At 43.7% G+C, this 72,089-nt stretch overlaps 3 long non-coding RNA genes across 3 annotated transcripts; 2 read left to right on the top strand and 1 right to left on the bottom strand.

Annotated features, from left to right (window-relative positions):
* The first annotated feature begins 22,739 nt into the window (after positions 1 to 22,739).
* LOC135180007 (uncharacterized) lies at positions 22,740 to 38,662 on the top strand. The gene is made up of 4 exons (XR_010304238.1): positions 22,740 to 22,822; positions 28,742 to 28,870; positions 29,915 to 30,012; positions 38,407 to 38,662. It is a non-coding gene; the product is annotated as an uncharacterized LOC135180007 (long non-coding RNA).
* Positions 38,663 to 42,351: 3,689 nt separating this feature from the next.
* Positions 42,352 to 49,723, top strand: LOC135179840 (uncharacterized). The gene is made up of 2 exons (XR_010304143.1): positions 42,352 to 42,444; positions 48,997 to 49,723. It is a non-coding gene; the product is annotated as an uncharacterized LOC135179840 (long non-coding RNA).
* LOC135179839 (uncharacterized) lies at positions 43,323 to 50,638 on the bottom strand. Its single transcript, XR_010304142.1, has 2 exons — positions 50,365 to 50,638; positions 43,323 to 46,408 (listed from the first exon to the last, which is right to left on the bottom strand). It is a non-coding gene; the product is annotated as an uncharacterized LOC135179839 (long non-coding RNA).
* Positions 50,639 to 72,089: the final 21,451 nt, after the last annotated feature.

Here is a 72,089-nt window from a genome sequence, read left to right as displayed (position 1 = left end):
AAACTTTTACATTCAAATATAAAAGTAGTAGATAAGTCTGGTATAGGTGATCGTGCTCTGGCAGGGGGGTTGGGGGTTGGACTAGATGATCTTTTGAGGTCCTTTCCAGCCCATGACATTTTGTGATTCTTCTGTGAAGAGAACTCTGGGTCTATCAACCCTTTCTCTCCCAAGTGGAGTTATTCCCAGCTATTTCACCACTTCTCTTTTTTTTTCTCTCAGAGCTCTTTATGATGGAAGATTGATCTCTTTTGACCTTCAGACAGAGCATTTATCACTCAAATGATTAATCATTTCTTCTGGAGTCTTTCCATCTGAGATGTGCTTGTTACAAACTTTGTTACAAACTGGAAAAGTTGATCTGAAAGAAAATTCCTCATTTTTTAATGCACCTCTCTTTGTAGGTAGGTTCATTCCTCCACATGCTGCTCAACTTTCTTATTAGACCAGGTTGTCCATATCTCAAGACTAGCGCTGGCTTCTGGCACTGGTTGGAGGACCAAGGGAACTTTCCTCTTCCCCAGGCTATAGTGCAATTCAGCAGTTATGCAGCTCTGAGCAAATCAGGGGATCTGTGACTGTACTAACCATGGTACTGTGATGCCATCATCACAGCAAGCTGTTGGCTGACTAAAAGCAAAAGAAGGCCTTTCTTCTCTCTCTCATGTGGTCTTGTTTTCTTTTAGTCCGAGCTCTGCAGTGCAATTAATCAAGACAGAGACAATCAGAAAGATCATCTAACAGGGCCCAATATCTGTTTTGGATGATGACAGCAAAAGTGTCTTAACTTGCTTTGGTGTCCAAAGGACCAACTCGGCAGCCCAGCTGTCTCTGCACTACAGGCTGGCCACAACACAGTGGTGTGCTCAAAGTTGCTGCAAAGATCTCACCCTCACAGCTGCCTTTGAGCTCTCCAGCAGGGCAGATGAGCGTGTGCATGTTTGCCGGCAGGCAAGGGAACAAGCCTGGAAGGAGCACTCCCGCAGCGAAGGGAGACTTTGTGTTTCTGCAGTTTATATTCCTCGCCAAAGCTTGTCAGCACCTCCCAAAGCATCAGTCTGCTTTCTCTCTCCCATGATGATATTTGGCACCTGGATTCTTTCCTCAACTGCCAAGAAGCTCTCCCTGACTTTGGCAAAAGAGAGGAGATCCTGGCCTGAGGCCTGGCACCCTCCTTAGCTGGTAAGGGCAGCTCCTCATGTGTCCAGAGTGTGTTGGACCTGTCATCTCTGCTGCTACATGTCCTGCTATAGGGGTCCTTGGCTACCACAAGAATATGGGCACTTCCCTGGGTATTTAAATGCATTTTACACACCATGCACCGCACTGATGAAGGCTCCATTTCATCAGTTGCTTAGGGGACAGCAGCCGAGCTTGGAAGTGTGATAGATGTGCTCTGGGCAGCGAAGGCTGAAATACTTGTCTTGGCAGATGAAGGAGCCAATTTGACCTCTGCAAAGAGGAAAGAACCACTTTCAATGTCTGAAATGTACATAACCTAAGAAGTGGATGTAGACCAATCTGAACTAGCCTGAGATTTGGGTGAAGTTCTGGGTGCCTTTTAAAATTCATTTATAGTAGGAGCTACCATAAGGTAGAATAAGTTACAGGGTGCATACACTTCTTTTTTGTTCTTTTATGACTGCATGTGGCCTTAGACAATGAATATATTTTGTGTTAGCAAACTAGGTAAGATTCTTCCCTTCGATATAAGTTCTCTTAACCTCTAACCCCTATCACATTAAGGCATTGTGCTTAGCTGTTTCAGATCATGCATATACATATATATATATATATTTAGATGCATGCATAGATAGGGACATCTGCTGTCTCCTTTTTTGCTGTTGTCATTTGATGATGCCATAGTTACTCTGTGTGAATATACTTTAGAAGATGCTTGAGGAGAAATGAACATGCTTCAATCAAACCAGAAAGTGAATGCAAATGACATTTTGAGCAGAGTAGTTTTCTGCAGTAGAAACGATGATTTGCATCCCTGCATGTATATTGGAAAAAAACTGATCTATGCTCTTCTCCACTCAGGGATGTCATATCCCTATTTCCAAGTTACATACTGTTGGGAGTGCTTTTTCCTGTGTTTTATGGAGAAGGTGCATTCCTCACAGAAAATTTTCAGAGAAGCAATCGATACACAGGATGAATTATCTGACACTAGATTCAAACCACGTGTCTGTAGATAGCTCATTTTTTGTACTTTAGGGTGCTCTAACAAGCAGCATAACTGAACCACAATGAATGCATGGTTGTTCTATCAAAACCACATATATACACAGACAAGATTAAACACATTTCACTCTATTTTCAATGTCCTTGACAGCATAACATTTAAATACCTTAAGCAATGTATAAAGCACTTATAATACAAACTCCATAGTCCAACCACTAGAATTTGAATAGATAAGCTTTTAAGAAATGGGAAATAGCCAGGCAGCATAGAGTTGCAGAAATGCTCCTTTATCTTTGCTTACCTTGCATTCAGAAGGAATTCACTAAAAAATCCCCCCCCCCCCCCCCCCCCCCCCCCCCCGCTATATTCCCACCTATAAAGCAAACTTGCAAATTCTTTCCATACACACATCGCTGCCGGGGAATAAAATTTCGCACACCGACCTCTCCCTTCCTCCCCATATTGTTTCCTTGCTCCCATTTAGGTAACAGGTTTGTCCAGGTTGTGGAGGACCACTTCTCTGAAATTCACTCATGAGGATAGCTGTGGATTAACTGAAGAACGATGTCTCCATTCACCCCTAGTTGAGCTGGAGCTCATCTGCCCACCCAAAGCAAATGGGGAAGATAGGGGACCAAGAAGGGTTTCTGCTGCTCCCTTGTCAAGAGCTTGCTACTCAGCTACTCTTCTATCCACTCTCCCTACACTGATAATTAAATAATTGTAGTAGCTAAATAATAGTTGATGTTGAATCCTTCTAAATCATTTTCCCAAGATACACAAGCAAAAAGAATTGTCAGGATGAAAAGCTCTGTTCTTTAGCCTTAATTAAGTCACTCTGCTGGTCAGAACTGTATTTCTCTACTGCAAAACCCATTTATCTTCACAGTTCTGTTTTGAGATGGAAACCTCTTAATTTTGATGTTTAAAGAAGTTTTTACTTAGTCTGAAGTTGCAGAGTGGCAAGGCCTGTGATCTATCAGGGTACAGACACTTGCTACTTGTTTCTAAATCCAACCTAGGCATAAGTCTTTTTGCTTAAATGTGTCTGCAATGTGGCATTTCAAAGTACAGTCTTTTGTAAAATAGAGGGAACTGAAACTGTTAGACTTGCAATCTGGAAGCTGCTAGATCTACAGGGAATGTACTTCTCTCGTTTGCATTCCCAGATTTACAGGCAGTCCTCAAAAAGAGAATGGAACTGAACCACGGAGAATGATGGTGACAGCACCTAGAGATCCCCAAGTGAAAAGCTCTGTACCAACACAGGATGATTGAAAGTCCTTAGAGACACACTTTAAGCAGACAAAGAGAGGAGAAAGAAAGTCATAGACTAATGAAGTACTATTCCCAAGTCGATAGTAAACTTCAGTAGCCCAGCCAGGCTTTAGTCTCAGATTTTGTTGTTTCTAGCCCAGTGTCCTCAAACACATCACACTATCCCCTCACACTTGTGGAATGCATTTCTTTCCATATCGCTGCTCTCTCTGTCTGTGCAGACACATCTCTACCTAGCACACAGAGTTCTCTACATAGATGGATAATTCTCTATGTATTTGCTAATTTGTCACCCGTACCACATTCCAAACAATGTAAATATTTTAAACACTTCACCTGAGATGCTGCTCATTTTTCTCCTTTAGAAATATCCAGAATGTCACACGCTTTTTCTTCCCATTTCAGAAAGAAATCATTTCTCGCCTGCAGAGAAAAAGGCAGCGATATTGAAATTTCCACAAAGAGAGTTTGTCCCTTGAGTGTTCTTGCAGGCATTTGTGCTGAAGAGATGTTAACACAAGCAGCACTTTGCATGAAATATATTCCCGTTGCTCCAGGTTCTGCTGCTTGATGTTTGAGATGCTGCAGCTCCCCACATTTCCTGGCCCTCTAAGGAGCCCTACGGCAGAAATAAGGAAGCTGGGACTTAATATTTGGATTATTTATTATTTTTTTAGCAGAAGAAATAACACTACTGGTTTTGGGGTTGTTTTTTTTTTTTCTCTTTTTATTTATTCTTTTTTTACACAATGCAGGAGGGCTGAAATGCTAACAATTTTCTTTGGGATGACTTTAAATCAACTTTTATAATCCTGTGTGGCTAGAGTGGTTGTTGCTTGTGGTGAGGCTGCTAGCAAGTGGCTGCTGATCCCAGTGTGTGGCCTCTGACCCTCACCACTGTGTTATCCTCAGTGAAAACCCAGCCAGCCTCTCAAAGTGGGGTAAGCCACCATCCCAAAACGGGTAGGGACCCTTCCTTACCTCACTCTAGCAGTAAGGAGCTTCGCTTGCAGGGATGAGGTTGTGCCTTGACATGAGGCTGGGACTACTTATGCACACATTGTGGAGTGTATCCAAAGTGAACCACTGCTGTTACATAAATGCCAAATTTTATTGCAGTGGGTAGGGGTAGAGATTAACTACCCCAGTTGGCAAGGTAACTGAAGCAAAGACTCCTTATTCACCTCTGATTACAGATCAAAAGCTTCGGCCCTGCCTGATGCACCCTGCTCATGCACAGAACAGCATCAGGAGGGCAATGCTGGGGGCATCCAATTGGTGTGGTCACTCCAGCAGCCCAAGCTCTCATGGTGCACCTTGATGTTGCCAGCTCTTTCTAATACTTGCTATGCAGCCCAGTCCTGCAGGACAGAGAGCAGGATGAGAAGTGAAAGAATAACCTGAAAAGAAAGTAGGACAGAAAACACCATACCAGGATTTGCTTTGCAGGGATGTTAAAAATTGGGTGTACCTCTACTAATTGCAGCACACTTGGTAGAAATTAAGCCTTCTTGCTACAATCGTGTGGCTAAACATCAGAAGCCCTAAAGGCACAAACTGCCAAAGTTGTGTACATTTTAAACAATTGGTCTGTGATCCTTCTGACAGAGAGAGGATGTCACAGGGCAGTTCCCTGAGCAACCACCCTGTTGGCAGGGGGAAGCTACAGGGGTAGGGGTGGAGGTGTTGGGACTACACGTTAAAAACCCCTCTTTAAAAAATGCTCTTGAGAGTGCATTTTCATAAACCCTTTTTTATTTTTTCCTGGAAAAGTGGCAAAGCTCCAAACATTTTCTTCCTATTTTGCTCCCCTAGCACAGCACTTCTGTCTGCCTAAAGAGAAACAGGTACTTCATGAATGGTCTTATAGAATCATAGAATCAACCAGGTTGGAAGAGACCTCCAAGATCATCTGGTCCAACATATCACCCAGCCCTATCCAGTCATCTAGACCATGGCACTAAGTGCCTCATCCAGTCTTTTCTTGAACACCTCCAGGGACGGTGGCTCCACGAGAGGAAAGGGTACTTTGGATTTATCCAAGAGTGTTGTAAACCACATGTCTCTTCTTTCTCCAGCCTTATCTTTGAAATGTCTCAAGAGACATCTTATTTTTATGACTATTCAGGGACTGTAAGTCTGAGGAGCTGTCTTTAGGAATGCATGTTATCCCTGTCACATCAGATGACTGTGTTGTAATGTAGGCCCTTTTTGTGGAACATAAAGTAGCTGCAGGGTCTCAGCTTTCCATCTGCAGTTCCCCAAAATCCAGGATTTTGAGTAAGAGATTTCTGTTTCAGTATTTTTGATAACTGTTTATTAGAATCATAGAATCAATGAGGTTGGAAGAGACCTCCAAGATCATCCAGTCCAACCTAGCACCCAGCCCTAGCCAGTCAACTAGACCATGGCACTAAGTGCCTCATCCAGTCTCTTCTTGAACACCTGCAGGAACGGTGCCTCCACCACCTCCCTGGGCAGCCCATTCCAATGCCAATCACTCTCTCTGGCAAGAACTTCCTCCTAACACCCAGCCTGTACTTCCCCCGGCACAACTTGAGACTGTGTCCCCTTGTTCTGCTACTGGTTGTCTGGGAGAAGGGCTAATGGGGAATATTTTACCTCCATGTCTTCTGTGGTCAGGAAAACACAGAGAGATTGGCCTTGAGAAACTTTTATCTGCATTTGCGGTTAATGTGCATGGTCACCTTAGGCAATGTTGTGGTACTGTCCTAATGAGTCTTCTGGTTCCAAAGCACAGTAAAACTTAACAGTTTTATACCATTGGCACAATACCTTTGGTTATTTTCAGATTATGTCAGAAATATCAGATATCAGTTTCAATATCAGTTTTATTTTGATGTTTAAATGTATTGCTAGTATGAGAACAGTAACCTGCAATATACCTGCAGGTCAAAAGCATTAAAATTGTTCATATGAAAATCTGGGGAGGATTTTTCTCCCTGCTTTAAATTGCCACAGAATAGAGGTCGGTGGTTTTTAAAGGCACTGATTGGCAAGTTTCATGAAAAGATGTCTGACTAACATTAATTATCTGGATGAGTCTGGGGAATTTGAGACTGGTCAGAACAAGAAATCAAGCAAGTGTGTACTGTCAGTACTTTAATATGAGTTGTCCAACTTGTGAGTGAAAGTTTGAGGGCTTGTGGTAACAACTGTGTTATTTGGAAGATAAAATCAGAGGGTATTTCTCCAGGCTGGTTTTGTGAAGCTGACATCTGATTCAGCCTTCTTGACCCTCTAGTGGACTTGAATCTGATGGAGTACAACACCAAGCATCAGTGAGGGGGAAAAAATTCTTTCGGTAAAGGCATATTCCTCTCTGCTGCTGATCACTGTCAGGCTTTTGAGTTTGTTCTGGCTCTTCTCGATCAAGAGACAGCTCACAAAAAAATGACACTGCATTGTCAAAAGATAACTGCTTGATCTCATCTTCCAAACTACCTCCCCTATTTCTCACTGTGAGCTTGGCTGCTCGTTCTAGACATTCATTTATTTCCATTTTGCACAGCCCTGTGTTCCGCTGCCATGTGTCACTGGCAGCCTTGACATCAGGAGTCCTGTGAGTCAACGTGTTAGAGGTTAATGAAATGTCTCTAATGATTCCTCTTCGCATGCTGCTGTCCAGACTTCTGGTCCCAAGTCAAAAGAGATATCATCTAGGAAAAGAGAGCAGCCTGGGAGGGATGACTTCACAGGAATACTTATTTTTCCAGAATATAAAAACAGTTTGGTAATGTAGGAGAACAGTAGGCTGGATGACCAGGGTTTGTGTATTAGTGACTAAGTGTGGATCATGCCAAAACTCATTCATTTAGCATATCCCACAAATATGCAAGCCTAAGTCTGCCTGATGATGACTAGTGGCAACACTTCTTGTTTTGTCTTCATCATCTGGGCTTGTGACTGTGGTGGGGAGGCCTCAGTTCTGTGATTTTATTCCTGCTGATGTAATAGTTGCACAGCTAATAGTCATGATTCTCCAGGGGCTGAAGGAATTGCAGTAAACAGGAGAAATAGATTCTACAGCAACTAGCTCTTTAACCCAACTGCTCTGCTTTTCTAACCAGCAGGCACCTGAATTTGGGTGGGGACATCTTGGGTGAATGATTAGGGGGATATTTTTAGCTGGATTCACTCAGAGGCTTATAAATGTAAAGGCAACAGGGTAAAAAGTGAGTCTATTTACCAAAAATAGACACTGAGCACCTCCAGCCAGATCATAGCCTGGAAATTCTTTAAAATATAATTTTTATATCTGAGAAATCTGAATGAGGACTTTTGTTATAAGCAAGCCTTAACAAGTTAGGTTTGCTTCAGACTGGCAAAGTAGCAGACACTTAACATCTCTCTGTACTATAAAGAAAAGAATTAGCATAAAAGTGACTGCTTAATCTTGTGACATAAGAATCCTCTGTCAGGTGTTCCCCATCTACCCAGATGGGATGTGTAAGCAGGTTCCTCAGAGCATGAGTTCTGTGAGATAAGTGATACCACATGCAAAGCAAATGGCAGTGATGTTGCCTTTGGTCAGTTGCAGACACAAATGCAGTAAGTGCCCATTTGCCTCACGCAAAGCTAATGCCACACTGTGGATCACATTCACTCTATCACCTTGTACCAAATCATATAATAACTCAACCTCTAGAGCTGGAATGAAACCAACTATAACAAGAAAGACCCTGGAACAGGGGAAGTAGCTGTTGTAAATTCACAGAATTTACCAGGTTGGAAAACACCTTCGAGATCATCAAGACCATCCTATAAAATCATCCTTGCCACAATCAGAAGGAAGGAGGACTTTGATTACCTGAATCTAATAAGACATCCCCTCCTTCCTTCCTTGGAAGCACTGTTTCTTTGGTACCAGTACTGACTCAGCTGAACACTAGCTGCGTACTTTACTTTCCAGTGAAGGGTCACTCTCTTAACAGCGTACAGCTGTACTGTAGTCTCTACCCAGGAAACGTGTTTGGTTGGTTTTTTTTTAAAGCAAGCATCATTCTTAAACTGGTATTTCAGACTCTTTCCGGCAAATGGGAAGTAAAATTTCTTACAATCACATCTGTGTTAGGCTGAATATGGGCTGACCCTGTCTGAGCAAAGGAGTGCTGAGTGCAAGGAAACCATCATCCCTCATCTCCTTTCTCTGGCTAGATATTTCTGTGTCTTATTGTGGAGATACTGCAATACAAGTTTAAATATGTGCCTTGCTTCTTTAAGTCCAGAAAGAGGAATTTCCCTGGGATGAAGCAATTCTGCTGAAATAGCTGTAGGAACAAATGGGATATGAGTGAACAACCTAAGATTTAAAACCAAATACTATTCCTTGCTGAAACAGCCACGCTGCATCAATAATTGAACTACAGCAGGCATTAACCGAGGTGTTCATTGGGTTGCTCAGGAAAGGTGGCACTTCCCATTTCAATCCTGTGTTGATATATATTTATTTTTTCCTTTTTTTTTTTTTTTTTTTAAATTAAAAATGTCTTTATTGCAAATATTTCTGTAAGGCTTAGGGGACATGGCAATCATTTTTATTGGGCTGATCGGTTCCACTTGCATATAAATTGTTCTGTTCGAATTCACTGCTGAAACACTTATTTATTTATTTATTTATTTATTTATATAAACAGTTCTACTAGTTCTGATACAAATAACATACAGAGTGCTTCAAACCATAAAAAACATCACTTTGGGGGATTCTTACTGGAATCTACTGCATAGCAGACAACAAGAAGCAAGCAAACAAACAAAATGCAGCTGTAAGGATCTGTGAAATGATTAGCTTTTAGAAACTTTTATCCTCCTGGCTTTGGTACTTGCCATTTGTCTGTCTGCTAGATCCTTAATTTGCACATTTTGTCCTTTCATGAATCACAGAATCACAGAATTAGCCAGGTTGGAAAAGACCTTCAAGATCATCGAGTCCAACCTAACACCTAACACTTTCTAATTAACTAAACCATGGCACTAAGTGCTTCATCCAGCCTCCTCTTAAACACCTCCAGGGACAGTGACTTCACCACCTCCCTGTGCAGCCCGTTCCAGTGCCAATCACCCTTTCTGTGAAGAACTTCTTCCTAACATCCAGCCAAAACCTGCCTTGGCACAGCTTGAGACTGTGTCCTCTTGTGCTGTCCCTGGTTGCCTGGGAGAAGAGAATGACCCCAGCCTGGCTACAATCTTCCTTAAGGTAGTTGCAGAGAGCAGAGAGCAATAAGGTCTCCCTTATGAAACACCAATGAGAAAAACCCAGTCTTTTCCTTCTAACATATCTAACACAGCTAACAAGGGGAAAAATGAAGAGGAAAACAGAGGGAAAAAATTACACTCAACTATTCTATTTTTGTTCTGAACTTTTATTCTGGGAGGGTTTTTTGTTACTTTATTGGTATAACTGAATTTCTGCTCAAGTGCAGTGATAGCTACATGCTCCCAGGAAGCATCTGTTCTCCTGCAAACACACCTGCTACTGCCAGAACACCTTGGCTAAACTGCAGCTCGTTTGGGAACTGGGTGTCTTAGTTGTGGTGCTCAAATTCAGTGGTGCAGTTTGTTCTTCCAGAGAAAGCTTCAGGAACCCACAACTCATTCCACAGTTCTGTTCCTTCATTTCTGAATCGTGGTCAGCAATGGATTTAAGGTTGGTCTCCATTTCTCTCTTTCCACTGAGGCACCCCATAAGCGTACAACAAACCTCACATTTACATAGTGAGTACTGCATGGGATTTGAGGTTACTTTTAGTTCTCCAAGACCCTGCAGCTGGGCAGCACACTAATTTCCTTGACTGCCAGTCAAGCCTCACTAACAGGACTGTAGAAACAAGGATGAGCTGAGATTTTCTGAAAGAAGGAAGGATTGATACAGTGGACTCAAATTTGTAATGTAAATAAAGGAAACTGAGGTATAAAGACCAAAATGCCTTCCAGGGGAGACTGCATCAAGTCCATCTGTGTTGGGAGAGATACAACTGTCATGTGTCTGGGTTTTGTTGATCGTATTTCAATCTCTGACTGGAAATGTCACTCCTTCTGGACTGTCAAGCATTTAAAAACCCAGGCTGAATGGAATTGTTATTCAGATCCTGTCTGGACAGATTTCCTGGGCAAAGAAAAAAGACAAGTGGAAAATCTGAATCCTAGGCAGATGTTCTACCCGAGCATAGTGAGTGCAGCATAGTGGAGATGGTCATGTCTCTGAATGTGCAGTAATCTGCATGGCCATGTGCATTTAACCCAGCTCGGTTGCTGTCTACAACTACCTGAAGGGAGGATGTAACCAGGTTGAGCAGCAGAACAAGGCAAGCAGCAATAGAACAAGGGATCACAGTCTCAGGTTGTGCCAGGGGAGGTATAGGCTGGATGTTAGGTGGAAGTTCTTCCCAGAGAGAGTGATTGGCATTGGAATGGGCTGCCCAGGGAGGTGGTAGAGGCACCGTCCCTGGAGGTGTTCAAGACAAGCCTGGATGAGACACTTAGTGCCATGGTCTAGTTGATTGGACAGGGTCAGGTGATAGGTTGGACTGCATGATCTTGGAGGTTTTTTCTACCCTGGTTGATTCTATGATCTCTGGCAAACTTGGAAACTCCTGGATAGAAAAGTCATTGTGTCTGTGAGCATAAAAAAAGGAGAAACGGAACAACATTCACTGCTCAGCTCTTCAGCCAAATGATGTCTTTGACCATAAATTGGCCTTGATCTCATGCCTGTATTTTACAATAAACCCTGGAGCACATTGAATATAAATCCTTACCCTACAAGTGTGGTGATCTCGTTTGCTATGGGCCAGCAGCAGCTTTGGAGCACAGCTTCCATGTGCCTAAGATTGTTACAGGACTGCATTTCAGTTGTTGCATTTCACATAGCAGGTTTTGGTTGTTCTTTTTAACCTTGAAAAAGGCTATTTTAATCAACAGGGGGTTGCCCCTATATCCTCAGGCTGAAGTGAAATAGATGAATGGATGACATTTATTTCTTCCCAAGTATTTTTTGGGGGTTTTCTTTTCAGGAATAAAGAAAAGCAAAGGAGAAAAATAAAACAAATGTTCTCATGCATCTGCCAGCAGTATATTAGCACATCAGTTCCTGGCAGTAGGGAAAGGAAGAGAATTTACCATGCTCCAAGATGGACAGCAGGGCAAAAACAATAGTGTTTGGCTTGTGGCAGCAGCAGTATATCATGTTGTGTTGGATCCATTCCTTCTGCAACAAGCCAGTTTGATGCTTCTTCACTCCTTTCTGCTGACTGAAATTTCCCTTTGCATACAATGCAGCATCATGGAGTGGGTAATATTCCACATCTCCTGCCAATGCTGGGTTTATCTGGTTATCTCTCAGTAAGAAAGCTACTTTCCAAGAAAACCTCCCCATGTGGGCTTGGAATTCTTTGCTGACTTTGCCTTTCCTGTCTCACCAGAAAGCTGTTATTGTCTCTTTGCTTTCTCAGGCTTTGAGCAAGCTCTGGAGAAGGTGCCATTGGGGCTGCTCTCTCCAAGCAGCTCTGGCTAGTTTGCCTACATTTCCTCAGCTAGCACATTTTAATAACAATTTAGATGTCCCTATCCATACTGTGGAAAATTTCTGTGAAGAATGGAAAAGTATAATCAGCTTAAATTATGGAGTACAGTGACTGGGTGGGGGAAATGAAACTGTTTTCCTATTTGCACTGTGCTCCAGTGGAGACAGCAAAGCTTTACTAAGACTCGGTTGAATAAAGAGCTGCTAAACAGAGAACCTCGCATACCACCCTGCAAACATCCCCTCACAGAGTTCACTTTAATTATCCCATTCCTTCTGATCAGATTCAGCTGATTTCTCACTCACTCTCACATGACTTTGTGCAAGGCTCGGTGATGCCTTGAGAGAACTGCAATGACACATCCATGCTGATACAGTCATTAGGTAGCCTGAGGACCACTTGCTTGCAAACAGGTACTGCTACCATGCAGTGGAAGGATTTTGCACAGAAATTGCTGCAAATCTCAAGTGCAAATTGTCAGGGGGGAAATGGCCGGAAAGTCAAACCTGCTTTTCAAAGATGTGTATAATCTTCCAGTGCCGGTGTATGGTTATGAAGACTTATCTTCATAAGAGATTTGGTAATGCAAGTGTTAGTGGTTTCAGCCTTCTCAACTTTTGTTTTTCACTGTCTGGTGTTGCCCTGTCTAGAATTGCAGATGGGCAGGCGATGGATTCCATGTGGCTGAATAGCCATAAACATGAAGCTAGAAGGAATGGGAGAGGAGGAAACTACTTTTCTGGGAACTCAGATGACAACAAGGAAAATCACATTGATTCAGCCACGGAATACTAAAAAAAAAAGCTTGAATAGGAAGAAAACAGAAAAAGAAATGTTCAAATGCACACTAGCTCCAGGGCTTATGTGGCTTTCCTCCTAAGTGGAAATAGAGGGAAGGGATGGGAAGGGAAGGGAAGGGAAGGCAGAATAACTGCTCCCTGTGTCAGAGCAGGTTCCTGACTCATATTCCTGGGGTTTGCAGAATATGCTTGCTGCCTAAAGACCATAAGCACACGAGAGGAACTCAATGCCTGGAGCTCACTGCAGAAGTGCTGGCAGTCCTGGTTGTCTCTGGGTGGCAAGCAGCATACCTGCATCTGTGTTGTCAGTGTGTCTGTTTTCAAAGAGCTTAGTTTACCATAGCTAAGGAAAAAAAATAAGAATGGTAGCATTCCACTTTGGTAGCTTTTAATAACAGTTCTTTTATGCTAGCAAACAAATACCAGTTTTATCCTCTACCTACATGTCAACATTTGTCCCTTGAAACACTTTAGCTACAGCAGAAGAGATGGAATTTCTGCATTAAGCAAGACCAATGAGTGCAGTTGTGAACCTTTGCTTAACAGCACTGTTTAAAACACAAACATTTGTGGTGCACACCTACTGTTTTATAATCTCATCACTGTGTATCTGGATTCCATTGCAAACAGTGTGCTGTATCCTGTTTCTTACAGTGTAGGAATAGTGTATAAAAATCAGATTGACTCCTTTGTTTATAGTTGTTAAGAACCAGATGACAGAAAATATCTTCTCCTTGAAGAGTGATCAGTGCTAGCATTTCCTGGGAACCCCTTTCATCAAACAGTGGGGACATTTCTTGTCATTAGCATTACATCTGCAATGTCAGAGCCAAGAAAGTGCCAATAACTCCATTATTATGAATCCTTGCTTTCAGTGATTAATACTTCCACGCATACTCACACACAGGCAAACACATTTGAAACTGAATTTGGCCTAAACATTTGTAACCCAAGAGCAAAGCTTACTTCTGCAAAATAATCTCTGTAGTTTTGACTGTTCAGTCCTGTTCAACATCTTCATCAATGACATTGATGAGGGCACAGAGTGTCTGCTCAGCGAGTTTGCTGATGACACCAAGCTGGGAGGCTTGGCTGATACAGCTGAAGGCTGTGTGGCCATCCAGTGAGACCTGGACAGACTGGAGAGCTGGGCACAGAGGAACCAGATGAAGTTCAACAAGGACAAGTGCAGAGTCCTGCATCTGGAGAGGAATAATAAACTCTACCAGTACAGGCTGGGAGGTGATCTGCTGGAAAGCAGTCCTGTGGAGAGGGACCTGGGGGTCCTGGTGGATAACAAGTTATCCATGGCACAGCAGTGTGCCCTCATGGCCAAGAAGGCCAATGGGATCCTGGGGTGTATTAGAAAGAGTGTGTCCAGCAAATCAAGGGAGGTTCTTCCCCCCCTCTACTCTGTCCTGGTGAGACCTCATCTTGAATACTGTGTTCAGTTTTGGGCTCTCCAGTTTAAGAGGGACAGGGATCTGCTGGAGAGGGTCCAGTGGGGGGCTACGAAGGTGAATAGGGGACTGGAGGACATGTCTTATGAGGAGAGGCTGAGGGACTTGGGGCTTTTTAGTCTGAAGAAGAGAAGACTTAGAGGGCATTTGATAAATGTTTCTAAGTATCTGAAGGCTGCCAGGATAGGGGGACAGGCTCCTCTCACTTGCTCCCTGGGGTAGGACAAGGAGCAATGGGTGTAAGTTGCAGCAAAAGAAGTTCTGTCTCAACACAAAGGGGAACTTCTTTATTGTAAGGGACACAGAGCACTGGAACAGGCTCCCCAGAGAGGTTGTGTAGTCTCCTTCTCTGGAGCCTTTCCAGGCCTGTCTTGATGTGTTCCTCTGTGATCTGCGTTAGAATAGTATTGTCCTGCTCTGGCAGGGGGGTTGTTCTCAATGATCTCCTTGGGTCCCTTCCAACCCCTAACCTTCTGTGATCCTGTGACTCTGAAAGGACTCTCAATGTGGCTGCATTAAAAAAAAAAAAAGTTTTTTTCAGTCAGTTGTGTGGAAATGACACCATCTCACTTGCTATCTGGCAAGAGCTCATTTGTGCATCTGAAGCTCTCAGTAGGGAAAAAATTGCGGTTTACTTTGTCATGCTTTCTTGCCTGTCTAAGGGGATTCCCTCTAGATGCCAGGGAAAGGGAGATGAAGTCCAACTGGTACAACAGAATCTCTCTCTCCTTCCTAAAATTATCTACTAAACACTTCAGCCTCCCATTGTTTAAAGCCTTTTTATATGTAGCTGAGTAGTATGCAAAAAGAATATAGTGCAGGAATAATATGTCACTGCTTAAAGAAATGAAAACAGCAAGTGAGCTCCCCTAGCACTGGAGTAAAGGAAGCCTACTTTACTGTGGTTTTTGTTTTGAGTTTGATCAACTTTGTTTCTACAAAGATATGAACTGTAACTGAAGTCTTCTCCATAGTTAGTCATTTACAGTCTTTCTCTCTTTACCACTCTTTCTTTCATAGAATCATAGAATCAACTGAGTTGGAAGAGACCTCCAAGATCATCCAGTCCAACCTAGCACCCAGCCCTATCCAGTCAACTAGACCATGGCACTAAGTGCCTCATCCAGGCTTTTCTTGAACACCTCCAGGGATGGTGACTCCACCACCACCCTGGGCAGCCCATTCCAATGCCAATCACTCTGTCTGGGAAGAACTTCCTCCTAACATCCAGCCTATACCTCCCCTGGCACAACTTGAAACTCTGTCTCCTTGCTCTGTTGCTGGTTGCTTGAGAGAAGTGATTGACCCCCACCTGGCTACAGCCTCCCTTCAGGTAGTTGTAGATAGCAATGAGGTCACCCCTGAGCCTCCTCCAGGCTAAACACCCCCAGCTCCATCCGCCTCTCCTCACAGGGCTGTGTTCCAGGCCCCTCACCAGCTTCGTCACCCTTCTCTGGACACGTTCCAGTATCTCAACATCTCTCTTCAATTGAGGAGCCCAGAACTGGACACAGATGTAGATTTCAATTATCTCTTTCTCAGGTTGTTTCAGCTTCTGTCCCAGGACAAAGTGAGAGAAGATTGTTTATATTTTAGCTTTATATCCCTCTCAGCAAACCAGTGAATGATATAGACTTCATCATTATTTTCTTTTCACAACCAATGATCTAATTTCTCTCATTAAAATATTCCAATTAGCCTCAAACCAGCACAAGTTATCACTTCCTATTTCAGCTTGTAAAAAAACATTTCAGCACTTTTGCAGATGATGCTTTGGTCTCTGCTGCTGCTAAGCCATGGCATGACAGGTGCCTGGAATCCAAAACTCAAGTGGAGTAAGCGGCAGGCATTTGGTACACCTGTCCATATATGTAGTGCTGCAATAAACATCAGGCAAGCTGAGTGCTGAGCACCACAGACTAGACACCTTGAGCAGGAAGTGTGTACTTTCTTGAGGAGTGCTCTTTATTCCCTCATTAAACTGATACAACTGGGTCAAAACCAACCAAAATGAGTTCATGGTTAGTGTGTTCAGTGCTCTACCTCTGACGTGACAGTCACCCTTTTCCAGTTGAGGGAAGGGCTTAAAGCAACTCTCACACAATCTGTGCACAGAACGCTTCTCTTCTTTGAGTTGAAACGATGCTAGCTTGGCATTGAAAATATTTCTAAGACTGTTATTTGTATTTGGATTGATTTTTGATCTTCACAAGGTGCTACAAGAGGATCTGCAATAAGAAATGTGAGCCAGCCAATCCCAAAGATCATCCTCTCTCTGAGAACAGTCCATGCCAAGCTACAAAGCCACAAGCCTGCAACAAGAAGCTGACTGCATGGAGAGGAATGTCTTCCTAGATAATACTTTCCTGGCACAGACAGACAGATCGTGCCAGGTCAGCTCCTTAATAATACAGAGAAACCAGAAAGCCACATCACAGATGATCTTCAGATAACCTCAGTGGGAAGATCCTGAAACAGAAAAACTGACTGAACCAAGTTCCTGCCTACTTTAGCTTCAGTTAAAGCACTCACATCCTTAAACAAGCTGACTTTCCTGCTAAGTGGTGACATCAAAAGGGGAAGACATCTGAGTGCTGGACGCGGCTCAAAACCTACACTAGGTGCACTGTACATCCTTCTAGCTTCCCAGAGAGTGCTTTAGGGAATAATATAGTGTTAACAGGAACTCTTCACAAGACTCCTACTTTTGGCAATGAAGATTCCCTATTATTATCAGGAATTTGCCCTGTAAAAATAGTCTCTGCCACAAGACTGACAAGGTATCTTTAGCATTCAAGACAGGTAACTCTAGACCTAAGGAACTAGGAGAAAGTGGAAAAGTTGAGGCAGTTGTTTAAAACCTGCTAAGTGAAGTGGTGGTGTGCATAGCAATGGCAGATAACAGTGATCATCTTCTCCAGGAGTTTTGTAGCATGATATGTCATCTGTTCCTGTCTGTAGAAATCACCACAAAACCTGCATGATATATCTGCTGATATATCTATATCTATATCTATATCTATATCTATATCTATATCTATATCTATATCTATCTATCTATCTATTGGCTTGAGTTATGCTGGTATAAAATTGGTGGGCTAGAGAGGAGTATCAAGGCATTTGTCATCAATGTCCATACCAATATAGCAACCATTAAAAAGTGTCAGATCCTCAGCAGTGCAGAGAACAAGCACTGCAGTGGATTGTATTTCTGGCACTATTATTGCAGAGAGCCTTGTAAGAAGCATACATGCTGCGGATGAAATGGGCATGGAATCACAGGGGCTAATGATAGAAAAAGGCCACTTATGTCAACTGCTACATCTCCCTGCTGGTACAGGATTGTTCCCAATGGGAAAGATATGGTGTATTTTTAGTGCTTTGTCCAGTCTGGCTTTATATGTAAATAATAAAGACTGTTGGTTATAAAGCAGCCTAAAATAGTTCTGTTCTAGTTCTGCCCTCCTCTCCTTCTCCCCTCCTTCATTTCTTATTCAGGCTAAACGAGAACAGGAAAGACATCCATACTATTCCCCCACCCTACACCCCCACTGTTTCTGCTCTCTCCTCTTCTTTCTTTACTGTTTGACCCCCTTCACAGACAGGATTTCTCTGACCTGATTTTGTAAAAGTTGTATTTGGACAGTTCACTTCTCTATGTTGCTCTATCACAGGGCTGATTTACAGGGCTTTTCAAAACGTGAAGGCTGAGTTTGACAGGAGACATCCTACTTACAAGCCAACCTGGGAAAGAAGTAATAAGCAAAGCAGTGATTTAGGAGCTGAGTGGAAGGTTTTGCATATGCTTTCTTCTGTACCATGTCTCACATTATCCTATGAGTTGAAGATCCATTTGCTGTCAACTTGTCTGTTATGTATAGCCTTCCAGAACAGTGAGTAAGGATGGTTTAGCTTGGGATTGGGTATAAGCCATGCCACACAAGAACAAGCAATTTAGCAACACAATATAGTAGTCTTTTGGGTATAGAAAAAAGCACTACATAGGTACTTCAGTATTTTCTTAGAAATACCCTTTCATGTTCAGGAGAACTACTTCCCTTTTTTGACTCTGCACCCTTAGAAAGTTATATCTGAAGTGGACACAAATTGGCATGACCCAGCTCTCAGAAAATGAAGGTTTTGCCTTGAAATGCATCTGTATGAGGAAGCAGACTGTCCTCAGTGGTTTGTCATTGTATGTGCCAGCAAGTCGAGAAGATGAGAAGTTACAGCTGAGGTGCTATTAACTTGATAAGTCAGGTGTATCTCGGTGTATCTTATCTTTGATCCATATGCAGCCACAACCTTGCTTTGAATCTGATAAGCATAATACCTTCTAGACAGTGAAATAGTGGACAAATTAATGCTGTCTTTGTTCCTGATGATAGTCTGAATGAGAACACAGAGAACAAGAAACCTTGGGACTGAATTAACACCAGCCAAGCATGCATGTCCTGCCTGCAGGAAAAAAAAAACCAAACCCAAACCCAAGAGAGATGGAAAATGAGGATACACCAAAAAATTACTTGTCATCTGCTGTTAAGATAAAGCTGTGAAGAGAGAGAGACTCAGAGAAAGAAGAAGTTGTTTTATGGGCTGTGTTGGTTGAAAAGAGTCTTGAATTAGAAACTGCATTCTATTGTTCACCCATGCCGAGTTCAGGGAAGCAGGTCTCCTGACATCCTCTTTCAATAATCAGCTTTCTACAAAGCACCCAGCTTCAGAACAGGTTTCTTTATCCAACAGAAACAACTCTTAAGGTATCCAGTATTGGCTGACTGCTGTGAGGAAAAAAAATCACACCAAAAACCCAACAAAACCACAGCCACTTTTTCTCAGAAGAAAGAAAGGCAAAGCAGAAGTTACTTATCTAATCCCTCTGACCCCTCAGTGAAAGGCTGCAGTGTCCCACAACTTTGGGAACCCGTCTAGAAGCTGCTGACATGGAAAGGGGTCTCCTTCCTCACTTACTCTGAATGATTTCCTCAATGAAGGAGAGCAAAAACATAGTGGAAATTGAGGACTATTGGAGACAAGCTGCTGTCAGCTTCCATTGGAAATTTGGAGATGCTGGAGAGAAGTGAGAGTGTACAACACCACAATTTATAGGGCAAAAGACTTCATAGAATCATAGAATCAACCACATTGGAAGAGACCTTCAAGATCATCCATTCCAACCTAGCACCCAGCCCTCTCCAATCAACTAAACCATTGTACTAAGTGCCTCATCCAGGCTTTTCTTGAACACCTACAGGGATGGCGACTCCACCACCTCCCTGGGAAGCCCATTCCAATGGCAAATCACTCTGTCTGGGAAGAACTTCCTCCTAACATCCAGCCTAGACCTCCCCTGGCACAACTTGAAATTTTCTCCTTGTTCTGTTGCTGCTTGCCTGCCAGAAGAAACCAACCCTCCACCTGCCTACAGCCTCCCTTCAGGTAGTTATAGACAGCAATGAGGTCACCCCTGAGCCTCCTCTTCTCCAGGCTAAACACCCCCAGCTCCCTCAGCCTCTCCTCACAGGGCTGTGTTCCAGGCCTCTCAGCAGCTTCATCACCCTTCTCTGAACACGTTCCAGTAGCTCAACATCTCTTTATGCACATAAAGCAATGAACAGGTAGTGATCCATCTTCTTCTCAGAACTGCTGGCTCTCACTTCCTTCTCATGGTGTCAGCAGCTCAGCGACATCTCCACAGATGTTAATGAACTTGTCCCAGTGACATTTCAATGAGCTACAGAAACACTGCCATCTGTGTAAGGAACTGAAGTGCAGACACTAAGCACAGGGGTCATATGAGATGACTTCATATGTCTCATCCAGCCTGTAGGGCCAGAAGAGCTATGGAGACATTTCTTAGGTACAAGTTGTCTGATGTTTTTCAGGCATGCAAATAAACTGAGATATGCCACAGTGCCTCTCTCTCCGTCAGGGGGAAAGGGATCCTGAGAAATTTACTTATAAGTGGATGTTTGTGCTGTTGAAGGCTGAATTCACACAGGTCTTTCTCAGCCAAAACATCTGCTACAGGGCACTTGGGAATATGAGTTGAAGCAGGAGCTGTGACCCTGGCCTCTGAGAAATCAAAACAGTAGCATGAAATGTATAGCTATCTTTCTCTGTACGTAGTTCCTCAGGTTTGTGGCATTGATTTCTGTATCCACAGTGAAACAGTAATCTTACACATTTATTTCTGGTAGATGGCTTACCGATCACCAGGTTCAGGCAATCAGGGAAACCACATCTGTGTCTTAGCAACAGGAAACACTGCTCAGGTGAAAAATGGTCACCAACAACCTCACGCTGATGTCCTTCCACAGTCACAGGAGAAGGGGATGCTTCTAAAATCAGTTCAGATTTGTGAAATGGCATGCGTTTTTAGGGCTGATAACTGCTGACCCAACTTTTTGGATAACTTGATTTGCAATTTCCAGCGTTTTCCATTTTGCCATGATACCTTCTAACCTTTCTCCTTGACTTGCTGTTGCATGCCTGTCTTTCTGCGTGTGGTTTTGGAGGTTTGTCAGTATCCTTCCCAAGAAATGTGTCTTTTGCTGCCTTCCTCCCATTGTGATTACAGGATGAATTTCACAGACTGAGTCCTTTGGGTCATTATATGGTCTATCTGTGTAGCAAAGTTAACCAGATTGCCTCAACGCTTTCTTTTCATTTTCATTTTTAACAACTCCTTTCTCAGTCTGTGTGTCCCATTTTGTCTTCTATCACACAACAACCAACCTTTTGATTTTGTTTTCGGTGTCTTTGTGTTTCCATGGTGAAGAGAATATTATTTTTTTCCTCCTGGTTTACCAGCTTTGAACAGTATAAACTACAGATTGACTTTCTGATCTTCTAGCATATATTCCTGACTGAAACCCTTTGTACTGAAGTTAAATATATTTAAAAAACAAGTGATTGGTCAATATCTGCACTTTGAGACCAAATAAACTAGCAGTCTGACTTCCAGAAAATTCCATCCAGCCACCTTTAAACTGCTTTCAGCATGATAGGTTGAACTGGATGATCTTGGACGTTTCTTCCAACCTGGTTGATTCTATGATCTTGTGTCTGCCTAGAGACTGTCTTCCAGAAAGGTATCTGGGTTGGGATAAAGGATTCACTTCTTTCTGTGGTATTTTAGGCACAGTTTGGGCAATTAATCATCCCAAAATATCATGCCTTCTTTCTCATGTGAATCTTTCCAGATTTAACTCCCAGATTTTGATTCATGTTTGCCTTCTGCTCCATTGAAGTACGTACTTATACTAAAACAGAACTCTATCTTTTATTTGACAGGCTAAACATATGGAGCTATTGAAGTCTCTTTCTTGATGCTCTTCCTGATCTGGATCAAGGAGATGAGTTATGCAGTACTCAGAGCACTTCAGGGGAAACAATGGGAGCATGTTTTTCACAGTAATGTGCTTCATCAGGACTTGGAAGAGAAGGAAAAGGAGGAGAGGAAACTAGGAAGGGCTGGAGAAAGCAAGTTCCTTCATCAGGCTGCAAAGAAAACCATCTGGGGATGAAATCACAGCTGTATGTGTGTCACAGCTGTGCAGTCACCTGCTGTTCTGGAGAAGTGGCATAGGGCAGTGACTGCCTACAACATAGCTAGTCTCTAGCTCTCTGCATCAGCTCAGGGTTTGACCCTAGCTAGTCCAGAAGCTCATCTAGTAGGGACAGAATCCAGACCTCTCTGCAAACTTGGCCAAGAACCACATTGCCTCACCTAAGACTGGTGGTGTGTGGTTAGTTCTGAGCCCTTGCAGAATATTAATGTAAACCCGGACATGACCGTGCTGAGCCTACACAAATACCTTGAAGGATATGAGATTTTTCCAAGCTGGGCCAACTTGTTTTTTTTTTCCTGGGTTATACAGTAAGTCAGCTGCACCACATGCAATTTGTAAATGCATGGAAAAACATCAATATTGCCAAGGCTGTTTGATGTGGTAATCCACCCCTCTTGACTGCTGCGAACACTTCCTATGGCTTTCACTCTCTTAAAGCCGAGTTTGCTGTATTTATTGTAAGCCCAGTGACTCGGAGCTTGAGAGGTAAAGAGCTCTTTGCTCCCATCTGTAGGTGAAAAGGGAAAGAACAAGCGTGAGACCGTTTTGTCATACTGCTAAGTACCGAGATGCTTCAGAGACCTCTTGCTATCACACAGTGCTAAACAGGGGAGGATGTGCAGCTTTCGCTTTCATGGAGCTGCTGGCCAGGTTTTCTCCTCCTGCATAACACAGTATATGCTCAAGGTGTGCCCACCTGCAGCAGGTGAACCGATACTACGTTTTCTGTACAGGGTTAACCCTCCAGGGGGAATGACCTTGAACCTGACCCTAGGTGGTCTCGACCCCTCCCAGGGGTGGATCTGAACACCACCAGGTGATGGTTCGCCCACTCCCCTTCCTGTCTAAAGCTCCATAAAAGCAGGGGGACTGCCTGTTCTCTCTCTCTCTGTGCTCCCTGCCTCCCTGCTTACCAGCATCACTCATCCTGTTCCTGGTTCTCTTTGTTTTGCCATGTGGCCATCACCATAAAAATCAGGTTGTATCTACACATTTTGTATTTGCTTTCCCTTCTCTATGCCTTTGTAACCTCCCTACCTCAGACACCTTTTTAAGTTATTGTTAAACTTTTTCTTTTTAAACTTCCAAATCAAATGAGATTTACTTATTTGGGTGTGCTGACCTTTTCCTCGATCTGCATCTAATTCCTTTCTTTTGGGAAAGAAGGAGGAAGAGGGAAGGGCACTCTATAAATTGTTATTTGTTTCTATCAAATTTATTTGTGTCTCTGGGAATTTTAAATTAGAACTGAGACAGTTTTGCCATCTCCAAGAACACTCCTTGCATGCTCCTCCTTCCTTCTCTTCTCATGCCATAACCCATCCCTACTCTCTCCTGCATGACCCTGGCCTTTCCTTAGTACTTTTCAGCCACTGCCATAAATTAACATGGCTCTTTCAGTCAGGAAACAACCACATTTCTCTTTCTTTTTGAGCAGTTGTTTTCCTGCCTGGCCAGGGGACTGTTCAGTGAGTTTGATGAGCCTTAGAGCTGATGCATGTCTTGTTATGAGGCTGGCTCTGGACTCCCTGTCCTAGTCTTGAGCCCTGAGATGCTGAGGGCAAAAGGACGGAAAATGCATTTTACTTCCAAGAAGTAAATGCTTTCTAGTCTGTGGAGGACCTTCTTTGTGGTTATACCAATTGTCAAGGTCCAGAGAACAGAGATTAACAATATCTCTGTCCAGAGGAGCAAGATCTCTTCTTATGGATTTCTGTGTTGTGAAATTAAGGTGCAAACGAGACCATAGATCACCACAAAACTATTTATTAAAGGACAAAGTTAGACAAAACAGAGGGAGAGAGTGAGGGAGAGAAGGAGGAGAGAGAGATAAAGAGAACGATGGAGGAGAAGAAGAGAAGAATCAGGGAAGGAAAAGAGCTGGGATCATATTACCCTCAGTCGCTGATAGGGGGAGAGAGAGAGAGGTGTGTGGCCCAGGGGTGATCTGTGGAGTTCGTCAGGGGTTCTTCTGGTGGTGTGGTGGGAGTGCCACCCTTTGGCAGGCATTCCTCCTGCCTTTTATGCAGTTTCTGCTCGGTGTCTGGCTGCAGCTCCCCAGGGACTCTTCCTGTGTATCCCCATGCATTCGCAGGGGTGCGGCGCCACCGGGGAGAGGGCCTTGGCCCCCTCCCTGGCTGTACCTGCCCATACCCGTCCATACCCTGAATCCACAGAAGCCTTTTCTCTTCGGGATAGCTGAGATAAGGTGTATGTATCCTGGGCATGCCAGCCAGGCTGAGGTGCAAGATTTGCCAAGGCTGTTGTCTGTTGCTTTGCGTCCCTGAGCTTTAGGCCAAGCACCGAGTCTGAGCCCGGAAGGTATCACAGTATCATCAGGGTTGGAAGGGACCTCACAGATCATCAAGTCACAATCTTTGTCTTTGTTGGTTAGGAAGAGACGATGCAATCTTTATCGTTGTTGATGAACCAGAGAGAGGATTTAGACTCTCACACCAATTAACCCTTCATTTCCCTTAACCTCTAACCCCCCCCTTCCCTAGGGAGCAGCAGTCCTTCACTGACCCCTGCCATGGCAGGCCAGCAGTTCGCAGCGAGCAGGGCAATGCCTGCTGGGCCTGCGCTCGCCCGTAGGAAGGTGCTCAAGGAATTTAGAGAAGTGCTGATACAGGCATCCTGGCCTGCATCAGGAGCAGTGTGGCCAGTAGGGCGAGGGAGGTTATTCTGCCCCTGCACTCAGCACTGGTCAGGCCACACCCTGAGTACTGTGTCCAGTTCTGGGCCCCTCAATTCAAGAGAGATGTTGAGGTGCTGGAACGTGTCCAGAGAAGGGTGGCAAAGCTGGTGAGGGGCCTGGAACACAACCCTGTGAGGAGAGGCTGAGGGAGCTGGGGGTGTGCAGCCTGCAGAAGAGGAGGCTGAGGGCAGATCTCATTGCTGTCTACAACTACCTGAAGGGAGGCTGTAGCCAGGTGGGGGTTGGTCTCTTCTGCCAGGCAAGCAGCAACAGAACAAGGGGACACAGTCTAAAGCTGTGTGAGGAGAGGTATAGGCTGGATGTTAGGAGGAAGTTCTTCACAGAGGGAGTGCTTGGCATTGGAATGGGCTGCCCAGGGAGGTGGTGGAGGCACCGTCCCTGTAGGTGTTCAAGAAAAGCCTGGATGAGGCACTTGGTGCTATGGTCTGGTTGACTGGATAGGGCTGGGGAATAGGTTGGACTGGATGATCTTGGAGGTCTCTTCCAACTTGGTTGATTCTATGATTCTCCTGAGGCTGCTGCTCCACCAAAGTCTCTCCATGTTGGGTACTGAGTAAAATGCATTGTGGCAGGCTTGGCCTTAGCGACTTAGATAACAGCACAATACCTAAGATGTCAATGGACCTGGCTGCCAAATGAGGAAAATCCCAAACAAATCCCAGACTGTAAACTTTGTGGACAGAAGTTCCAAGTGTCCTTTGCTTCCCTTGCTGGTGAACAAAAGGAAAGCCCAAATGTGGAGACTTCACAGTTGCAGACCAATTAGGAAATTATCTTAGCTTTGGGAATGATATCCCAATGGACTACATTGGGGTCCAAAAACCTTCTGGGACTGAGCCATTTCTTTCTAAGCAACAGGAACCCCATGCAAACTTGCTATGCACTCTGAGCACAAATCAACTGACCACTGTAAATGGGGACATGAGTGGTAAAGGGGCTGCTGGGCATCGACATGTAGAAGATGGGAACATGCAAGTGTAGAAGGGAAGATGCACATGTGTAGAAGTCTCATTCATTTGTTGGCCACTCAGATATGGAAAGTGTGAAATTAAGTCAATAATATGCTGCTAAATGTGGCCCAGGGAAGCCTGTTACTCATTCACACAGACAGTGGCTATTCTTTGCAAGCTGATGCTGTGTTCCCATTTCTCCCCTCTTGAAAGTTTGTTTCCCTATTTCTTGCCCAGGCTTGTGAAATACAAAGAGCTGCACATTCAGGGCACTATAGAAGGATTATCTCCTGCCTGCAAGGCTCAATTGCAAGTATGAATTGTTCCTAGGAAAGACTCATGTCTTACATGGTCAGGTGCTGCTACACCCAACTTACTCCACAGTTGCATACTCCTAAGCATGTGGAATCTTACTAATGCTATCAGTCCTCAATTAGTTAGTGGGTATCAAAAGATCAGGTGATACTCACCAACAGGATTATTAAAGCAAAATGTGTAGTTCTCCTTTGGATAGGGCGTATGAGTAGTCAGTAAATTCAACAGCTCAAACACCTTCTCCCAGTGGAAGCTCTGCTCTGTTCCAGTTGGCTCCTTCAGTATGGTTTTGCAATACACCAGATATTTAGTTTACAGCACAGAGGTGTATGCATGAACAAATTTGCAGGCCAGGAGGGGATTTTGGCTGAAGAGATTTCTTTTTTTTAACAGGGAGTTAGAAAACTCCTGTGTGTAGTTGGCAGAGATGGCTCGGTATGGGTTAAGGTGCCAATCCAGCCATACTCAGCCTCTGATGGGTGGCAGGCAAGTGCTTTGCTGAGCAAGTTTCTGGGTCACTCTGAAATTAGATCTGCTTATAAAGAGACTGTGTACCTCCTGTGCAGATTTGGCACAAGCATGCAGGCTGATAAATGCATAAAACAAAGGATTTGATCGAAGTGGAAGTGCCAGCAATGAAAAAGGGTTGTGCTTTTCAGAAAGAATTTTGGTAGCTGTCCTGGATACCACTGCTTTTTTTTTTTCTTCCCTCTTAAGCAGTATAGGAAGTGAGAGAAGGAAACAACATCTTTTTACTCATGGTAAGATCAGCTTGTGGATAAGAAGCTGGCCTAGGTTTCAGCTTTCACATCAGGTTTGAGAAGTCTCTATCTCATACTATTACAAGTGACTGAATCTTGGAAGTCTATCTCAATTTCACATAAATGCAAATAAGCCAGAAATTTAACTCAACTTACAACAAAAATTCAGAGAGACTTTAGATTCATTGGTAGTTCTGTTTATAGAGTTTCTTCCAGACAGATTCCACATGCATTCAGGAAACAGTTTAAGTTGTTCAACTTCCACTTTGGTAAGTATTTTAAAGAGATTTTCTTTATTTTGTTCCCTGGATAATAACTGCATTTCCAGTGGAGAGAAGCCCCAGCTGAGGATGCATGCACAACGAGTCACCACATCTGTGGACAAGGGAAGATGCTATCTTTCTGGACTTCTGCAAAGTCTTTGACAGAGTCTTCCATAACATCTTTCACTCTAAACTGGAGAGACACAGATTCAATGGGTGGACTGTTTGGTGGATAAGGAATTGGTTGGATGGTTGCATCCAAAAGGTAGTGGTCAACAGCTCAGTGTCCAGATGGAGAAGGGTAGCTAGTGGTGTCTCTTGGCAGTTTGTATTGAATCATAGAATCAACCAGGTTGGAAGAGACCTCCAAGATCATCCAGTCCAACCTATCACCCAGCCCTAACCAATCAACTAGACCATGGCACTAAGTGCCTCATCCAGGCACCAGTGTATTAGATGTCTTCATCAACGATATCAACAGTGAGGTTGAGTGCACCCTCAGCAGGTTTGCTGATGATAACAAACTGAGTGGTGTGGCTGACATGACTAAGGAACAGAATGTCATCTAGAGGGACCTAGACTGGAGAAGTGGACTCGGGAGAAGCTCGTGAGGATCAGTAAAGAGAAATGCATAAACCTGGACCTGGGTTGGGACAATCTTCATTATCAATACAGGCTGGAGGATGATGAGATTGAGCATAGCCCTGCAGAAAAGATCTTAGGGTTACTGGTGGATGAGAAGCTGGACATGAGCCAACAATATGCACTTGCATCCCAGAAGGCAAAATATATCCTGGGCTGCATCGAAAGAAGTGTGGCCAGCAGGTCAAGAGCGGTAATTCTGCCACTCTACTCTGCTCTAGTGCAGCCTCCCTTGGAAAACTGTGTCCAGCTCTGGAGTCCTCAACACAGGAAGGACATGCTTCTGCTGGAGCATGTCCAGAGAAGGGCCATGAAGATGCTCAGAGCCCTGGAGCACATCTGCTGCAAAGACAGGCCATGACAGTTGCGGTTGTTCAGCCTGGAGTGTAAAAGGCTCCAGGGAGACTTTATAACTATGTTTCAGTGTCTGAAGGGGACCTACAGGAGAGTTGACGAGGGACTGCTCAGAAGGACTGCTAATAATAGGATGAGAGGCAATGGTTTTAAACTGAAGCAAGGTAGATTTGCACTGAACACTATGAGGGACTTGTTTGTTGAGACATTCCTCAGTTCTTAACATAATCATCACCTCCCCAGGTGATCTGCGTGTTCAGACAGAGGCCTCTCTCAAGGCCCCATCTCTGGAGACATTCAAGGTTAAATTTGGTGGGACCCTGAGCAAACTGATCTAGTTAAATACATCCCTGCTTACTGCAGAGGGGTTGGACGACTCAAGACTTCCAACCTGATGCACTCTATGACTCTAAGCAGAGCAGCAGCATGCAGAACCAAGATCTAGACTCAGATTTCAAGAAGGCCAGAACTCCCATGTTCATGGTTTGGATTTGAGCTGAAGTTCAGTTTTACAGGAGCAATAAGTGAACTAAAGTATAGAAGTGAATCACTACCAAAATCAGCTTACAGTAATCCATAGTTAACTTCAGTGAACAAAGAAAAAAAAAATTACCACAGCTTTCCCATCTTCTTTCCTCCATCAGATTCCAGTATTATTCTCCCATAATTTCTCTAGACTTATAGCTGACTCCAAAATATGGCATTTGGTAAGCATAACCACGTGTCTTCCATCAATATCTTTATTTTGAAGCATGGTGGAGGGTTGTGTTGCACGGTGAAAAAAGTCTCTCTCTACACATCATTTTCTAATGGACTTTTTTATGTCCCATAAAATGCACTAATTTTTACTTGTCCTCTGCTGTCAGTGAAACAAACTATTATTTCTTTCCATAGAACCAAACTCCAAACAAGAATGTCTGGAATATCAAGAGTAATGATGTACAGAGTCCCTTCTGGCCCCAGCTTCTATTGAAAAATAATTGGATGAATTGAGGATGCTTACATTTCATCTACCCTGTCACTGTGAGTAATTCCATGGTGCCTTCTTGGCCAAAGCTCAGCCATTTAAGCACTTGGTGAAAATCTATTTGGATAGACTTGGTGTAGGTATATGTTAGATAGCAACAGAGGAAGAACAAAAGTTCTTTGCAAGAGCATTGCATGAGTTGTCACAGCACCTAATGCTGCACAAACAACATAGAATCAGTCAGGGTTGGAAGGGGCCACAAGGATCATCTAATTCCAATCCCCCAGCCATGGGCAGGGACACCCTACCCTACATCAGGCTGGCCAGAGCCCCATCCAGCCTGGGCTTAAACACCTCCAGGGACAGGGCCTCAACCACCTCCCTCCACAAGCCATTCCAGGCTCTCACCACTCTCATGGTGAAGAACTTCCTCCTCACATCCAGCCTGAACCTACCCATCTCCAGCTTTGCTCCATTCCCCCTGTCACTCCCTGATATCCTGAAAAGTCCTTCCCCAGCTTTTTTAAGGCCCCCTTCAGATACTGAAAGGTCACCTTGCAGCCTTCTCTTCTCCAGACTAAACAGCCCAAACTCTTTCAGTCTGTCCTCGCAGGAGAGGTGCTCCAGCCCTCTGATCAACCCAGTGGCTCTTTGACATCATCCTGACTGTGATGTCAAGTTTCTGCTGCTATGTAAATAATAAATAGTGAGGATGATAACCATAAAAGTAAAGTTGGGTTGGATATAAACTGTAACATGATGGGTTGAATAGGCCCTTTTGTGGTGTAAATTATCATGGTACTATGTGATGTCAGTAGATCTACAATTTACCCGAAGAACTATCTCTTTGCTTTGCCAGGAGATCAAGCTTTGGGCTGTCACCTCTCAGAAAGACTTAGTGAACCAGAATGAAACAGATGCTAGCCAATTAACAGAGAACTAAATGGGTTCTTCTTCCAAATCTCTCCAATAGTCATTCTAAAACATGTATGTGTTTTTGACTCTTCTGGTTCATGCATTTTCCAGTGACTTTTCCTTCTATTCCTCTTTCCTGATGTATTGTTGATGGATTTTGAAAGGTTTTCTTCACATGTTCACAGACTTCTAGATTATCAAAGGAGAAGGAGGTTTTGGAGAGCACCGCAATAAAGATGGACCATGAAGACAGCCGGGGAGTGTGGATTGCTGGTTCTGTGAGGTAGGGGCTCCAGTGGTGTCCCTGGTGGGACTGTTTCCCCAAGCCACTTTAAACAGTCAGCTCTTGTGCTGATTTTTTCTGAGCCTGAAACGTGGGAGGGAGAGAGGGGATCATAAACTAGGAGAAAGAAAGTGTGGAGTCTTTACCAAAGCCAGCACACCAAGCTGCAGTTCCCCTAGACCTCCTCACTGCGTAACGAAGTGAAGAGGCAATCTTTAAAAGGAGGAGGTGGCTTCTTCCTCCTCCAGTTTGGGAGTGAAAGTGAAGAACAATGTGTTAAACAAAACCAGCTTATTACATACAATTATATTCTGGAGCAGGTATTTACTTCCATGTGAATAGCTGCATTTGAAGAAATTTGTGTTTTGGTAGCTCACGGTTTGCTTATTTTTTAACAGCCCTCCTATAATGAAGTATCTCATGGTGAAACGTACATCTGTCGGCAGCAAACTCACCCATTAAGGGCTGTGAGGCACTAAGTTTTGCCTGTTCAGGCCATAAGGTGTGCATGCATAGGCTGACAGACACAGACTGTGGTAGTGCTATTACTTCTTCAGGGCAGGGTGAAAAGGTGATGTCTTGGCTTCGCCCTGGCAGTGGGATAACTGCGGAGAGGGAAGCAGGAGGATCGGAAAGGATAAATGTTGTCTAGAGTGAAGCATTCTCAGACAGCCCCATGACTTCATATGAACTTGTCACAAGCAGAGTCATTATTTTGGACAGAAACACAGCCAAGGCAAAGCTGTGGTCTAAGCTCTAGACACTACCCCAACACACACACATGAACTTTTCTCTCTCTGCCCAAATAAATGAATACATAATAACAAAGCACACAAACAAAATTTAGCCCCCCCCAGATTATTCAGACTGGTCAATGCAGGAGCTAGAAGGACCTCAGACCAGTTTATGGTGCTCCTCATCATGCAGATGAATTCAAAGGATCTTCCTGAAAAGAATTTGCTTTTAACAGAGGAGTCCTACATTCCATGTTACTTCAAGTGAAACTATGGTACTTCATGGGAGCTGTTTTTCAGGAATATGCTGAATATTGACTGCCTGAGACTCTGCTCTCTCTTCTTAAAGCATCTCTCATTTTCTTTACTCACTTGCAAAAATGTTTCCCAGGAAAGAGTTTTTCCCTGTGATTGGTCTAGGGGCACCTTCCAGATGTTAATCTGGGAAGCAGCATGAGGTCTTTCTGAGATCTTACAAGCAGATGTGCTTCTGGAGGGATTGTGGGACCAGAGATGGTCTTTTCATCAGGAGGGATCAAGACAGGGTAGGTGTCATGGGCTGACCTGCTTGGTCTTGAGGAGATAGCTCCACTGTTACAACACAGGATGTAAAAGAAAGTGTAAAGGCAGCATCCAGATGGCTGAAGTTGTTGTTTACTCTTTGTGAGAGCTACAAAGGAATGGAGTAGTATCTCTTGGCACAGAATTAATAAGGAAATTGATAATGCAGATTTGGGGTAGGGAAAGAACTCACAACAATGATGCTGAAAAAAACCAAACCACAAGAGCAACCAAAAAACCCCACAAAACCCCCTGACCTAAAATATATCTCGGTGAAGTTCAATTCTGCCTTTTGTGAGACTAGGGAGAGCTGCTCTTACAAAAACAAATGCTTGTTGAGGTTGCTGTTGTATGGAACTGGCGTATGATGTTTTTCTAGCAGCCTCTCCTCACTGTCATCAGAGTGTAATTTCTCCAAAGTCGCTGTGGGATGCAACATGTTTCTTGGAAGGAGAGGGTTGTGTTGACACCCACAGGCTAGTAATGTTTTCACAAGAAGGAACATGACTTTACATTTGACTCTCTTGAAAAGAGATTAGCAACACTGTGATTTATAACAATTACCAGGGTTTGAGATTGTTCCCCCCACTCCCCAGCACCCTCTGGATCTAAGCTCCAGCAGGTAGGTGTTAAGTGAGTGAAGCATTTCTGGCAAGAGTTATGTGCCCATTCGGTAGAACGGGAGTGAAATCTGACAGTCTAAAGGAGGGGGAGCAACTGACAAATAGAGGGGGTGGAAAAGACAGATTGGCTTGGAATTTTTCTTTCCTGTTCCTCTGCAATCAAACCCCTTTGAGACTTTTCACTCTTGGGTTAAAAATTTCATTTGCACAGACATTTCCCTGCCCTGTCCTTTTGTTCTAGCAATTGACATGGGTTCACAGCATGGAAGTGGAAATCGGTACACGGCCAAGGCTAAACCTCCCTGAAATAATGCCTTTTCTAGAAACAGATGACAGACATTTTCCCTTGAAATAAGTTCTTGTCAGAGATGAAGTTCTCTTAGTAGAAATAATCTTTTTCTCACTATGGAGTCTCACAGTTAAACAGCACTAGAAGAAAATGTGTCCTCTACAGTAGGGCATTCCAAACTAAGTAGCAACTGTAACTACCAAAAAAATGCATACCACCTTGTTTGGCTCTTTTGGTCAAATGGGTGCTTGCAGCCATGCTGAACAGTAGATGATTCCTCTTGTAGGACCAGGGTGGTATGCAGTCCCTGTACTCAGACCTGGTTAGACCACACCTTGAGTACTGTGTCCAGTTCTGGGCCCCTCAATTTCAGAAAGAAGCTGAGGTGCTTGAACATGATGAGGGGTGAGGGGGCTGGAGCACATCCCTATGAGGAGTGGCTGAGGTAGCTGAGGTCATTCAGCCTGGAGAAGAGGAGGCTCAGGGGAGACCTTTTTGCTCTCTACAATTACCTGAAGGGAGGCTGTAGCCAGGTGGGAATTAATCTCTTCTCCCAGGCACTCAGTGACAGAACAAGAGAACACAACCTCAAGCTGTGCCAGAGCAGGTTGAGGCTGGATGTTAGGAAGGAGTTCCTCACAGAAAGAGTGATTGGCATTGGAATGGGCTGCCTGGGGAGGTGATGGAGTCACCATCCCTGGAGGTGTTTAAAAAGAGGCTGGATGTGGCATTTAGTGCCATGGTTTAGTTAATTAGAAGGGTTAGGTGACAGGTTGGACTTGATGATCTTGAAGGTCTTTTCCAACCTGGTTAATTCTGTGATTCTGTGTTTCTGACTTCTTGGCTGTTGGATGGGAAGCAACATCTAGTTTGTAAAATGCCCAGAAATTCAGCACTTGATGATTAACAGATTACAAACCCATAATGAGCAGGAATAGTTCCATTAGCAGCATGAATCCTGCTGAGAAATACGATAGGAATATAAAATAGGGATATAGTTCAGGTAATAATGGCATTTCTCTTACTGCAGAAAGGCACATTTTCAGAGCTGAAGATGCAGAATAAACTACTGAATATATCTCTCTAAACATCAGAACTGGCTCTTAAGTAGGTAGCTCAAGCAACTCCTGAAAGACTTTCATCCTGAGCCAGTGCTGGAAAGCAAAGAAAAAGGTGCTGCACTTGCCAATCGAGCCATGCTTCCTTAGCCCATGACAGAATCACAGATGCATGGGTAAAGGACCAAGTTTTGTCTGTAGCAACATCCAGATGTGCAATTGTGCCTATGCTCTAACAAATTTGGCATGTACCTTAGCTACAGGAGCTTGTCACCTCACTCACCAGAAATGCGATAAATATATTTCCTCTGAAGTGCCTCATGTCTACATCACTTGGACTGATGCAGTCACTTTTCTGATGGAGGTGTATCACAAAGAAATTGCCCACCAGTTCTAAGGGAAACACCTGAATGTTGGCTACAAGCCTTAGGGTGAATCGAGTGACAAGCTGCTCGGGACTTTAAAGGTCCCTTACAACCTAAAGCTTTCTATGACTGTTGTTAAAAACACAGCTGATGTGGGATATTTTTTAGTTCTCCTGTTCTGGGTAAACTTCTGAGATTTTAAAAACATCCTGCTCCTGTGTGGGAGCAACTTGAGACTTTTAGGAGTTTCTTAGGAAAATGAGAAAGAGACAAAAAGTGATGGGTTTCTGAATTGCTAGTTGCCTGGGATTAAGCACTGCTATGAAATAGGCTTTTAGGACCAAGTCCTTGTGCCACTGAGAGGTCACTTAATAGAATAGACAGACTGGAGAGCTGGGTGAAGAGGAACCTAATGAGGTTCAACAAGGATAAGTGCAGAGTTCTGCATCTGAGAAGGAATAACTAATTGTCGTGGAGGGGATTCCTCCTCTGTTAGGGGGAGGTGAGAAATTAATTCGAGGCGGTTTTGATTTTTTATAAAATTATTTATTAAAATTAATATTTACAAATTTGTACCAGCCCCAACCACTATGAAATCAGGTTCTTATGCAAAGTTATGAAAATAGCTCCATCCAGCAGATGGAGGGAAGTTCTCCTGCCCCTCTACTCTGCCCTGGTGAGACCTCACCTGGAATACTGTGTTCAGTTCTGGGCTCTCCAGTTCAGAAGCAAATGGGAGTTGAAAGAGTCTAACTTGAAAGAATCTAACGAAGGGCTGCAAAGATGATTAAGGGGCTGGAGCACCTCCTTATGAGAGGCTGAGGGACCTGGGGCTTTTTGGTCTGGTGAAGAGAAGACTTAGAGGGGATCTAATCAATGCTTATAAATATATGAGGGCTGGGGGTCAAGAGGGAGGGGACAAACTCTTCTCAGTTGTGCCCTGTGATAGGACAAGGTGCAATGGATACAAACTACAACACAAAGAGTTCCACCTCAATGTGAGGAGTCACAGAGTCCTTGAACAGGCACCCCAGAGAGGCTGTGGAGTCTACTTCTCTGGAGACTTTCAAGGCCTGTCTGGATGTGCTCCTGTGTGACCTGCACTAGATTATGGTCCTGCTCTGGCAGGGGCGTTGAACTCAATGATCTCCAGAGGATCCTTCCAACCCCTAACATGCTGTAATCCTGTAAACAACATCAGTGAAAGGCCATGAATCTGCTCCATCCCATGTGATAATTGTTCTTACAGCACTCTGCAGGATAAGGGAACCAAATTCAGATCCCTCTTTTGCCAGAAAGCCCAGCTTTGCTATGGCAGTGACCTAACTGCTAGTGTCTTGGCTGCACCACTGAGCTGTTCCCTTTCTTTGGATGCAGGCATTTTTTCCTGATGGAAACCTAAGCAAAACTGGGGTATTTCTAAAAAAGATTAATTTTTAACAAATCAACAGCTTCCAATTAAAAAAAATAGTGCATCACTGGAAAATTCCCAGCTAGCTCTACTGATGAGTAAAGTTTTACTTTACAGATGAAGTTAATAATAGTTTATAAGCTAAAGTGAAAAGGATTTTGGGTGAGCTTTTCCTAAAGAGGAAGTGAGTCAGTGTCTCGGCAGGAAAGTGTTCCAGATAGGCAGGGCTGGAAAAGCTACAAAACAACCCCCAACTGTGTGGAGTCACAGGGAGTGGACAAGGCTTTACTGCATGACAGATTGCAGAAAGCTGGTAATTAATAGGGGACCTTTCATAGCCCTCAGCCCATGGGTCTCAAGGTATGGTCTTCCCCCATCTCACAAGCTCAGAGCAGCTACACTGAATCATCACAAGGCAGGCGTAATAGCTAAGGAAGAAGCAGGTGTTGCAGATGGGTGGGTGATTCAGTGGATGGTGTTATTCCTACTGAGTCAATGCAGAAGCAGTTTGTAAGCAGGAAGTTAGGGACACTGTGTGGCTAGAAGATCCGCTTTCTAAATCCAGCGACATTCAAGGATCCTGCAGTTCCCTCAGGATGCTTTCCACAGGCTCGGCTGCCTTCAGTTGTCCTTAGGCACAACATTTTCCAAAGCAAAAGCTAGAGCAGCATTTTCAAGGTAACCTTCAGCAGGACTCAGCATCCTGAGAGTCCAGGTTATTTTTGGTCATGGTTTGGTATTTCCACATTAGGAAGACATTTCTGGGAGTCTTGTACTCTTGTGACTGATTTCACAGCCCTCCCACTGGCTCCTGGGTGTTCTCAGTTGGGCCTTTGCATGAAATTCTTTTTGTTAAGTATTTTTTATATTCTGCAGGGTACCAAGAAGAGTGCTGACACTCATCAGGTGTGCTTAGTAGTACTTAAACTTCAATACTCTCGATGGCCATCATGTCCTTTGAAGTGTCAATGTTGTCCTATAGACAATATCGCCTCTGATTCACTTAATTCATTGCAAAACAGAAGCAAATTTTAGAGAAGATGTCCTGGAATGTTCATTATCAATTAAGTGGTCCATATCACTTGCCCTCTGGTGTTCCCAAGCTCTCTAGTAACCACATAATCTCAAAATGTTAGGAGTTGGAAGGCAATTCTAGAGGTCATCTTGTTCAACCCCCCTGGAAAGCAGGATCACCTAGGGCAGTCAGCACAGGAACTCATCCAGGCAGGTTTCCAAAGTCTTCAGAGAAGGAGACTCCAAAACCTCCCTGGGCAGCCTGCTCCAGTGTTCTGCCACCCTCAGAGTAATGAAGTTTCTCCTCACATTGAGGAGTTCTCTGTATTCATGCTAGAATACAGGGAGTTTCCTGTATTCTAGCATGTACCCATTGTTCCTTGTCCTATCACTGGCTATCACCAAAAAGAGATTACCTTTATCTTGACATCTGTTCCTCAGATATTTATAGACATTAACAAGATCTCCTCTCAGCTTTCTCTTCTCAAGACTAAAGTGATCCAGCTCTCATAATCTTTCTTCATAGGAGAGATGTCCAAGTCCTCCAACCATTCCTATAGCTCTCCATTGGACTCTGACCAGCAGATCCCTAACTCTCTTGAGCTGGGGAGCCCAGAACTGGACACAGAATTCCAGTCGTGGTCTCACCAGAGCAGAGTGGAGGTGAGAAGAATCTCCCTAAACCCGCTGGACAGAGCTCTCTCTATGCATCCAAGGATGCCATTGACCCTCTTGGCCACAAGGGCACATTGCTGTCCCACGGATAACATAATTTAATACACATATACACAGATGAAAAATGCAAACACTGCACATCACAGAGGAAGAGGTTTAGACCTTACAAGCCACTGCTGTTTCTCCTTTTTAGCTTTTAGCATTGCCTGGCTCTTCTCTCTTGCTGGAAGCATTACAAGTTTGAAAGATGGATTTTTTTCTTCCTCTCTTCAGTAATTCAGAACTCAGAGGCTCTTCCTTTTCCTTTCATTTCATTACCTTTCCACTTAATTCCTTAAAATTACATAGCATCTTTTCCTCCAGGAAACAAAAGGTAAAAATAGCAATATCATTTCTGAATCCTATGAGAAGAGCCTTAGACTCTGGTCCATATGGTTCCTGGGAGGATGCACATCTCTGCAACATGATGAAATAGTCCTAAGATTCCTATTGGCAGAGGTGGCCTTCCAATTTCTAGCGCAGGGAGCAATTTTGGGGGCATGTTTTCTGGGAACTCACAATTACATTTGACTGAGTAACCAAGCATCCCCTCCAGGCTGAGAAAAATTAACTGGATGTCTTTTCTTAACTCACACTTGACATTCACACTTACTGCTTTCCACCCATTTTACTGAGCAATGCTCTGGAATTTCATTGGCTGAGCTTTTCATCCACTTCTCCTCTGCCACCTCTTCTCTTCCACTGAGGGTTTGTGTGCCCACACTAGCTCAGTGGAGTAAGACTCAAAGAGCAGATGGACATCATTTCTGGAGTGCAGTGCTGACATGTACTAATTGTTACTGTGTTTGGCGATTTTTTTCTTTTCTAAATAGCTATTTTTGCTCCTACAGGATTTTATTTGGGTCTTGCTCAGAAACAAATCATCCAATTTATTCTTTGGGGAAAACTCATTGCAAAACAAGAAGGGAAGTCTTGGTGTTATGCCTCAACACCGATCAGGTCACACCTTGACTACTGTGTCCAGTTCTGGGCTACTTAATTCAAGAGAGATGTTGAGATTCTGGAACGTGTCCAGAGAAGGGCAATGAAGCTGGTGAAAGGCCTGGAATGCAAACCCTATGAGGAGAGGCTGAGGGAGATGGGCTTGTTTAGCCTGGAGAAGAGGAGGCTCAGGGGTGACCTCATTGCTGTCTACAACTACATGAAGGGAGGTTGTAGCCAGGTGGGGGTTGGTCTCTTGTGCCAGGCACTCAGCAACAGAACAAAGGGACGTAGTCTCAAGTTGTGCCAGGGGAGGCATAGGCTGGATGTTAGGAGGAAGTTCTTCCCAGAGAGAGTGATTGGCATTGGAATGGGCTGCCCAGGGAGGTGGTGGAGGCACCATCCCTGGAGGTGTTCAAACAAAGCCTGGCTGAGGCACTTAGTGCCGTGGTCTAGTTGACTGGATAGGGTTGGGGGATAGGTTGGACTGGATGATCTTGGAGGTCTCCTCCAACCTGGCTGATTCTATGATTCTTAAAAATAAGATACATTTTTTTTTAAATCATACAGTTTCTAAACTTGAAATGCTATGGTCTTGACTGCTTAAGCACTGACCCAAATGAATTTGCCTCATCACCCTTCTACTTTCTGTTCATATAGGCAATTTTTTTGCAACATTACAGATAAAATTCTGTGTCAAAGACTGAAATGGAACTCGTTCCTCTAGAAAGCTGGGCCACTGCTTTGGCTACAGCACCATCCACCTGCCAAACAACAACCAGCAGCCACGTCCAAGACCAGCGGAGCACCCACACAACAAAAATGAGACGTGTGTGTGCAGCTAGAGACAAGAGTCCATCAGGGTCCAGAGCCTTCCTGATACGGCCTCTAACTCTTGCTTCATCACTTTTATTGCAGCTTTTCTCTCTTAAAGATAAACCACATTTTCATTTTTAGAGAGGAACTGAAACCAAATCCATCATATTCAGTGGGAATTCAGTTACATCTTCTTCATCTCTCTATGAGATGCAAGTCAAGCTTCAGACAGGGTGCCATCTCCTTCAGTCTTTGACCTGTTTCTAAATGAATTCAGAGGTGAATGACGTGGTTCAAATTAATCTCGGTTATTATTCAGGGAATAAAGTGAAAAGTAACAGCCTGTATCACTTCATTTTAACTTGTCCACATCCCAGCACCTTTTTCCCCCAGTGAAAACAATGAATACAATCTCTGCTTTCACAAAGATGCTCTAAAGTAAGAATGTTTCACAGCTGCTTCCTATAGAGTTTAGTCTCAGTTTCTTTACTGATCACCTTCACTAACCAGACATGGCAGGCAGAGCTGTGACTGAGAATTGAACAGGAAATCAAACTCTAATGAAGTGCTAAGCCTTTCATTTCAATGCCTGCAGAAAGCCACTGATGCTTTTGGTTTTCTTTATATAAATATTTGTATACATATTTTTTAATAGAGGGTAGGAATGAAAAGGGGGAGTGGGGGTGTTAATATTCTTTCTAACAAGTCAGTTAGATTTGATAACCTGCTTATGATGTCCCACCTGACAAGCCCTTTGAACTGCTGGAAACGCTCCTGGAGGGTTGGAAGAAAGCAAATAAGGCACCAATTAAAAAACTAGAGAAGAACTAGGTTGATCATTAATTTTTACTTTGAACTACAGTGAGGCAAACAGTAATCAAAAGCCCTGTGAGCACTCTGTAGGAAAAAAACAACCAAGAACAGATAGAAATTGTTGTTCACAAGGCAGGGAGCAGCTTTAGGTTTTGGATCTGTAATGTCCAGCACAGTGGGACTTTGGCTCTGATCTGAAGCTCCTTAATGTTGTGACAATGCATATGTAAAACCCTACCTCCTAAACAGGTAACTGTGTCAGGGCTGGTGAGAAAGACACGTCCTCAAAAGCAGAAGAAATGTCCTCCAAAGCAGTCTCACTCTCCTCTTCTGGTCCCTGGAGCTTTGGTCTGTGACCTTTCCTTTTACCTGAATTCCTCATGGAGGTCTAAAGAAATGGTTCGTAGCTCCCAGGCCCTAAAGCATCTCCTCATGGGTGGCACAGGGACTTCGAGCTACACGTATCCAGACAAGAGGTTTGAGGATATTCTTCCCCTGTACTCAGCACTGGTCAGGCCACACTGTGCCAGGGCAGGTTTAGGCTGGATGTTAGGAAGAAGTTCTTCATAGAAGGAGTGATTGGCAATGGAATGGACTGCCTGGGGAGGCGGTGGAGTCACCATCCCTGGAGGTGTTTAAGAGGAGGCTGGATGAGGCATTTAGTGCCATAGTTTAGTTAATTAGAAGGGTCAGGTAACAGGTCTTTTCCAAACTGATTAATTCTGTGTTTCTGTGATTCTGTGGTTTTGTATGGTGAGTAGCACTGTGATTTTAACATCCCCTAGTCAAAAGGAGGTCAGCAGGATGGACTCATTAGCTGTGCAATGCCATCACCCCATTGTGCCTGCTGTCTATCTGCCAGACATCATGTTGGTCCTTCTCACTGTCCCAAGATCATTGTAATACTCTTGCACTGAAATTATTATAGAACAATTTGGGTTGGAAGGGACTGTGGAAGGGATTGGTAGTGGTGCAAGATCACATTGCTCACTAGTGATGTGAGTACTAGGGTACTAGAGCAGCACTCTGCTCTGCCAGGCAGTAAACGAAACCTTGTGCATTGAGATATAACAACATTTAAAATGAAGTCTCAGAATACTGCACTAATTATTTTTCACAGCTTCCAAAGTTCTGTAATATCTGCTTTGTAGGAAATTTGAGTATTTTTGTTTGAAATGTGACACTTTTAAATGGCAATATTTCCTTCAGTTTTCAGCCAGCTCAACAGGTCAACAGCCCTGGCTCAGAGGAAGGGAAATGTGTGTCAGGTTGAGAAGTGAGACTGACCTTACCCAACACTCTCTGGCTGGTATTTTCTTATCTGGCCCTGAGGATTTTTGCAAACAAAGGAGAGAGAAGACTCCATGCAGTGTCCCAGTTCCCCCCTTTCTGTATTCAAAAGTCCATCTGCTGTCCAGTGGCTGCATGCAGTAGCTCCCACATCCCAGTAGAAGAGACAACATTCATGATCCTGCCAGTTCATTTCCAGGAGCATACTGCTTTGAAACTGATACTTAGAGACAAATATTTATTTGGGGCAATCTTGTTTATTTATCTTCTGCTGTTTTTCTTCCTGGAGCACTGGGAACAAACAAAAAGTTCATTTTCTTGTTGGGAAGAGATGGTTGGACTTCTCAGTAAGTTCTCTGTCCAAAAGAAGTTTTGAGTCTTGGTTTCTACCCAGGGCCACACTCTGTTGTTGTACATTTTCTCTTTACTTTCACCCTCTGAGTTTTAATACAGCTGCATCCAACCAGCACTCTAATGACTCGATCTGCAACTTATCTCCAAGGAAATCCCTAGGGGCACATTGCAAGGCATGTGGTCAATGGCCTGGGGATGGTTTTGATTGTGTCAGCCATCACTAAATGAGAGGAATGCTTGGGGGGTGCAAAGAAGGAAAATAGTTTATTTACTGAATGTAGGCTGCTTTGTCTACCATCAGCTTTTACCAAACCTGTGATTTATAGCAGTTATTACCAGCCTCTCTTGGCACATAATGTTTACTTATTGCCTCACATTTGCCTAACTTCTGTGTACTTTTCAGTTACAAAGACTATTGGTCAAAATGGTGAAATGTTACTCTTAACATAAAACTTCATACTAGAGAGTTGTGATGCTCTTCAATTTAAAGAGAGGCACACATGCTTGCACAGGGAAAGCAGTGGGCTCTATTTTAAATACTAGTTTTTAAAGTAAAAGTCTGTATTCAAGAATTGAACTGAAAAAAGTCTAGCAAAAGAAAACTTTCAGTGTAAATAGGTTCGGGGAGGGGGGTGGAAAAAGGCACCCTGAAAAAAGCATGATGATTTCATGGCATGTTTTGGAAAAGTTCTCTGCCATTTCCAGCTAGTTTTAGTTGTAACAGGACACCTGGTTAGTAAGCTGTGTGCCTGGGAAGATTCTTTCCAGGTAGAAAGATCAGCTATTGTGGCTTTAGCTGCCATTCAGCATACAAAATCAAGGAGAGGAGGAATTTAACAAGCATGAGTGCGCTGTCAGATCTATTACCCAGCAGTAGCTGCACTAGCACCAGGGTACCCAGCAGCTCACTGCAGCTGTAGCACTTGGTTTTCACACAATCACAGAATCAATCAGGTTGGAAAACATCTTCAAGATCATGAAGTCCATCCTATCACCTGACATTAGCTAATTAACTGAAATATGGCACTAAGCACCACATCCAGTCTTTTCTAAACACTCCCAGGGACAGTGACTCCACCACCTCCCTGGGCAGCCCATTCCAATGCCAATCACTCTTTCTGTGAAGAACTTCTTCCTAACGTCCAGCCTAAACCTGCCCTGGTGCAGCTTGAGACTGTGTCCTCTCATTCTGTCACTGGTTGCCTGGGAGAAGAGAACAACTTCCTTCCAGGTAGTTGTAGAGAGTGATAGGACCCTCCCCTGAGCTTCGTCTTCTCCAGGATAAACAACCCCAGCTCCCTCAGCTGTTCCTCATAGGGAGTTTTGCTACATATGTTGTACCTGCAAGGGTCCTTTTCTGAAAGTAGAAGTGTCTCTGCTTGGCCTCTCCAGAGTGGATCAGCACAGTGGCAGTGAAAATGATGACTACAAGAAGTGTTTGTCTGTGGGTGAGTAGGATATTGCAAACACTCAAAGCTTTTGTGGTTTATGCTTCCTCAGTGCTTTAGGGAGTGGATTTTGCTGGGACAGAGAGAAAAAAAAGTAGCAAAAGAAGAGCTGAGAAAGTGCAAAGCAGATTTTTTTTAAACCACTCTGTCACCCTGCCTTTGTTAAAAACTCAAACAAATACCCACCAGCTGAAAAAGTATATTGAATAATTGGACTTCAGATACTGTGCCAACAAAGCACACATGGGCCATGGTGATAAAAGGTTTTCTCCTAGTGGAACAAATCACTTATCAGGCCATGATACAAAGTAAGGAAACATTGCAGTACAAGTGAACTTTAGCTTCACAATGCCTACAAGGAGGGAATGCTGACTTTCAGCTGCCTTATTTGGAGGAGAACTATCCAGACCTACCCACGGCCTTTACTTATCTGCTGTTGTGTAATTTTTAATGTCATACTTGCTTATATGTGCCACATAATGACTAGTTTCCACTAGAGACCTGTACAGCTACTATTTTGTAGCCTCACATGTTTCCTTCACATTTTCTTTCTCCTCTTTTCTCAGATGCTTTGTCTCTTACTTCGTTCTCATATCTTGGCCATTTCCTCTCTTTCATTCATTTTTGTATTATTTCTTCTATTAGTTCTTCCTTCCTTTTTTTTTTTCCTTCTCTTTCTTTCCTTTCTCATCTTTCATATTCTGAGTCTGACACAAAGCTTGTAGAATGTCATTTTCTCTTTTAGAACCCATTTCCTCCTCGATAATATTTCCATCAAATACTTGAGAAGAGGGAGAAAATTTTGGAAAAACTTTTTCATTTATCTTGAGATATTTACTCTTTTTTTATGCTTCCCCCCTGCCCCAAGGAAACTAGCAGCTTGCTCAGGAATATTTGTTAGAACCACATCTGTACTGTAGTTTGGCATGTCAGGGTGTCAGAGCACACAGAGTTGGGATGTAGAGTGATGGTCAACAGTGTTCAGCTACATTTTTGTTATCCTATCGTGCAAAGAAAGTTGAGGTTCTCTTAAGAATCACAGTTAAGCCATTCTGAAAAGTGTTACAAAAGGAAAAAGAAACTTCTAACAGTGGCATAACAGGAAAGAAAATGTGGGGAAGTTCTGCATCAAATTCCTGTGCCATCATCAGTGAAGCTGGGCTGTGATCCACTACTTGAAGCCCTGATCATTTTGTGTGCAGGGGTGTCCAAGCTGCCAGTGAGCCCAAGGGCTGAGCAGGGACAGCCACACTGCCCATGTGCAAGCTAAGCTTGCCTTGGAGGTATCTTGTTGTGGGTGCCCCATCACTGTTTTGCTTTCTGTCTCACTGTAAGGTTGAGACATTTACTCACAGCACATTATTCCAAGAACTGTTTGTATCAGTTGTTTCTGGCTATTGCTGAGGATGTGGGTCTTCCTCCCCCCCCTGCCCAAGTACAGTCTTAAAGCATGGACATTTAAGCCTCACAAAAGTGAAAAAAGAAACAAAAGAGGCCTCCAAGCTCAGCAAGTACCACATTGGCATTATTTAGAGCATTCCCTCCCTTTTAATCTGGTTTTGCTTGGTTGTTTGTTTTTACAAACACTGCAGAAATGAAGGGAATCTCCAAATTCCACCTGAGGAGGACATATTTTCAATGGTCAACACATGTTTGGGAGACATCCACAAGATAACAGGAGGGAAGGCAATCCCAAATGCAGCATTCTGCACTTACATCAAAGAGCCTAGGGGACACTACCTAGCTTCAGCCAGGACTGATTAGCAAAGAGAAGAGGGTAAGAAGGTACCAGGCTACTCCTCCTTATTCGAGGCAGAAAATAACACCAGGTATGACCTTTTGTAACTTTGACATGCTACCTTTTAAGCTGGTAGCTTTAAGAAATGTAATCTCCTGGAACATGATGTAAAGCCATTTAATTCTTTTCAAGACATTCTTTGAGCATGACTGGATTGCTGCTTAAGGTGGGGCATGTGTGTGTGAGTAAAGGTTTGCACTTCACCAAAAAAGGCCTCCTGGGTGTCCCAGAGCTGTTAAAGCAGGCTGCTTCCTGGGCTGGTCTGTAAACTCTGGGCGCTTGGAGATCCTGGATGCTTTCCAGCCAGGCTGCCAATTTTCAGACATGCTTGGGTAATTCTCAGGCTCACCTACTCCTACTCATGAGCTGAAGTTTCTATTCCCCTGTCAGAACAGCACATTTCTTTGGCAATGTTCCCATTAAGCACCTACAACACAACTCCAGCTCTGCCATTACAAAAGGTACAGGCTCCTGAGTGTTAGAGATGGGGGAAAGCAGGATTTTTTTGTCTGTAGGGAAAGAAATGGGTTCCATTCTTTCTCAGAATGGAACAAAGGCACTCTGTTTTCCTCTCGAATATTAAACTAAACCTTCAAAAACACCCATTAAAAAACCTTTAAAATTGTTCTCAATGTTTCATTTTGATAAAAATGCAATGTCTCATTCTTATGCCAACCTGATAAATAAAACAAAAGTCAAACCCTGGTAAACTGTGTTTTAAACTGAAAAACTAAAACATTTGCTTCCAGGAAGCTCAGGTGCAACCTTCTTAGAAAACTCACTGTAAAAATTTGCTTTTCAAAAGGAGTTCTCTTCGAATTTGCCTCAGTTAAATGAACTCCTTCATTTTTAATACTCCATTTTTAACAAATGAGCTTTTTGTCCCCGTGCATCTCTGTAGAGGACTGGCCTGTGGAGATAGAATGGATAATTTATCAGTTACTGGTAGAAAAGAAAAGAGTTCGGATAGAAAGTTGAGCTAGGGTCTCGCCCACTCTTCTCTCTTGGTGATGTATCTGCTTCTGCTCCACATCTCCCAGCACAGCTCTGCCCTACCAGTCACCTAACTCATAAGCAAAACTGGAGGACTTCAACTATTGAAAGAAGTGGAAAAGCTATTCTAAGTGACCATATAGGCCTCCATAGGAACATAGTGAGAGTTAATTGCGCTCTACAGTGGCTATGAGATTCAGTGCTCTCCTCCCCTGTTACTGCATTTTCCTCTACAAGAAGTACTGTGTCCAAGAACTGCATCCAAAGATTGCTGAAGCCAACCGAGAAAATCTCTTAGGCTGAATTTTCCTCTAGTTTTGAAAATATTGACATTTATCTTTATTTATTAATTTATTTTGAAGATAGAATAGCTGCTAACTTATTTGTCTTCTTTTCTTCACCAATGTCAGTTGTGTATTGGGTTTTTAACTGAGATCTAAACCTAAATTACAGGAGTAGAGCTGCAAAAAATCTATTTTAATTCTGAGAATACAAACAGTCATATGTCTCTCAGCTAGAATAAAATGCCTAACCTGCACATTCTTTAAAGCTAGTTCCTCTACTCTTCTTACCATTACCTTCTCCAAGTTCTGAGAGTTCTAAGAGTAAGTTTCATCACTTTCCTCATACAAAATCTGGTCTAAAAGAGAAGCAAAGCAGGGTTTCAGGAATGGAGATGTTTCTCCTCCGGTACAGCATGGAAGAGTACATAGTGCTGCTTTGTTAGCAAGAGAAAGGTTTTCCATCCATTCTCAGCCAAGGGACTGGGTTCACATTTCAGCTGACCAGACAGGGCTATATGGTTCTCAAAGAGTTTCTGTGGCAATGGATGAAAATATTTGTATCTGGATTTGTCTTCTTCTGTATTTGTCAACACCGCTAAAGGTCAGCGGTTTTCCTTGGTCAGGAAAAGATGCTGTCTAGCTTTACAGCAGCGTGAAAGCTGAAAGAAGAAAAGCAAGCACAAGTTTTGGCATGTGGTAGATCCTTCAGGATCCAGCAGCCATTAACCTGTTAAAATGATGTTCTTTCTTTTTCTGTCTCCATGACACTACAGTCATTCCCATAAGCATGGATTCTTCCAAGCAAGTCAGTAAAAGCTGAGTCTTGCTGTCAAAGGAGCATGTTAGCAGAAACCCCCAAAACGTCCCTGTTGGTCTCTTCAAGCAGGCACTGCAGAAGAAAAACAGCAAGTGTAATCAAGCCATAATGCAGACAAAGAAAAGAGATTAGCTACAATAATTACCTTTTCCTCTTGATAGCTCCAGAATTTAATTCCTGACTCTTAGACTCCACTAAAGTCTAAACACAGTAACAAGGCATTGAAAGGAATTTTCAGGGATCTCTAGTCTTGCCTCCAAGTCTAAAGGAATATAATTCCTGCTCTGCATATCTTCAAAACAAATCAACAAGCAAGCACAATTCCTATCCTAGTGTTGCTGGAATGAGAAGCTAGATTCATAAAATGTTACGCTATGGAAATCTAGAGTAAGAGTGTGTTAAAGCTGAGTCTTGCCCAGTACATGGATATTTTCCTGTCAGATCTCAGTCTCTGCAGCCTTTTTTTTTTCACAGGATTTTGTCCAAATGTAGCTCCCCTACATCTTTTGACTAGAAAATGAATACATGCAAGATCCAGACTGCTTGATTCTGGCAGCATGAAGCAGCAGACATTTAAAAAGGCATTTGTAATTTCAAGGAAGCCATTCCAGGTTGCTTTTTCAGAGTGTGACTGAAAAGTAAAATTCAAAATGTAAAACACTAAAATAAGAGGAAGATGGAAGCATGACTGTAGGCTCTGTAGGCTCTCAGATCTGCTCAAGGATATCAGGAAAATCGAGGGGATATGAAAGTAATTTCTCCTAAAAGTAGTTTCAGTTTAAAAGTCTTGACTTTCCTCAGTTAATGGAGGAAAAAAGTTGTCAAAAGGAACATGTTAAGGTTAATGAAGCAATGGCTGTTACTCATGCCCACTGCTGCCTATAAGTCAATATATAAATGACTTGGCCATGCTTTGAATTGGCATTGGACTTTTAAATCTGGTGGTTCTGATTTTAATTTAACATATCCTGTGGTGCAGTGTGTGAAATATGTACTTAACCCAGAATGTTGTGAGATGAAAGAACACTCGTGTTTATTTTACATTATTTGCTGTAGTTTGTTGAAAGCCAACATTCCTGGGCAGTGAATGCAGCAGGGATGAATCATTTGAACTAGGTGAGGGGTTACCAGCTGAAAGAAAATGAAAGTTAAGTAACTATGTTAAATTTCAGCAAAATGGGTTAAAGAATGCAACCCCAGGGAGACTGAAATCTTCATTCTCAGGCAAGGAATTATAGCACTTATTTCTATGGGTTATCTACCAATACTGTTAATGACAACAATGATTAGAGGTAACTGACAACACAGATTTCCTGCCTTCAGAACTCGGGTACTAAAACAAAGTTAAACACAAAATTACTACGAGAAACTGAAGTGAGTGCCTAGAGTGACAGTATAGTGCCAGGGAATAGATCCTAGTGATTTACCATAGGCTGCAGGAACCTTAATCAAGGACTGGGACATCACCAGATTGAATATTGAATGGTTAAGGAAAAAAGATGGGCCTTGTGCTAGAGAGCTTAACTGAAGCAGCAGCAATGGGAAATGACAGCGCAGGCGAAGAGAAGGAAAAGTAGAAGGAAATGATGGAACAGCAGTGTTTGGCAGATCAGAAATGAGCTCAGCACAGGGTCAGTCCACAGTAAAGATTTTCTGAGAGCATCTCTTTAGAGTGGCTGCGAGGGTGTTTGTGATGTGCCCGTCTCACGCCTGAGGAGTGGTGGGAGTGAATGGGCAAAGGTGCTTGGCTGAAAATCTATCAAGTAAGCAGGCAAGGCTTGTATGAAGGGCTAGCTGAGGACAAGAATTATATCTGCTTAGTGATGCACTGGGGGGCTTTGCGCAGAAGGAAGGGGTTCTGCTGCATGTAGCAGAATGGAGAAAAGGGGAAGAGGCAGCAGCAGCACAGACAAAGCTATCCATGAGGATAGGATGCTCACAGCAATGCTCAAGCTGGTTATAAGTTGGATGAGACAGTGTTCGTCGAGGCCAGAAAGAAAAAGAGGTGGGAGTAGCTGAGATTTGAAATGCCAGAAGCCTGCATGGGAATTTTAGCTAAAAGGAGATGAAAGGCCACAGTGTAAAAATGGTATACAGAAAAAAAATAAAATCACTGAGAATGTGAGAAGAGTCTTAGCCAAAGATGTCTCCTAGGAGTGCCTCTGGGACAGGCAGCATGCTCGTGAAGCCATGTGGTATGTCCCAGGGCTGTCAGCTGAGCAGCTCTGTCTCTACCACACTGGGTCCAATCTGGGGGGGGATGGGATGTCTTTTGGGTGGTGTCAGAGGTACAGGCTTACAGTAGGATAGATGGAGCCAGGGAACGGATCTGTAAATGAACAGGGGAAGAGAATTTCCATGTGTGCTTGTAGGTGAAGCTGTACAGAGACATCATGGAGACACAGAGAGAAGCAGGAGAGATAAGCAGATGTAGAACTTCCCAGAAGTGGAGTAGGTGAAGAGTAGCATCTGCAGAAGGCAGATTTGAGCAGGGAAGAGAAGCCAGCAGGCTTCCAAGTGAGGTTGATAGCTTCATGGGTGCCTGCCTAGTGAAAGAATCCGGGGCTGATCACCACTTCTTGCAATTTCACAAGCTGAGCTGCAGAGGTCTCTTGCTAGTGTTTGACTTCGTCTAGCTGCCTTGCTCTCTCCTCCCTCAGGTGTAAACAACCACCAAGGAGATTGAGGACAGGCTGGGACATCTTGCATCATCTTCCAGCATTTGGAAGATCAGCACTGTTGAAATTCAGATGAAGCAGAGGTACTGAAAGATGCAAGTTGGGAAATTAGTCAGGAAGCATGGAATACCGGCATTGCAGTGCAAAGAGCTGGGACAGAAGAGGCAGAATAGCAACAGAGGGTTTTCTTGGGATACCTGACATGAATTGCACACCCACAGGGTTCATCATCACCCTACTCCTCTGATTTTAGTTTTCAGAGACAGCATGGTTAGTCCTTCATCATCCTGTCTGGTCCAGATGGCAGAGACTCTCAGCAAAGCAGTTATTCGCTATGAGATCGATTGGAAAAGGACAGTCCCTCTCTAACAATAACAAAGTTATATTCGGTGGAGACTGCATCACATCTAAGAGCAGTTAGGGGTTGGACTCATGTAAGATGAAGATGATCCTATCATTTTGGGCCTTCTTATGTTCTCATTTAAGGTATAGTTTCCACAGCTGTAATGAATGCAATGGTTTGCTTATCAGAGTCTCTTGTCTTTCAGAAAGCATGGGGATATCTTTGGACAATGCCCTTGCTAAGCCAAGCATATGTTTCCTGCTCACTCTTTGCATTAATTCTCTCAGTCTTTAGCCTGAGAAAGAGCAAGATGCTTAAATTCCTTAGACTCCGCTGGATGTTCACAATTAAACACCTGGGTACCAACTAGAGCTTTGGCCTGACCTGTTTGATTCGCAGAGGTTGCTGGTGCAGGCGCTGCTGCCAAAACCCTGTCCCTGTCTGCTGCCCAGCATCCTCCCTGGGCACTGCAGGAGGCCATAACGCAGAGTTTAAACTGTGTTAGGACCTGCCGGCGATTGGGCTCGTCTGTGACAGAGCCGCAGAGCTCGAACGCAGCAGCTGCCGCCCACCAGCAATCGCCGCGGGGCTTGGACTGGGGCGGGGGCTGGGGACGGATCAGTCATTCCCCATTGCTGGCAGAGGAGCGCACGGGGCTACCGGCCTTGGGGTGCACTCGAGGTGGGGCCTGGGTGCTGGCAGGGGCAGCGAGGAGCAGCGGGAGGCGGCAGCGGCCGGGGCTGCACCGCGGGGCGGCGGCCGCCCGGGGGAGCGCAGGCACCGCCGGCGCCGCGCTGGCCCCGCTAAGGGAGCGCCGGGCTCCGCAGGCAGGAGTTAGCGAGAGCTGGCACCAAGTTGGAGCGGGCGCTTTCGAACCCCATTCAGAATAAAACATTTCCTCTTTCCATCCACCCCACACCCCTCCGGGTGCGTTACATAAATTTAAACTTTTCCATTATCGAAGCTCTCAAACATTCTGAGAGAGGTTACAAAATGTGTTTACTTACAAATTTGGAAGTAGCGACAAGACGCAATGCAGTCAATTTGTCATCTGCTCATGACTAGCAGATGGTCCTCCTTCTTTGCAAGCAAACTGCGTGAGTCACATCTTGCCTGGTTTGTAGAATGGAAGGAACCGAGAAGCTCTGTGGCACCAGGGTGGACAGTGTCGCCCATCACTAATCACGCCGCCTGCCCACACGGCGAATGGGCTCGCTGCGCTGGGCGGATTGCGCTGTGCCTTTTGCAAAGGTTCCTTATTCCTCCTTCTTCCACGTTGGATTAATTTGAGCGCACTCCTGTCTTATAGAGACAGATTCACGTGGCTCTTGCAGTGCAAAAGGATCTGTAAATGGGAACATGTTACATTAACATTTTACAGGCGGTCTGAAAGAGATAGCTGTGAGTTATGCTTAAACACAGTCATTTTTTTTAGCACTGGATGGATCCAAAATGGGAAATGCTAAAAAGCCTTTTGAGACCCTTTTGCCTGGAATCCATGCTGCTGCAGACAGCTCTGTGAAAACCTAGCTCCTCTCACCAAGGCATAGCATGCTGAAGGTGGCTCCCAACTGTGCTGTTAAATTAAAATAGTGTGACTCTGCACTGGTTTAGGGGTCTGTGCAGGGCTTGCAGGGTTGGAGTTGTTTGTCCTGGTAAAGGGATGAGGCTCAGTTTTCTTCTGGGTATGTGAGAGAGTTGTTTTGCAAAGATAAAGTCATCTAACATCCTCTTCTGCTTTCCCTCCCTCATTCTTGAAACAATTATTTGACCAGCCATGTTCATGCTGATTTCTCTTGTTAGAGTTTTTTCTCAGTCATGTCACTTTCCTTGTTTTGCCTGATCATGTAAATCTTCACAGCTGATTGGTTTTCTTCTGTAGCTTTGTGTGTGTTTGTATGTGGATTCTTCCCGACAAAACAAGAGGCAGCAAGTTTAAAAGATACCGAAAAGAGTGATGAGGAAAGGTCAGGGAAGAGATCAAAGTGAAAATGTTCTGAAATGCTTTTTTTTTTGTGCAAAGGGGCTAGGTTTCAAATTGACAAGGTATTTTAAAATGAATTCATTTCCAAAACTGTCACTTAATTTATCTGGCATAATACTTGTTGCTCTTTGATGGATGCAAGAGTTCCACTCACTCACACCAGCGACAGTTAAGTTACGCACTTCTGCCAGATGCTTAGATGTCTGCACAATGTGAAACACTTGAATTGAGCTTGACTGGCTTTAGGTAGTGGAGTGCATGTGAATAAAGCAAAGAAACAGTTCTGAGATTCTGTGCTTTTGGTTTTCTTCTAAAATGTTTTCTTGCTTGGGCTTTCACAGAAAAGCACTCCAGATCAAGACTCTTTTTCTTTTCATAGGTATAAACAGACAAAAAAGACTTCTTATTTGTGAAAGAAATACCAAAATCCATGGAGGGTAGTGAAGAAGCTCTCATTTATTTAATAATAAATTATAGGCTGGCACAGTAGCTGTGGAGAGCCGGGAGCTGGACCCAGTCTGTGAGCACCATTGTTACCTGCTGTGCTTTAGAATTCATGTTATAGCAGAAGGAAGATGCTACATGTGAATGCTAAGATGCCTTTCTGTGCTACAGGATGGGAACGTTTGGAGGTGTATCTCACCCTGGGTCTGCTGACCTGCTCCAGTAAAATCTCCCTGTACCTTTCAACTGGTTGCAGACAGAAGTGCTATCACCTTTGTGGTTTTGCAGTCTCAACTACTACTTTGTATGAAAAAATGAGTGTTTATGGAAGGAGTCCTAGAAATGAAGTTGGGATCTTTGGAGGTCCTTATATAGGCTTCCTGCTTTCGGCAAGTGGGACTCGCTGGCCCCCAAATATGCCCCAGCCAGAGTGCAGCCATAAACCATCACTGCTATTTCTCCCAAAGTCTCCCTTTTAGGTTTCAGAGGTCAGATGCTGCCCTATGAAATCTCCCTTCAAGGAGATAGAGCTTGGCCTGATTAATCTGAGCTTCTCATCAATGGCCATGCTGAAGAATTATCATTTGGTATGTGGACATCAGAATAAGGGAAACAGGGCTGGGTTGTGCTATAAACACCAGGGAGCTGCTTGTAGAGGTGAGCCATCTTCAGGAACCTGGAAGGACTCCAATGCATCTAACTACCACTAGGAGAGTCCTCCAAAGTGCCGAGTATAGCCTTGTTCTTTTGGTCTCTGATGAGAGCCTCCTCTCTCCTTTCATTGCTGCCAGCAAATCCAGGATTAGGAAGCTGACAGCTGCCTACACACTCTGGAAAAACACAGTGACCACATGCAAAATTTATAGCCTACACTATTGCTGTAGGTGGGGAGACAAAATACTTTTGAGGAGTTTTTAGACTTGGGATTCCACACTGATGCTGGCAGTGGCATATCTATCATGACACTCTTGCTACCACACATGCTGAAGAGGAGGGCTGCAAGCCACTGTGCTCCATGTCACTGCAGAAATTCAGGAATAAACACTGCCTTGCACTAAGTCCCAGATGCTGTGGCAGGGTGCAGGTTGCCTATGCATGATAAATCTTGAGCCCAGCTTTTGCACCACAGTCAGCTCCTATTTGCATCAGGTCAGTGCTGTGTTTCTTTTGCTCTGTCAAAACCCTAAAGCTCTGGCTGGTTGCCCCTTTGAGCAAAATCATGCACCATCCAGGACCCTCCCCTTAGGGCCTCAGCAGCTTGATACATAGATGGTCCTGGTCCTGCACAGACAGCCTCAGCCCTGAGCTAAGCTTTCTCCACAGAGCCCAGTTTGCCTGCTGGACCCTCTGCCTGTGAGATCAAGAGAAACAAGGTGCCAGCAGCAGGTGATGGAGGTCACTCTGTAGATGCAGTCGCACCTCTGCCCCGATGCAGTGTTCTCACGCATGAATCCTGAGAGTCTGGGGGAAATGTAGGCAGTTTCTCCCAGAAACTTATGCCCATGTGCAGTTGCCACCAGGAGTCCACTTGTAGGCACAGACAAGAATTGAAAACAAACACTGTTTTCTTCCTGTTCTTCCATGTGCTGGCACAACTGGGTTCACTGTGGCTTTTGAGACCTTTACCCTGTGCATAAATCCCATAGGCCATGCAGCCCCTCTCTTCCAGCTCTGCAAGCTGTGCTGAAAAGTGAATGCCCCAGGCAAACTACAAGTGCAAGAGTTAAGCCCCAAACAGCAAGGGTCTATAAAGAGGGTGCATGCAGAACAGGACACAGACTTTCTAAAGCATGGGCACGACAGCTGCCTGCAAGCTGCTGCCAGCAATAGCCTGGTGGCTTGTCCACTGATGACAACATGCACAGCTTTCCACTGGCCGCTATTGCTTCACTGGGTTGGATGGCCTTGTGCTCATGGAAAGGAAGGAGGCAAGAAGGAACCCTGGGAAGGTCCACAGGAGGCCTAGGAAAGCTGGTATGAAGTCTGTGGGTGGGAAATTACCTCAATCCAAGTCATGGACAAGAAGTGACATAGTGAGCTCACACGGACTCACTATTTTGGTTTCTACAGTGTGTCTGAACAGTGTCTGAAATAGAGATCTGAAGGTCTTAAGTAAAATCATAACTTGGGAGGATGAAATGGTAAAAGCAAGTTAGTCCCACCTGTGTCTTCATTGTTGCTGTTGCAACAATGAGAGGGGTAGGGGGAAGGTGAAGGGGTGGTTGGAAGCCCCTCCTGGGGACTCAGGTTTCTGGGAGGGCTGTTGTGTTCCTGTATGATAGCAAGGAGCTGAAGTCAGCACCTCACAGTCCACTTTCTGGAGGTGTTTCTGTGCCTGGCTGAGACTCTGAAGGAGACCTCTCCCCACAGATAATCCAAGGTTCTGACTTTCTCTGGGAAGATGTGATAAGAACGTGGATGTCTTCCAAGGCATGTAAGGGAGTTAGTCCTGCTGCATGACACTGCTGATGCTGCTGAAAAGTCCTGCAGAATGCAGGAGCATCAGCCTGTGATACCAGGGCTCAGAAGGAACCTAGCACCCCACACTGTGCTCTAACTGTTAAGTAGCTACTTGCAGCTGACTACAACTTTTTTAGTACCTGAAAGAGAGAACTGAAGTTTTTCTAAAGCAAATCAAGGCTCTGGTCTCAGGAGATTTAAGATCCACTTTTATTGCTGTTTTGTATATTTGCCTTAATGCAAATGTCATCTAAACCTGCATAGGAGGAATGTAGCTTGAGGCTTATTCCAAATTTGTATTATTTGGGGTAGGCAGACTCTGAAACAAACCTGAAGCTCTGGCACATTGGGTGGGATGGAGGCTGTGCTTGAATCTTAATCCCACGAATGTGCTTTCCAGCTGTTTGTGCTCTGGCAATGCCCAAATTGCCTCATAAAGCGCCATCATGTAGTTAACTCTAGGACATAGCAGTATGGATCAGTGAGGGTTGTAACTTCTTCCTTCACTTTCTGAGTATTAATGTTTTCTCTCAAGAAATCCAAACTGTGACAAGGCAAATGGGTGACGAAAGACCTTGCGAAAGAGAAGTGAAATGGGAGTTGATTCGAGCGTCTGTAATTAGCTAATGGCTGTGAACATTTATGAAACCTCCCAGCAGTGGTAGTGAAGTGCTGATTCCAGACAAGCAGCCACCCTCTTCCTTGATGTCTTTAATTCTTGCAGTCCCAGCTTCTGTGGCTTGGAAAACTCCTCCTTCTTCCTGGCCTCTGATCAAAATCAATATTTCAGAGAGAAACATAAAAGAGCAAAGGAGTTAAGCAGAAGTTCAGATAAGCATAACAAATACTGGAAAGATGAGATCCTCCAAGCAGAGTGCTCTAGAAAGCACTTGCATTAATCTGGGCAAGGCTCCCATCAATTGCTGTGTTCAGGAAGAGCTATTCTTGGACTCATAAGGAGGTAAGGGATTTATTTCCTCAGCTGCATGGAGTCATGCTATGAGTTATCATTAAGTAAGAATAATTAGGATTTAAGCTTTCAACACACAAGATTTGTAGGTTCCACCGTGTTTCCAGTCCTTTCCAAAAAGACCTTTCCAAAGTGGTAGACAGGATTTCTGTGTGATTTAACTCTATAATCCTAACAAGTAATCTCTTTATGTCTGTGTGATAAGAGACTGTATGCCATTTTCCACTTGACCATCTCTAGATGAGCTCAGTAATTCATACTTTGATGCAATAATGAAATAAAATATTGAAGTGTATTTTAATTTGAGCAGTTCAGTGGTGATCACCAGCGTGGATTTAATTTCCCTATGAATACAGTTAAGACTACAGGGAAAATGATGGTAAAATCCAGAGCAGTCACTTCAGGGTATTGGGTTTCACGGATGCAATGGCAGTATGAGGAGCTTCCGCTAACATACAGAACTGAATTTTCCAAGTGTGGGAAGCAAGTGTGCAAAGGGACTGATGATTAACTTTCTGGCACTAGTTGCTTTCCTACGACACTGCAATCATTACTTCAGGCAAAAAAGAAATCACCCTGTGACGTTTTGTTGCTTTATCAGCAGAAAAAACTGCTTGGCTTTGCTTTTTACCAAGTCTGATCCTTCCTTTCTGTGACTATGGAGGGTTCCTGGGAAGCACATGGAGAGTCTGTGGCAGCATTGTGTAAAAGAGCAGAATAAAAATGGGAGGAGTGCAAAGAGATCTCTGCTGCCCAGCTGAAGTTATTGTGATGGAAGGGAGCCCAGGGACAAGCCCATTTTATTGGAGCATTTAAGACCTACCGAGGTGGTTAGTTTTCCAGAGCAACAACTCTATTCTTTTTGTTTGTTTGTTTCATTTTCAAGCCCCTGTCTTGGTCTCTTGCTATTCAAATCTTGGTAACAGCCTATTGCTGCAAATTCTAACATGGAATTTTACTTGCCCTCTAGAAGTAAAGGTTTGAACACAGTGCTTTTCCTTAAGCCTAATACAGATGATTCATTGAGTGACTCAAAATCAGAGATATAAGGAAATTTATATGGATAAAATGGAAAATGAGGTTTAGGACTTAAAGAGACTGGCTCACTCCTAGTTGGTGAAGTTAGAACTAGAGTTAGAGTCTGTCGCAGTGACAGTGGGACCAAACTTGACTGGGATCCTACACCTTCTAGTTATTCCTACACACCTGTTTACCTAGTAATGACTGGGATGATACTCAGCCTATGGTTGATTCTACTGCCACAAAATCTGTTATCCTGATCATAGAACAATTGTACACTTCACCTCAAGGTTTCTAAATCAGGAAGACATAATAATTAACAGGGATGATTTATACAAAACTACTTATTGGTGAGCTAGGAGAGCACAGAACTTCTTTCATAAGGAGCAACATCAAACAGATCTTATCAGAAAGGAGGAATATTGTCAGTGTTGTGAGATAACTATTTTAAAGCTATGTTGCTTTGTTATCATTCCTGGGAGTTTGCACTGGACCACTAATGAGCTGAATGTTTGCACATGCTAGTGATAACTCATGACTGAGCTAGGATGTTTTCTGTTGCTGGTGTGCTGTATGCTGCTCTGTTAAGGTTTCTTTCTGGACACACTTGCAAACTCTGCTTCTCCATGCACAACAGAAGCTTGTCTGGCTGTGTGTCTTATTTGACATCATGGATTGTCCTGCTAGTCTTTTCCATGATACCTAGTAGGTTGAACCTACTTCTCCTGTAAGAAAACAACAGAGACTAACCTTGGACTTGGGAGTACTCAGGGAGTACAGAGAATATTGCCCTGGAAAGGGGCAAAGACTTGATATGGCCCAGGGAATACGGGACAGAAGAGAGATGCCCTGTGAGAAAACTGACATGGCAGACTGTGACAGGCAAGGTGGTGCTAAGCAATCCTGAGGGTCCAGGATGACATATGAACACAAAGCTGCAGGAAGAAAAGGGAGGGACAAATAATCTCTTGAAGCAGATGAAGATGCTGAAGGAAATTCTCCTTTACTTGAATAATTTTATGCCAAATCACTCCCCCAACTATGCATCTTCGAGTGTGCTACATAAACATATCTACACATTTTTCCCCAAAGCACTATCCATTGCAAAATGATTGCAATGGCTCTGAATAATTAATTGCAGCTATTATACAAATCATATGATTCTGTAAACCATCTGTATCCCTTGAATTCAGGCTGTCTACAGACTTCTATTGGCTTCCTCAGTCACATGCCCAGAAACGCTTTCAATGCTAAGGAGAACGACAAAACCTATAAATCAGGTGTTTAAATCTCCACAGCCATACGAGCTTGGAAGAAATTCACCATCCTAGGAAGAGAGACAGATTTTGTTACTACAATAAGAGATTCTTCTGCATGTGCTAACAGATTAGATGTTCTTGATGTTCTAGGAAAGTGTGGTGTAGCTTTTACAGTGGCAATAAAATGCAGATTTCACCCATAAGTCTTGCTGTTGACATGGAGGATATCAACATACACATATATGTGTGTGTGTATGCTTAAAAATGTAGTCTTGAAACTTTTAGGAAAGGAGCTGTAGAACAATATAACTTCTCCAGGTTTCTTTTGAGTTAAATATATCAAATTGTATTAAATATATACCTAGTTTTAAAGTTGTAATGTTTAATATTGTAGCGTTGACATATAGCCTGTAGCTCATCAAGGTCTAGCAAGCATATCAACATATAGGGTGTTGCATATAGAAATCAGCTTTGCAGGATCAGAGAAAGAGGCACAACACAAAATAAAGAAGAAATGTCCAGTAACAAGAAAGGAGTGGGGGGACAGGCTTTTTTCACTTGCTCCCTGTGATAGGACAAGGAGCAGTGGGTGTAAGTTGCAGCAAAACAGGTTCCCTCTCAACACAAGGGGGAACTTCTTTACTGTAAGGGTCACAGAGCATTGGAACAGGCTCCCCAGAGAGGTTGTGGAGTCTCCTTCTCTGGATCTTTTCAAGGCCTGTCTGGATGTGTTCCTCTGTGATCTGTGTTAGACAGTATTGTCCTGCTCTGGCAGGGGGGTTGGACTCTATGATCTCTTTGGGTCCCTTCCAACCCCTAACGTCCTATGAAAGCCAGAGCACCTATAATGGTTAATAGCAATTTTCCAGTGCCTTACATCAGAGGTGATGTGGACATGGCAATAAAAAGCCGCTGCAAGAAAAGGTGAAGTGGAATGGCCAGTATGCACTGACATGGTTGGACCTCTTTTGGGCTTGAGCTGCTCATAGTGGTTTGAGCTCTGGAGTCACAGCTGATACATTCGTGATGTATCCAGCTGTGCAATCTGAAGAGCACTCAGATTTTAATGAATCAAGGCAAGCAGAGGGACTTCTGTAAGCCAATATTCCAAAAGTATCCCAGCACTAGGACACATGAAGTCCAGTCTGTACCTTAACCATCTTGCCCAGGACACCATACTGGTTTTGCAGTCCAGGTTTCATCATTGCTGACAAGTGCTTTCTGAAAACCTCAGCTCTGAAGGTGACATGCAAACATTATCAAACTCTCTGGCAGACTGGCTCTCTGCCCTCATCGTGGCTTTGTCAAAAACCAACAAATGGATTTTAAAAGAAAGCAATTGTGAACTTCTGTTAGAGGAATATGATAGCACAAGAGCTCTCAGAGCACTCTGCCCATCCGCCTGCAAGGAGAGTTAAGCTCCATATGGCAAACCACACCCATACATGGGTGGTTGAGGCTCTGTTTGCCTTCATGAAATGGTGTCCATTTGCTTCAGACTGTGATTTCACAAAATCACAGAATTGCCAGGGCTGGAAAAGACCTCTGAGATCATCAAGTCCAGCCTATAGCATAACATCATGACATCAGTTAAATCATGCCACATCCAACCTTTTCTTGAAGACCTTCAGGGATGGTGACTCCACCATCTCTCTGGGCAGTCCATTCCAGTGCCTAATCACCTTTTCCATGAGGAAGTGCTTCCTAATATCCAACCTAAACCTCCCCTGATGCAGCTTCAGGCCATGCCCTCATGTCTTGTCACTGCCAGCACCACTTCTAGCACGAGGGTCCTAGCTGTGGTTGCTGGCTGGAGGGAAATCCAAATGGAAAGTGTTTCTCCTAGATGGGTTCTTTACTTTATGCAAAATGTGTTGTGACACATTATCTCTTCTCAACGTGTAGCAAAGTGTACTTCACAGCGATTGAAGCAATTCAGTTAAATCTAGCCTGTGCTTGTGTTCTGGTTCCTTATTTATAGTAAGCGTGGGAGTGTGTTGGACTCTTCTGACAGCATATCATGGCCATCTTAAATTCTGAAAGCATTTTTTTATGTTGCCACAGTAGATGTTTAAGAAGTTTAATCTTAAATTTGAGAGTGATTTGGAGACCAGTCTGTTCGTGACACATTAGCAAAGTCAGACTAGGGAATGTGTGTGGAACGAGTGCTTGCGCTTTGCTAACGAATGAGGCTGTTGGGAATGAGCTACCCCCTCTTTGTGCTGCTAAGGCATGGATGGCCTCAAAGGTCCACGGTGATGCCATGCAGATGTGTTTGCCTATGGCATTTCCTGAAAAAGTGTTCACTGAAATGGCTTCAGTTTTCCTAGGAAAAGAAACCTGAAGTTGTTATGGAGAGAACTTTGCATGGTGTGAACAGGAGTTTCAACAGCAAGTGTAGCCATACAAGTGTAGAATCATGAAATGGTTTGGGTTGAGGGGATCTTAAAGATCATCTAGCTCCAATTCCCTTGCCAAGGGCAGGGACACTGACTCTGTCAAGTTGCTTGAAGGCCCAGAGGCAGAGGCAAGAGTTAATTCTGCTTCAATACGAAGACATAGACATATTTTTTTCTCAGTAATTAAATATGAAACTGACTAACTGTATGCAAGTGTAATTTTCTTATCTTATTAGCCATGTTCATTTCTGAAGTGAATAACTACCTGCACTGGTACTGTATATGGGCAGAATAATAGTTGTACTGATTTTTACTTCACTGTCTGAATACAATTAACATAATTTAAACCATTATAAGCTACAGCAGATAGAAATCACATTATAGAGACTGTAGGTGGAGAAGTGGGTGGTCACATGCAGAGGGAAAACTGGAAGAGCACTTAAAATACAACCGAATAATAAGCATGCAGGGAAATGTAAAGCTACATGCAACTGAAAGGCACATTATTCCTGGTGATGGGAGGAAAAAAAGCAGATAATCAAGAGCAAGGTTCAAGGACTTCAACCACTGTGAGGTCTGATCTCAAAAAACTGCTGTATTGTGTGTGCACTGTGTTCTCTCCCCTCCTGTTTGTGCAAATGGTGTTTCCAAGCAGGTGCCCTGCACCCTTCAGGCAAGGCAGCAGCTGTTTAGAGGGGCAGTAAGCAGCCAGCCAGAGAGCAACTGTAGCAATTGAGCAGCTAAGAAGTAGAGAACATGAAGACATTTACACAAACTCAGAAAGGATGATGATGGCCTTACTCATGAGTATTTCTAGTTCCATGGTTTTGGGGAATAACTCTCTCCCTTTACTCTGCTCTCGTGAGACCCTGCCTGGAATACTGTGCACAGTTCTGGAGCCCCCAACACAAGAAGGACATTGAACTGTTGGAGAAAGTTCAGAGGAGGGCCACAAAGACGATCAGAGGGCAGGAGGAGCACCTCTTCTATGAAGACAGGCTATGAGAATTGGGGCTCTTCAATCCAGCAAAGAAAAGGCTTCGAGGAGACCTTACAGTGGCCTTCCAGTATCTAAAGGGGGCCTACAAGCAGTCTGAGGAGGGACTATTTACAAGGATAAGGGGTAATGGGTTTAAACTGAAAGAGGGGAAATTTAAACTAGGTGTTAGGAAGAAGTTCTTTACAGTGAGGGTGGTGAGACACTGGAACAGATTGCCCAGGGAGACTGTGGCTGCTCCCTCCCTGGAGGTGTTGAAGGCCAGGTTGGGTGAGGCCTTGAGCAACCTGTTCTAGTGGGAGGTGTCCCTGCCTATGGTGAGGTGTTGGAATTGGATGATCTTTGAGGCCCCTTCCAACCTAAACCACTCTATGACTCTGATTCTGTAACCCTTGCATATTCTCTTTTGAGGCACTGCGTGATATGCTTTGATACAGGTAGTAGAGGGCAGTACCACCTCCTATTCCTTTGTTAGCAGCGTATAGCTGCTATGGTGTGCATGATGTACAGATCACATCTTGCTTGACCAGGCAAACAGGTGAAGAAGTCAAGATATGGTGGCAAAATTAAAAAGGAAGCTCAGATGAGGAACTAGAAGAAGAGACCTGGGACTATGGGTGTGAAGAGTATACTTCAGCGGATTGTGCATGAAAGAGGAAGAGAAGGAGAAGAGGAATGTCTGGGTGAGGAGACTGGGGTTAGAAATCCTGAGTTGTGGGCTAGGACTGACTGAATGGGCAAAGGCAATGAGTGTGCGAAGAAAGAACCATGAAAATGGGGGAGAGCTGCGGACAAGCTGGTTCAGAGAAACCAAAGCTTGTAGAGAAAGGGAAGGAGGTGCTCCCTCCTACTGCCTGAACCCTAGCTCAGGACACTCAACATTATCCTACTCCTCTGCTGTCAGCAAGTATTTGCAGAGCCACTGGCAAGCCATAATATATCACCTGCCACTGCAGCTGCTCAATGGAAAAGAAGAGATTATAATTGAAAGCTCAGGAAAAATAACACCCCAAATTCTTTTCCCTTTTGAAGACATACTTTCCCTTTTCATTTATGTCCCATACAAGTTTCTGCATGGTTTTGCAAGCAAGTAACAACGTTAACCACAAGAAACTATCTTGTTTTACTAGTAATAAGCTGAAGTTGGCCACATTTAATTTTCTGTGGCCCTTTTTTAACAGTTGCAGGGAATTCTGTAGGATTTGGTCCTTAGCACAGACCTGTCTGAAATGTTACCAAAGGCAACAACTGAAAATCTGAGCTGAGCTACCACAGCACATATTAACCATGAGGTAAATCTTATTTCTATCCTGGCAGTTTAGCCAGAGCATATAATTTGCAATGAACTAGAAATATTTTTCATCATGTCCTCATGAAGTGTGTCCCCTGCATCTGGGCTTTACTGCTGAAGATCACCACACAACTTTGACGGGTTTTCCATCATCATCTTCATCAAATGTATTGGTTTCCTATCATAAAGACATTTCTGACATACAGAACGTGGACCTCACTACTAAGTGGCTGTTCCATCCTATGCAGTGCTCTCTGTTCTTTGAAACTTCTTCCTGTGAAAATATGATCTCCACACCAAAGTTTCTACTACATATTCTCACCAAGCACCACTTGCAAAAGCAGCTATCCAGCTGGGTAAATGTCAGACTGCAAGAGACCTGGGTGGCGGCCCCTAGTTTCCCAGAGAGCTCCTACAGAGCTTTCGCATAGAGAAGAAAATATTCTGCTTTTTGGATCATCCCTGCTTGCATTTTCACGATGAATTAAGCAAAGCTACACTGAGATGTGGAGTGCAGGCTGTGTATGTGTGTGCAGATTGGCCAGCAGATCTGCAGAGTCATGGTTCAAATCAATGTATCTCACCTCTAGAAAATATGTGCACTGTGCAGTGCTTGTAGACAAGTGGCACATACAAAGCTATGTGCATGCCATGCTGTGCTACTCATGGCAAAGGTGACAGAAGATGATGTTCCATGAGAATATTTTCAAGATCTGATTTTTCTTAATTCAATTAACATTACTGTATTTAATGCACCAGTTGCAAATGTACTGAAGCATTCTATCATGGATATTTTTCATCAAAGCCAGTTCAGTCATGAATGAGTAGACTTTGGTCCAGTTTTTCTTGTAAGTTTTGTGCTTTGTGGACTTTTTAATATGATTAATGTCTTAAATACCTACAAAATAGGTAATGTTATCTGTCTGAAAGAAAAGACACACGAATGCAGAATGTTTGTATTTCTGAAGGTGAGAAAGAAGGCAGCAAGTAAATCATGTTAATGTATGTTTACCACTTTTTAGCTCTGCTATTTAGTTAAGGAAAATGAAGTTATGGAAGAATATGAAATGGTGAGGACAGCCCTCTCCCAGCCCAAACTCTTAGGAAATAACAGCAGTCCTGGAGCACTGCATTTGTCTCTCATTGCCAGGGCTCAATATTTAACAAGCTTTCCCCAGCTCCCACACCCAGATGAATTCACTGGGATGCAGAAGGAAAGCAAGAGCTCATCTGACTCATTAGGAGGCTCTCACACAATTACCATTAATTAAAGATGCCTTCTAGAGCCACTGTGTGAATCTGGGCCTCTTGAAATAAATGAAGCCACCGAGATCTCTGTAAGTAGCACTTAAGCTTTTAATTTCATTCAGGACAAATAGAGGTTTGTTTAATCTGCAAAAGTAATTTGTTGATCTGCTGACTAAACTGTGAGGAGATGCTTAGAAAAGCAGTGCTCAATAAAGTTTTATGTCTTCCACTTCACCCAAAGAAAGGATTCTCTGTATTGGGAATGTATCAAAAAACTACCTGCTCTAACAAAGTGTTTTGTTGGTAACAAATTATTTTCTCTCTTTCCTTTAACCTAGAAAGGCAAAAAAGTAAAGAGGTGGAAGTGTGACGACAGATGACTTACAGGTGGATTGCAGCTTCATTATGTCCCAATTCAGATGGATTGCAAACACTTTCCTCTCTTATCCCAAGATCCTTCTCAGAATCTCTTCCATTTAGGCTTGTTAGATTTAGAATGAGCTATTTGAAAGACTTCTGAGCAGCTTTACAACCAATGTAATAGAACGAAGGTGCCTCTGTCATAAATGTTCCTTCAGAAGTTTCATCTTTTCCCATGCACTTGATATTTTATCATGGAATTTTTAAATGTTTAGGTAGTGTTGATGAATCTTTTTATTATGACTTCTGAAAAAATACAATAGGTGAATTGAATGCACACATACACAGAATTACACAAGCACTAAATATATATCATAGAATAGAGGCATAGAATGGTTTAGGTTGGAAGGAATAGGAGGTGGTACTGCCCTCTACTACCTGTCAAAGCAAATCACGCAGTGCCTTAAAAGGGAATATGCAAGAGTTATAGAATCATAGAGTCATGGAATGGTTTAGGTTGGAAGGGGACTCAAAGATCATCCAATTCCAACGCCCCACCATAGGCAGGGACACCTCCCACTAGAACAGATTGTTCAAGGCCTCACCCAACCTGGCCTTGAATGAACACCTCCAGGGAGAGAGCATGCACAGCCTCCCTGAGCAACCTGTTCCAGTGTCTCACCACCCTCACTGTAAAAAGCTTCTTCCTAACACCTAGTTTAAATCTTCCCTCTTTCAGTTTGAACTCATTACTCCTCAACCTGTCATTGCAAGGTAAATAGTCCCTCTCCAGCCTTTCTGTAGACACCCTTCACATACTGGAAGGCTACTACAAGGTCTCCTTGAAGCCTTCTCTTCTCCAGTCTGAAGAGCCCCAATTCTCATAGCCTGTCCTCACAGGAGAGATGCTCCAGCCCTCTGAGCATCTTCATGGCCCTCCTCTGGGAGGGCAAAATAAGCATGTGCCTAAATTCAACTTTTTGTATGCATTAGTCATAAAAAGCAGACAATCCTACCTTAGTCTGTAAAAATGTCAATACCCTGTTATCTAGGATTGATTGTATTGTTATCTAGGATTATTGTATTGTTTCTTCTTGGGGAAAAGGAAAAAAAGGAAGAAAGTTTAATTCTGGGCACTTGAGAGCAGGAATTGCCATTTCTGTTACTATTCACATTCTGGTGGTGCCAAGAGGGTCCTTACAAGCCTTTACAAGTTTACAATGAAACAGAGTTAGTGCCACAGATGGAAGGCACTCAGACAGACATCCACCAAAGACCCTAAGAACTGCCATCCCCAAAATAATAAACAGCTCTAAGTGTGCAAACACTGATCTCACTACAAATTTTGACAGATCCTTTTAGACCTTTCACTAATGTATTTTAGGGCAACTAAGAGAGTCCAAACAAATCCTTTTGAGTTTGTGTGTTTTGTTTTTTTTTAAATAAATATAAAGTGGTGCAGCTTAGATTTGAGTTTTGCATGTTGGGTGTACATCTTGTTAGAACATTGTAGAGATTATAATGGAGAGAGAGAAAAAAAAATCTTAAAAAACCCAAAACTAAATAGATATGGAGGTGTTCAAGAAACGACTGGATGAGGCATTTAGTGCCATGGTCTAGATGACTGGATAGGGCTGGGGGATAGGTTGGACTGGATGATCTTGGAGGTCACTTCCAGGTGATAGGTTGGAGTGGATGATCTTGGAGGTCTCTTCCAGGTGATAGGTTGGAGTGGATGATCTTGGAGGTCTCTTCCAACCTGGTTGATTCCATGAGTCTATGATTTTCTCTGTTGTCTGAAGTTAACAGACAAGAGTGGGGGGAAGTACGACCAGGATCCACAAAAATCCCCAATATTTTTTGTTGAGATTTTAGACAGAGCTATGTAGTCAGTGTACCATGGCCAAACAATTACTAAATGTGGTGAAAGTCTCCAGGAAAGCCTTCGAAGGTGCCTCAATATAGAAGCAGGATCAGATCCCAGGTAACTGAATTTTACCCATACATGTTAACCTTTTGTCCTGGTAGGGCATAAATCCTGCCAGGCAGGTTTAACCCTGGCTCTCCTCATCCTGTAAAAGCGGGGTCTGGGAGTGAGTAGAGCCAAACAGAGAGGGATCTGGGGGTGCTGATTGATACCCGCCTGAACATGAGCCAGCAGTGTGCCCAGGTGGCCAAGAGAGACAGTGGCATCCTGGCCTGCATCAGGAATGGTGTGGTCAGCGGGAGCAGGGAGGTCATTCTGCCCCTGTACTCTGCACTGGTTAGACCACACCTTGAGTACTGTGTTCAGTTCTGGGGCCCCCAGTTTAGGAGGGACATTGAGATGCTTGAGCATGTCCAGAGAAGGGCGACGAGGCTGGTGAGAGGCCTTGAGCACAGCCCTACGAGGAGAGGCTGAGGGAGCTGGGATTGTTTAGCCTGGAGAAGAGGAGGCTCAGGGGTGACCTTATTGCTGTCTACAACTACCTGAGGGGTGGTTGTGGCCAGGAGGAGGTTGCTCTCTTCTCTCAGGTGGCCAGCGCCAGAACGAGAGGACACAGCCTCAAGCTGTGCCGGGGAGATTTAGGCTGGAGGTGAGGAGGAAGTTCTTCACTGAGAGAGTCATTGGACACTGGAATGGGCTGCCCGGGGAGGTGGTGGAGTCGCCGTCCCTGGAGCAGTTCAAGGCAGGATTGGACGTGGCACTTGGTGCCATGGTCTAGCCTTGAGCTCTGTGGTAAAGGGTTGGACTTGATGATCTGTGAGGTCTCTTCCAACCCTGATGATACTGTGATACTGTGATAAGCAAACAATAAGGGTTTCTCCCCAGCAAAGCCTTGAGGGCTGGGGGGCTTAGCACCTCGTGTCAGGTGTCTTGTGCTGCTCCCACCGTGCCTGCCTGGTCAAAGGAGGCACGAAGCTTTGAATTCGTTGGCCACAACAATGGTGCTAGTGCCCTTTGGCCAATTTGACTTTGAAATCAAGTCTATAAAGGGGGATGAGTTAGAGACTGTGCCTTTCTACTTTAGCCTTTTTTACCCTAGCCTCTTGGCATTGCCTTTTACATCGTGCCTCTGTCTGCACGGAGCCTCTCCTCGTTTGCGGCTGGTTAACAGGGCCAGGTGTGCGCAGTCACAGCGGGCAGCTTAGCAGCCTTCCTTCCCCCTGCCCGAAATAGGTGTGTTCTACCCCGGCAGCATCGTGAGTTTCAAAGTGGCTTTCAGGCAGGAGACTTACTCAGGGACCAGCGAGCCGTGAGTACATGTGCTGGAGTGAATGCCAAGGCTCCATAGGCATAGATGGAATTTGTCCTGTTTCCGTGTTGTTCTTTCCAAGTTCTGATTGTCTAAACTGTTTAATTCTGTGCAGTTGCTTCCTGTCGACCGAAACTCTAAAGAACCGCAGGGAATTTCCCCCATTTTTGAATGCTAATAAGAAAAAATAATATTCATAGAGAAATTAATAGCCACAATTCACAAATTATTCTTAATTTCTGATACATCTTTTTCAGTATCTATAGAGGTTTGTTCATCAACTTACCTACAAATAAATATTGGGTTTGCTTTTGGATAGAGGGATCGCCGTCCCTGCGGCAGTTCAAGGCAAGGTTGGACGTGGCACTTGGTGCCATGGTCTAGCCTTGAGCTCTGTGGTAACAGGTTGGACTTGATGATCTGTGAGGTCTCTTACAACCCTGATGATACTGTGATACTGTGTGATACTGTGATACTGTGGACAGAAATCCCTCCAGGCATCAGGAGTGATCCAGCTGAAAACCAGAGTCAAAGAATTTGTTTCAATTAAATGAAATGCAGATTGATAATTTTTTTTTTTTGTCCCCCCCTCATTGTCTTCCTTTTTCACTTTTTCCCAAGGAAAAGCAGTGCTATGCTAGGAAATGTGTCACTTAAGTGTAGAGCTACTTTTATTTAGCAGTATAGATGCTGCTTTTGTGGAAATCCATCTAGAAGATGCATTGCCTGCTATCTCCCCTGAAGTGGTATGAATCACAGAAGAAGGTGGAGCTGAGGGGTGGGGCAGGAGCTATTTATCAAGAACATTTGAGAACAGCTACCAGGCTGAAAGAAAGAGAAGACAAAAGAGCCATTTACTTAATCATCTTCAATAATTTACAGGCTTTGTTTAAATGTGTTTATATCTGTAATTTGAAAATTGGACAGCATACAAACTTGGTGCCTGGCAGAAAGCTTCTCTCAACTCAGATCGATTTGATTGAATTCATATGAGGGGAAAAAATGTTTGATGTAAAAACCAGTGTGCCACTGTTGATATTCCAGTGGAAACAGCCTTGAGCTCTGTGGTAAAGGGTTGGACTTGATGATCTGTGAGGTCTTTTCCAACCCTGATGATACTGTGATACTGTGTGATACTGTGATACTGTGATCTATAAACTCAGTGTCCCTTGGGTTACAATGCTAAGAAACAAGATATGGAAGCCCCATCCCTGGAGGTCTTTAAGGCCAGGCTGGATTGGGCTCTGAGCAACCTGATGTAGTGTGAGGTGTCCCTGCCTAGGGCATGGAGGCTGGGACTAGATGATCCTTGAAGTCCCTTCCAGCCCTGGCAATTCAGTGGCTCGGTGATTCTGTGATACAGCCACTATAAAAAAGGCCTTTGGAGCATTATAAGAAAAAGTAATTTCCATGAGGATGTCCAATACCACCTGGAAGAACCAAATAGTAAATAATATCTTTGTCATCAGTACTGCAACTGGGGGTTTCAGAAGGGAGAAACTTAAAATCACAGAATCAATCAGATGGCAAGAGACCTCCAAGGTCAGCCAGTCCAACCTATCCCCCAGCCCTATCCAATCAACTAGACCATGGCACTAAGTGCCTCATCCAGTCTTTTCTTGAACACCTCCAGGGCTGGGCAGCCCATTCCAGTGGCAAATCACTCTCTCTGGGAAGAACTTCCTCCTAACATCCAGACTTCACAGCTTTATATGAATTTGTGCTAAAACCAGGAATTAAACCATTCAGTTTTGAAGCATATCAAGCAGCCTTCCAAAATGTTCAGTATTTACTTAACATAGAATCAACCAGGTTGGAAGAGACCTCCAAGATCATCCAGTCCAACCTATCCCCCAGCCCTATCCAATCAACTAGACCATGGCACTAAGTGACTCATCCAGGCTTTTCTTGAACACCTCTAGAAATATGGTTACTCCCTAGTACACTCTGCAGGCTTCTGAGCAGCTTTTGTACAAAACTCTTGGTTTCAATTCTGTTAATCTTCACAGGGCAGTGATAAGAAACTTTCTGATAACAAGAGCAAAAAATTAATGGGACAAAATCTCTGTGGCCATAAATCAGTGCAACATTCTTGAAGCCAACACAGAACAATTTCAATTGCTATCCAGCATGTTCTAAAGCAAGGAAAGAATGTTAAAATTCTTTTTTTTTTTTTTTGGTCAGGATTAAATCCTGCAAATTTGCCATGGAAACCATTTCATTACTATAGTTATAGTGACTAGTAGAGGCTAGTCTGGTAAATTTGAATAGTATGAGGGGGGAGGAAGTTCCTAACCCACCACAGCATTGCATTTTGGAGCATTGGGGTTTTGAAAGTGGGTTAAAGAGAGAAATGTGAAGGTATGAGGGGAAGAAGGAGGAATTTAATGTCCCTGAGCTTCTGGCATCAACAGCTGGCAAAGTGCAGATGCTTCTAACAGTTGGAGAATTAAAGTGTGGAGTCATTCTCCAGAAGCTAAGACACCCTGCAAAGCAGTGAGGCCTGAGATGACCCACTTCAGTGAGTGTCTGTGTGGATGTGGGTGGGAGGGTGAGTGAGCCTGGCAGGAGACGGAGCTCCCTTGGCCACCTAAGCTGACTCACCAGCCTAGTTTGAATGCACTGCTGCAGCAGCAGTACAGAAGGGAACATGGTGATGGCTGCCCTGAGTGGTGGGGAAGGAGGGCTGGGACCAGTGACACACCAAGTATTCCCCACAACTCCAGTCACACTGATCCAGAGGCATGGCAAGGAAGTAGCCACCCCATGAGGACTTTCTCACCAACCCAGGGTTGATGAGATGACAGTGGTGCCCTGGCAGCCTGTGGGTTGCATACAGGCATGGGTAGTGTCTGCCTAGGCTTTCATACTGGAGAAAAAAAACACTTTAGCAGTATGCCTGTGTTGGTCTTTCATGAGAATGTTCATGTTCAAATTCACCTGTTGCAGAATATCTGAAGAGTAACTCAAAGGTTATCACAAGCTTTCACTATAAAAAAGCTAAGGGAAGGGTGCAGGGAGGAGGCAAAAGGAAAGCAGCCAAGGTGGGCTTGCTTGCCCATTGCTTACCGTAAGCAATTTTGCTTACAGAATCATGAAGTCATAGAAGCATTTATGTTTGAAACTACCTTTAAGGTCATTGAGTCCATCTGGAAAGCCATCATTGCCAAGTTGACCACTAAGACAAGTTCCTAGGTTCCAAATCGACAGCTTTTTAAATACTTGCAGGCTTGCCTGAGCAGCTTGTTCCAATGCTTGGTAGCCCTTTCAGTGAAGAAACATTTCCTGATATCCAAGCTACACTTCCCTTGGTGCAACTTGAGGCCATTTCCTCTTGTCTTATCACTTGTTACTTGGGAAAAAGAGACCAATACCCACTTTGATACAACCTCCTTTCAGAAGCAAATTGAGGGTCCATTTTCATGTAGAGCAAGCCAGAGATCAGTCCTTCCCTAAATCTGGGGCTTTATCTGGCTGATAGAATTTCCAAAGTCAAATCAACTCTTGCCCTTACCAGCCCACTAGCAGAGACAATTTTTCCTCTGTTCCACTTTTCATGGTGTTTCCACTTTCCCCCTCTGTTTCTCTCCAGTGGACTTTCCGTGGATCATTTCATCACCCTTCTGTTGGCATAATGTGATGTTTGCTTGCTTGTACTAAACATGAAGAATTTTTTTTATCATGCCTTATCAACCACATTGAATTTTTTAGAATGATGTATTCCTTTCTACTTCTTTTACTCACTCACACACCAGACTTGTTCATGACAGAGATGAGACATTTCAGGGATGATTAGATGCTGTAGCAGCTCAGCACAAAATTGCATCTTTCTGCCCTGATTTGTTTTTAATCTGGTATCATACTGGATTCCACAGTCCTCAGCTCTTCACTCCTTTTCTGAAGATGTCTGAAAGAAAGTTTGGGCAAATTTGGATTGGACACAGCCTCAGCAAAACTTCAGAGAATCAGTGGTCTAATTGGAGCCTGAAAAGGTTTACAAATTTCAGGTTATGCAAGTTGGTAGGTCTGCATTTCATTTGTGTATTATTTATTTGTAACCCCCTGATGTCCTGAAGTCATAGGTCCAGATCTTGCTGGGGATGGCCTTTGTACGTGTGCTAGTTTGAGCCTAGCTGGAATGTTTTAGTGAGAAGAACTAGATTACAGGCTGTGAAAAGGAAACAATGGTGATGTCTGCCTCACTCATAGGCTTGCTGAGATGTATAAGAACAAGAACATAAATATAGATAACAGAATCACTCTCTGAGCTTTGTGGGCTGCACCTCTCTCTTTAACCTAACCTGCTGTCTGTGTGACTAATCCATCTGCTTCCTTACCCCCTGGCTGACCCTCCAAGCTACCTTAAACATAAGGCAAGATCTAGGGTTAAGTGGAGGGGTGGGAGGAAGGTGGAAGGGTGGTTGTGAGCCACTGCTGGGGACTCAGGTTTCTGGGAGAGGAGTTGTGTTTCTATATTACCTTTTAACTTGTATATTTCTGTATATATTTGTCTTGGTTCCAATTTAAATTCCCAGGGACTCAAATATATTTGATAGAACCACTTAACAATTTATAGAGTGCCCTCTCCTCTTCTCCCTTCTTTCCCAGAAGAAAGGAATTAGATGTAGAGAGAGGAAAGGGCAGTCTATCCATTGTTAATTGGTTCTATCAAATATATTTGAGTCCTTGGGAATTTAAATTGGAACCAAGATAATTAATTTGGTGCCCAACATAGGTGATGGGCACGTGGTAAAACAAAGAGGAACAGGAACAGGATGGTGATGCTGGTAAGCAGGGAGGCAGGGAGCACAGAGAGAGAGAACAGGCAGTCCCCCTGCTTTTGTGGCTCTTTAGACAGGAAGGGGAGTGGGCGAACCATCACCTGGTGGTGTTCAGATCCACCCCTGGGAGGGGTCAAGACCACCTAGGGTCAGGTTCAAGGTCACTCCCCCTGGAGGGTTAACCCTGTACAATATTGTAAATACCTGCTTGTATGCTGTGCTAAGCTGTGAATATAAAGCCTCATTCAATTTCCAGAGCTGCTGAGTCTAGTCTGGGTGATTT

The sequence above is a fragment of the Pogoniulus pusillus genome, chromosome 12 (genome assembly GCF_015220805.1).
Source record: "Pogoniulus pusillus isolate bPogPus1 chromosome 12, bPogPus1.pri, whole genome shotgun sequence".
Classification (NCBI taxonomy): Eukaryota; Metazoa; Chordata; class Aves; order Piciformes; family Lybiidae; genus Pogoniulus; species Pogoniulus pusillus.
The sequence above is the reverse complement of the archived record's forward strand: the minus strand, read 5'-3'. Positions and strand labels throughout refer to the sequence as shown.